The 60,963-nt window shown below is 41.6% G+C and overlaps 2 protein-coding genes across 4 annotated transcripts; one reads left to right on the top strand and one right to left on the bottom strand.

Moving 5' to 3' along the window:
• Positions 1 to 5,916: 5,916 nt before the first annotated feature.
• On the bottom strand, positions 5,917 to 29,706 carry pcgf5b (polycomb group ring finger 5b). Of its 3 annotated transcripts, none has more exons than XM_005937014.3 (10): positions 29,362 to 29,706; positions 24,429 to 24,512; positions 23,544 to 24,265; positions 22,591 to 22,687; positions 22,135 to 22,190; positions 19,916 to 19,975; positions 18,401 to 18,576; positions 18,024 to 18,122; positions 16,162 to 16,251; positions 5,917 to 6,376 (listed from the first exon to the last, which is right to left on the bottom strand). In XM_005937014.3, the coding sequence occupies exons 3-10, from the start codon at positions 23,656 to 23,658 to the stop codon at positions 6,329 to 6,331; spliced, it is 741 nt and encodes a 246-aa protein (XP_005937076.1). In that variant the 5' UTR covers positions 23,659 to 24,265; positions 24,429 to 24,512; positions 29,362 to 29,706; the 3' UTR covers positions 5,917 to 6,328. The 3 variants fall into 3 exon arrangements, with proteins under 3 accessions (XP_005937076.1, XP_005937077.1, XP_005937080.1); XM_005937015.3 differs by lacking the exon at positions 29,362 to 29,706 and adding an exon at positions 28,453 to 29,327; XM_005937018.3 differs by lacking the exon at positions 24,429 to 24,512.
• A 22,465-nt stretch (positions 29,707 to 52,171) lies between these two features.
• On the top strand, positions 52,172 to 60,630 carry ankrd1a (ankyrin repeat domain 1a (cardiac muscle)). Its single transcript, XM_005937013.3, has 9 exons — positions 52,172 to 52,330; positions 54,464 to 54,649; positions 55,421 to 55,549; positions 55,834 to 55,941; positions 56,057 to 56,155; positions 56,259 to 56,357; positions 56,581 to 56,679; positions 57,088 to 57,186; positions 57,878 to 60,630. The coding sequence occupies exons 1-9, from the start codon at positions 52,304 to 52,306 to the stop codon at positions 57,968 to 57,970; spliced, it is 939 nt and encodes a 312-aa protein (XP_005937075.1). The 5' UTR covers positions 52,172 to 52,303; the 3' UTR covers positions 57,971 to 60,630.
• Positions 60,631 to 60,963: the final 333 nt, after the last annotated feature.

Genomic DNA, 60,963 nt, shown 5'->3' on the forward strand with positions numbered 1-60,963 from the left:
TCCCTTCATGCCTACAGTCAGCTGGGACTGGTTCCCTGCAGCCCTGACACGGAGAAGTGCCTGAGAAAACTGATGGACGACTGAATCGACTCATCACTAAAGTACGCCTGCAAACAAGCCAACTGAATGGACTCTTTAGTCATACTGATATTGTGATGCAGATCTACAACATATGAAAAAACGGCTTAAAACTTGTTGGCAGCTTTAAGTTTATTTTGAGCTGCACACACAATCTGCCGAGATGTGTGGAAATGCAAAACACACACGCTTTGTTCAAATGCAGCAGGATGGTTGTGAATACAGACACTCTGACTGCGACTATAAATGTACAGAGAGGTGATCGGGGCAGAGAGGAGACACCCGGGAGACACAGCTGAACTAAATCACAATGCAGGGAAGTAAACACAGCTGAAACACAGCTTCACAGACTTCTCCGAAAGTTGATTCTGTTCATCTGTTCGTAGCGTTTTCAGTGGGAGAAACGTTTCATCATCATCCAGGTGACTTCTTCAGTCTCAGCTGACTGCAGGTTTCCCCAATCTTATAAACAGTACATTTGCACAGTGACTGAAACCAGCCCACTGAAGGAACAATGGGCTGAGAGGTCAGTTCCTCCCGTCATCATCCTGACGTGATCGTCATCGCCAAAGCTACGCTTCGTCCATGGATTGAGAAAACTTTCCATGTACCCCTGTTTGTCACCTTGCCTGGTCTTTTAGCTGACCTGCGTCATCAGTAAGTGGGGAAATTTGATTGTTTTCCTCTTGTTTTTATGCTTCTCTGGAATTGAGCACACAAAATTCCCTGGGTGGAGTGCCCACTCCGGGTCAGGGACAAGTTCCTGCCCCAAGTGGAGGACTTTAAGTATCTCAGGGTCTTGTTCACGAGTGATGGGAGAAGGGAGCGGGAGATCGACAGACGGATTGGTGCTGTGGCCGCAGTGATGCGGAAATGGGCTTCCTCTGAAGGTCGGCTGGCCTCTCCCTTAAAGGCTTAGAGGCTCAGAGTAGAGCCGCTGGCTCACCCCCTTGGCGCTTCCTGGGTGAGGTTTTCCGGGCATGTCCCACCGGGAGGAGGCTGGATGCATGGATGGATGGATGCATGGATGCATGGATGGATGGAATTGAGCAGACAAAACTTCCAGCATCATCCCCTGAGCCGATGCAGATTCATGACTGAACTTTCCTCCACCTTCTCCTTTAGCCCGCTCTAACCTTATTTTCTTCTGTTTGCTAGTTTGTGCTGGTGGCTGGCGGCTGTGTTTTCCATTTTCACAGCACACTTTCAGTCCTGACACTTTGTTTGAGCTGACAGCTGTTGCACTTGGGGCCACGCCTCCAAGTGCAACAGCTTGTTAATGTCTGACAACATTTGCAGATTTACATTTGTGCAGGTATTCGTCTTAGAAATTGTTGTTCGTTAAATTGCTCAGTTGGTCTGTTTTTGCTTGCTCTTTTTCAGATGCTAGTTAACACCTCCTCCCCGCCTCTTTGGGAGCTTATAAGGAGGCTTCCTTCCAAGATGATGCTCTCTCCTTTTCATGGCACCGATATTTGTTTTCTTACTCTTTTCCAGCTTTGCTTGTTTTGCAGCTATCTCTAATTTACGGCACACGTTGGTTATAGGTTAGCAGCTAGTTTTCTTTTGTTATCCCTTTTTGTGCATCTGTCTTCTTTGTTGTGTCCTGAATAAACCGGGTGTAATAAGGCGTTTCCATAGGTGTTTTTTTCCACAACACTGAGTAATTGAGCAGCCGATTTGATAATTTTAGCCGAGGACTGTGTACGATTCCTTTTTCTCGTATAAAATAGTTTCAAAGAACTCTTAATAATCCAAAGATGAACTCTAAGCTGATCATTGGCGACCTGGTGGATGTCCAGAGATTAAGCACCTGTATTCTTTTCAGTGTTATTAGTATTTGTTAGATACCAAGCATTCGCAGGTTTATACATTCTGTGTCAGCTCAGGTTTTTAGAGTTTCAGCTCGAGTTTGTCCAGCACAGGTTTTTCATCTGCTCACCATTAATGCTGTTGCCTCCGATTCATCTTTCCTCATAAAGCTGAGGTTGATTACAGTGTTGGTGGGTCAGCAGCATCAATGTGAGTCATAAAAACCACAGGGACCTCTGGCCTACATAACTCTGACCTGAAAAAACAACTGCAAGGGCAAAGAGAAACAGCTGGAAGGGCGTGTGTGAGTGTAACTGCCAGGGAAGAAGAAGAAGAAGCCCTGTTGATGATTTCAGACACATTCATAAGGATGCAGGCCCACTCTGTAACTCTCTGTTTAGATGTTTTCATGAGGCGTGTCTGTGCAATCACACAGATTCCTCTTTCTGTATGATTACAAGTTCAAATGCAGTTCATCAAACTGACTGTTTAGTAAGCAGCACATGGTTCGTGTGACCCTGACTACTGCAGGGCGTGTGTGCTGCCAATGATGAGCAATCAAGAAAGCATTTATGGTGAGGAAAGTCCTTCTAGCAGCAAACCTTGTCGCTTGGCAGGTATTCACAGCCTCTATATAAATGAATGAAAACAACATTAAATTCTTCGACGTAAAAAGCAGTATGAGGAGAATCTGATAACACCATGTAACAAAATAAACATGAAATTAAATTTAAAAAACCCTTCCTCTTATTTCAAAATAAAAAATTAAATCACTTTAATTTAATGCTTTTTTAATGCTGTGAAAATACGGCATTTTTATTTTATTTTGAAATTGGATTGCCTTGGAGTTCTTTAAATATTTAAGCCCATATGTATCCCCTCCAACAAACACCTCAGACATAAGAGCTCCTTTGCAAAAACAATTCAAAACATAAATTCTGATTTTGAACTAAGAAGCATCACTTCCCCTGAAAGGAATCCTCCTGTGAATCTTTGCTGTAAAATTACATAAAATTCAGAGTTTTATTAGAGTAACTGTGTCTCTGCTCATCACTAAGTGAAAAATTCCACTTACCTGCAAGTTTATGATGGAAATGAGTAGAGAGACATGCCTGTCACAACATGGCTACATCTATGAGTGAAAGCTGATATGTTTCCTGTTTCAGGTATTGATTATCTCTCCCACAGATTTCTATCCCTGTTTCTTTGCGTGTCGCGTCTTTCTCTTTTATTATTTCTCTGTCATTGAGTGAAAAGTCAGAATCTGTAGGCAAAAGTAAGACCACCAGGAGCTTTCTGATCTGTGTTTATAGTCGCGGGTAGTCCTAATTGTACTGGTCCGTCTCACATCTGATCAAGCCTTGGTTTAATGCAGGTATACAGTCTATGTGGAGACTGCAGATATGCCAAGAAGTAGTCAAAGCAAACATGTGGTGAGATTATCCAAACCACTGTATTTAAAGGTCACAAGCAAACACGGTAGGTGACTTAAGTCCTGCAATTCTTGTAAAGTAAAGTTTATTTATAAAGGACTTGATAAAGATCTAACAACAATTTAAAGACAATATTAAAAGAGAACAGAAAAAATAACAAAAGAACGTCTGATTAAACCGAAAGTCTTTAACGGTGAACCGATAGATTTGGAGCTCGTGAGCAAAGACAGCGAGCAGCAGTGTGTTTAACAAGAAGCTGAGATAAGTGTGAGAATTTTAAAATGAATTCTAAAATCGGAGCCAATGCAAAGAGAATAAAACTGGGGTGATGAATTTTGTTTTGCTTGGAGGCGTGACAGAGACCATTTATAATCTGGTAAAAAAGGGCGTTGCAACAATCTAGGCTTGATCATTTCTCTAGTTCAGAGGAGAAGATTAGCTCGCAATTTAGAAATGTGCCTTTTATTAAAAAAAAAATCACATATGATAGATTTAATGTATAAAACCTTTAAGTCCAGGGAAGAATCAAAGGTTCAAGGAAGAAGCTCCTTCTCTCCATTCAGGCTCTGCTGGGATGTTTGGTCACGTTCTTCCTGCCTTTCAGATCCTAATGCATTTAAACCCAAACAGCTCTCAGTGTCTTTTTAAGACTTTAAAGGGAATTATTGTGCACATTTCCAGCAGAATTTCATAATTTTATTCTTGGACTACACTCGGGTAGTCCACTCATATTACAGCCAACTAACCAAGCAGTTTTAGTTTCTTATCCTTTAGCCAAATCTCTTTGATGTCATGAAGGTTCTTCATCAAACTGTCAGAAACAGTGGATGCTACACTAGTTATGAGTTATTTATCTCATTTTAACTTCTTCTCCCACGTCTTTGTAATTGTTGGACAAAAACAATGTGAGGTGTAATAATCTGACTGACCTCGGTGGTTATTTAGGTTTTGTCTCCAGGAAGTGCTTTTTGCTCTTCTCTGTAACACTGGCTTGGGTTTCAGTGTTGGGGCTAAGATGAGAACATAAGACTTCAGAGGGTTACTGCAGTCTGAAACCTGAACTTTTGGCTCATGCGATTCACTTCTACTTACAGTGATCTCATTTCAAATTTTCACCATGTTTGTTATGGACACCGGCCGCTGAAACAGAATATACAGGACAGAAAAGCACTGTAGTTCCACTTTAAATATCCTCCTGAAACAAGCGACGGTGCAGCTGTCCGCCTTCCTGTCACACTCTCATCCTGTAGGATGATCTCAGTTGCTTCATATTTGAGCTTAAAGGTGAAGCTGTAGCTAACACCTGTCTGTTGAGTGTAAATAATTAAAATATTTTTCCACAGAACTCCACTAAAGTGAGGTTTAAATTACTATGTGGTATATTTTCATTACATTAGTACCACGATGTTCCTGCATTTCTGCATTTATAGAAATAAAATAACAATTGAGAGCAAAAGGAAACATTGATGATCTGAAAGGAAAAAGACCTTTCAAACAGAGCGGCTGTGCAAGCCACTTTGAACCCTACCTGGATTTGTGCAAATAAAGCAATTAAAAGTAGCATATCTACAGTAGTTTTTGGCTAGTCCTTCTTGCAAATTGATATATTTAATCACATAAAGGAGATAAAAAATAAGGCTGATAGATGGTTTTTATATCCTGAAAATGGTTAATTTTAGCTTGTTGCTATGTGGTTGCTAAGCATGTAGAATTGCACTTCTTGAGATGTTTTTGTCCAGAAATTAAACAAATAAGACATCTTTCATGGACGTTCAGTTTAGTTTGCTGTTAGGTGGTTGCCAGGTAACCACACAGCATCATAATACCTCAGTCATTAACTGAAGTTTTGCAGTGGTGGTGAAATAAAAATTATTCCACGCTTTTTTGAGGTGTTATAGGTTCATAACTGCTAAAAACAAGGCGATAGCTGGAAAATATCATAAGATTATAATACCTGACACATATGTGAACCTCCCAGGGCCCAGGATGTGCCAAGTTTGGCTGCTCAGCTCCTGATCATAGGAGGAATTTTGGTGTGTTATAGTAAGATAAATAAAGCAGCCTTACAGCTTTAAAAATAGTAGTTTCGGTTGAATTTAGATGTAAATCCAACTGCAGATCTGGCGTACTGTTAAACCAGCAGCAGTGTGGTGAAAGCAAATAGATCTTATTAAAAAAGGGCCATTGTTCATTTCCATATTAATGCTGTATTTTTAATCAGAGTGACAGAGCACCACTGAATGTGGGTAACAGAGTTGCAGGTTCCGAGCTCTGCTCGACTTCCTTGTCATGCTTGCAAATGAAAATGTGTTTGTGAAAAGCATTTGAGTCCAGAAATAAGCTGAGCACTCGCTGAATCTCTCTGTCGGATCAACAAAGGTTAGTTTAAAAAGGCTTTCCAAATGAGAGGCGGAGCTAAACTTAAAGGGTCACTAGTTAACTCGGTGCTGATACTTGTGTTTGAGCAAAGACCTCTTAGTGATACCCGGTATCAGCTCCATATGAACCATATGTACACACATGCTGACCGTTCTTTAACCACAAGCTGAGATAGTGAAGCAATCAAACTGCAGATTCAGACAAACACAGCCGCCAGCAGTAGAAAATCAACATTTATTCTACAGTTAGAGTTAGACAGGCAAAGAGGAGATATGGTCATACTTCATTTCTGATCCGAACAGCTCTTTTAGGCACAGGGACATACATTTAAAAATATCATATATTATAGCATATATTATTCTATGTAGCATAAAAGCTCTTTAACATAACAACGTAAGCACTTCATCATTGGCTGTACAAAAATACATTTAAATTTCTCTCTTTTTCTGCATATGGTTGGCGTGCGTATGTGTGTGTGTGCGTGTGTGTGTATGTGCAGTTTATTCTTGGAAATGCAGATGTTCTTAATGTCTTGCTTGCTTTGTATGGATGACTGTGTGTGTGTGTGTGTGTGTGTGTGTGTGTGTGTGTGTGTGTGTGTGTGGTCCTCTTCTTGCACTCGTGGTTCAGCCAAAGTCGATGCGTGGCCGGTACTCGAGTACCATGGGATATGTCTGAAGGAGACAGAAACAAGAGAAACTGTTTCAGAGAGACACGATCGATGGTTTGTTCTTTACACTGTAAACTTAAGCACACTTCAGAGGACGATGCACACTGCTGCTGCTGCTGCTGCTGAACGAACAGGAATCATCGCTGCGAGGAGCTGCTTTGTGCAGGTTCATCTAGTGAACGCACCTTTACAGAGCTTTGTAAAAGGTGCAGGAACAGCAGTCCCAACAATAACACATACTTTCACACTTGTTACAGGAATTAAATAAGAGGTGGTTTGAAACGCACACATGCACACACACCGCCTCTGAATGTAAAGCAGTTTCTATTAAACTGTCCCGGATCCACCTGGCTGTGCTCTGCAGCGATGGAGGAAGCCTGAAGCAGAAGAACATGGTTCAAATGCAGTGTGTACTTTTGTGTCTTTCATATCTGTCGCAGGAGCATCCATGGAATTTGTTCAGGTTTTAAAAACAACATCGGCGCTTTAGGAACAGCAGATTTTTCTGTGACTTAAAAAGTCAAAAATACAAAGTGATTGTTTTCAGCAAGGATGCAAACCTGCTTGGTCGAGGTGCCGAGCAAAGACGAAAAGAAAGAACATGATAGTGTGCATCATGATGTTACAGGAGAACTCAAATATTCAAATATCTGCAAACTGATGAAAAAATACTGCCAGCTCGCAGAATTTGAAACTCCTAGGTGACTTCCTTCTCGGGTTATCACATTCACGAGATTTTCTGAAAACTTGACCTCTGACCCTGAGGTCGGCGTCACTGAGAGTATTTGTAGATGCACCAGTGGTATCAACTTGAAAATCAATTATCACGCTCACAAAGTTGGGTAATCCCGCCTCCCGCCCCGAGCCTTTCAGGCCGAGGGGTAAAAATGACGAGCGTGCCCACCTGACAGGTGAACTTAAGACACTTTATATGAAAACTGTTGGCTCGTCCCAAAGACCCAGTTTTCATCGCCAGCAAAGATCCTCCAGAGAAATTGATGTGATGAAGAGAACTGATCGGCCTGTTAGAGGGAAAAAGTTGTCGTTCTGCAGCTCCTCAAAACATCAACATTTTACTAGAACTCACAACACTGCAGCACCAGAGAGGACTTCTATGCCACCGGCGAAATAAGCAGATTAGATCCAATAGGTTTTGTTCTCTATGTGCAAACGCATCAACGAGTAGCAATCTCTGCAGCTTTAATCCCAGCTGGCCTCAGGGAAGCTGACCTCTCAGCCTCTTTATGGGCTTCTGGTCCATGTGCTATCCCTCCATCACTGAGGTTAAATAAGAAAGTTGTCATTCCTGACAGATACATACATTCCTGCCTCTTTCAGATGATGTGAGCTACCCTTTTCATGAAACATTCAAAAAGGAAAAAGTGTTTGTGTCTGAGCAGCTGCAAAGCGAAGAGGGAGTCTCCTGATTCTGGAGTCTGTCTCCTATTTTTGGCAGCTCGAGGCTGCTGGTGCAGCAGAGTGCAGCTCCTGTCATCTCCCTCTGCATTTTGCTGTATCATGCCTCAAAAAAAAAAAGAACACTGCAGCCAATCTAACAGCTCTGTCAGTGTGCATCTGCATCTGCATCTCTGACACTCTTTCACTCAGCATTTCTGTCTCCATACAGTGCAATTACACTGCAGAAATACATACGCTGTGCTGAGTCTGCAAGGTTGTTCCAGCCCGCTCTCACAGCTAATCATGAAATCATCACAATATAAATCCATCAATCTACATGTTGATCGATAAATTGCTTTCAGACGGTTTCTCCAGTGAGAAGCTCCCACTTGATTTTCATACATTGTGCTTGAAGCTGATGGCAAGTCTGAAGATTCCTAATATTTAACATATTTAACATATCAACATATTTACCAGAAAGCTGTAATAATTTCATGTTATCTTGTTGTAGATATTTGTGTCTGAATGCAACCAGGGTGAAAAACCAGACAATATCCAGGATCCACATCATGTGTGGATCAAAGATAAGACCTTGTTAACCCAAAGACGGATGTTTGAGACCGACACTGTTATTTATTCATGACAAAGACTGTAAATGTAAAACTGACACTCAGACCTGGGGTCAGTCAAAGCTGTGTTCCACCGTACCATCCTGAAGCGTGTGAAGGTCATTCAGTGGAAACACCTGCCCTGCTCATCAGATTTGCCCCCCTGAGACTGAAATTCTGCTCTCAGACACACTGGAGAAGCTATCACATCACAGATCACAAAGGTTCGTTCTCAGAGCTGAACTTCCAGGAAACAAAGTGACAACTGCAGACCTTCAAATTAAGGTCAGCAAACCATATGGCAATAATCATTTGCTTTGCTAAATATTATAATCTTATTGTAACCTGATTACTCACTGGCATAGACACCATGACAGAACTTAACTCTTTTCCATCAGGGATTTCCTAAACCAGCCCAACGCCAACCTTAACTCTGACAGGACAAGCAGCGTCTCCACTGTCAGAGGCAGTGATCACCCTAAGCCGGGGGTGGCGAACTCCAGTCCTCGAGGGCCGGTGTCCTGAAACTTTCACACGTGTCCCTGCTGCAACACACCTGAATAAAATGAGTAGGTCATTACCGAGACTTGACTGCATGCTGAGGTGGCAACCCCCAACGCTACTCAAGTAAATATAAGCAAATGTAAGTGTTTGGAAAAATGTACTTCTAAAAGTACTTTTATTGCACCATGTTGATTATCTCATGAGCTGCTGTAACATGAATCAAATGGCTGAACTGCCATTGAGCTACTTGCTAATGAGCTACTAATTGTATTCAGGTGTGTTGCAGCAGGTTGCAGGACTTCGAGGGCTGGAGTTTGAACCTGTACCTCAGGCCACGGGTGTCAAACATAAGGCCCAGGGCTGAAGACAAGCTGGCGAAGACTCCAACCTGCACCAGTGGATGGCTTCGGAAAATGTGAAAGATGACAAATTTTGGACTTTTTACAGTATTTTTGCTTTCCTGCTGATACAGATCTTCCACATGACCATTCTTACTACAACAGAGTAACAGATTTCTATTACTTTTTATACATACACCACTTACAATTGAAGCCTAAAGAGTTGTGCTGATAGATGATTTTACTACAGCAATATTTCTTTATCATGTAGAAAACCTGAGACATGCTGAGAAACTTCTTTTCCTTATATTCCAGTCCAGCCCACATAAGATCAAAGTAGGCTGCATGTGGATGTAAAAGAAGTTTGGGCAATTAGGCAAAATAATCTTTAATAATCATTCTTTGTGGAAGATCTTTTATGGAGGAGGTGCAGTATGTAACAATAAGAACAGCAAGAAACAAAAGATAATTGTTTTATTGGGAGTATTTTGTTTTCATAATCTTTAAAATCAAATTGATAATTGGAATCTGAATATTTGCCCAGTTGGAGCTGAAGTGGGAAACGGCCCAGTTTCAATCTAGGATGGTTTTTGTTTTTTGGGTTCGTGAACTTCACGATTGCATCTAATGTGGCTTCAAATGGGATGAAACAAGTTTCTTTAAATAGTTTAGAAACTCTTTGATTTATAATGTGTCAGCCGACCACTCTACAGAGCTTCATCCCACATTAGGATCATGACACTCAAAGGAACTACACATGGTGAAACTCACATGTGCTGCCATCGAACTACAGTTGTTTCTGTGTTGCTCCTCACTGTACCACATGGACAGTGTATTAAATACTAAGTAATAATGCTGTGTCTATTTTTAGGACATTTTGGTCCGATGCCTTCTTGTAATTGAATATACCAGGAGATTTATTTCTGCACTACTGCCCAGTAGGGCGCCTCTGCAGTTTTATTTTAGGTGTAAGAGACTTTTCCAAGAATAAATTAAGTTCTTATCTCTGCTGTTCCGGTACAGATGCCTCCTCTGATCCAAGGTCTAAGACATCACAGGTGCTAACCCTAATCCTATATTTTGGAGAAGGCCCAAGATGACTCTTTTTTGTTAATAGCTTTTAATGTGTTTGTTAGAATGACTATTTTCTTTTCTCCAAGACTTTAGAGAACAATTTCATGAGAAAACAAGATGACAGATCCTCTGATTGCTCAGAATCGGAGTTACGGTTAGTGCTGGGTCATCACCGTCACCTCAGAGGGTTAATATCGTCCCACAACAACACAAAGTTGAGGCAGTCAGATTTCTTTCTGCTGTAAACTTTCTTTAGAGTCCAAACGGTGGGGGCTGAATAAGCTCAGCTTTTTCTGGATGCAGAAAACATGCATGAAGATGTTTGAGGAATACGTTTTGAGTTTCACACTTGAGTTCCATCATTCGGCCCAAATGCTTCCCTGCTTCTGAACGCACGGTGCCAGCTCTCGAAATGTGCTTTAACAAGGTGAATTGATTGCAGGAGAGATGGAACGTCTGCGTTGCAGCTTTAGTCTGTGACTCTACCCGACCCCAGAAACACATTTTGCGTTTGCTATTTTAAAAAAACGGCAAACACTTTTCTAAATATCAGAGCCAAATTCCAGATCTGGAGCAGCTGTGTTTAGTCATCATGACTCAGAGACTGGACGTCTGTTGTTTGGACACTTTATGTGGACAGTTCTTCGCCATCACCATCTGCCTCTCCCCGTCTTCTACTGTTAAGACTTTGATCACATCACACAACACACTGATTTTTGATTCTTGGCCAATTGTACACCACAGATGAGTTTTGGATACTTTTAGGTGCAGTTTAACATATTTTTCCAACTTTAAGATTCTAAGATTGGTAAATATGCAAAGTGCTTTAGATAAGCATGGTGCTTTTAATGGATTTAAAATCCGTTAATAAAGCGCTCTAATTCCTCATAGCGCGCTGTGGATAAAGATTAGCCGTTGATTAATAGTGTGTGACTTGGTGCCTTCATATAGTCCAATCTGACTCATTTAAACAGAAATGAACCAGAGTAAGCAGAGATTTTAGTGCTTAGCAACATAATTAAATACCATTCGTTAATAACAGACATCAGTGCGTGTACGTTAAGAGTATTTTTCGTAAAGGTTTTTCAGTCCTGTGTTTTTAAAAGTCACCATGGTGGCAGTCAGAAAGCGGTTTCCTGATTTAATGACATCCCGGGAGGTTACAGATTGATTTTCCTTTGCTCCCGTGTGAGCGGATCCGTCCTGACCGGCCTCTAAATCGGAGGGAGAAAATGAAGCCGAGCTGCAGAGTTGTCAGAAGGATGAGACTGATGAATGGCTCGTATCTTTTTTCTGTCCGACTTCTGCCTCCATTCCCGACTCTGGCGCTTTGTATCCATCTATCTCGCTCTCGCTGTCATCCCTCTCCTTAACCAGACAGAGTTCAAACAGGATTCAAAAATAATTTCTGGCTGTTTATCCTCATGACTCACCAGCGAGGGCATAAATAATTCTGACGGACAGACTTCTGTCTGTTGTTGTGGAGCATCGGGGCGGTGGGCGGAGGTGAGATAGAAAATGTGGCTCCTGATGTCATGTGAGAGGTTTTCCCTCAACATGTTTTCTTTTTACATTTGGCTTGAATGCTTTCAATTTCTGAGCGCTGACCTGGAGTCAGTGTGTATTCTGGGGATACTCCAAGTGTTTTATTTCACTGTGGAATATTTTGAGCTCCACGTCTAAATGTTTTCAAAGAGATTAAATAGTCTGATTAAACCACTGATTAAAGCTGAGCTAAAAAGGACAAAAAGTGATTTGATTAAAAATATGTATTTATGGATGGTAAGTCTATGAGAATTTAAACTGTAGTGTCCTCTTCCTTTTTCCACAGTTGCTTTGCCTCTCGTTGCTCTGTTTGTGTGTTTGTTTTATCAATCTTTAAAGTATCTTGATGCACGCTCAATCATCCAGGTAAGTAAATCTCCAAAAGTTGATTCTGTTCATCTGGACGTAGCGTTTTGTGGGAGAAACGTTTCATCCAAGTGACTTCTTCAGTGTCAGCTGACTGCAGGTTTCCCCAATCTTATAAACAGTACATTTGCATAATGACTGAAACCAGCCCACTGAGGAACAATGGGCTGGGAGGTCAGTTCCTTAATCTTAATTATGCAAATTCTCATGACCATTGATCAAAACCACTGATCAATGGCCATGAGTCCCATTCACAGAGAGTTGGGGAATGGCTGCAATCACAGCATTGTAAGATGGTGACAGATGTACCCTTAGACCCCCTCCTCGATTCAGAGATAGTCTTCCGCTGGCATCATCTCATCATCACCGATCCTTATATAAACTTTAACTCATTTCTCCATGTGCATGACTTCTGTCATGGGCCAACCAGCCTGCCTCTTGTCTTCCAGTTCCTTCGGTCTCCCTGCTTTGGACTGGCTTTCCAGATCCATTAACTCTATCAAATCCACACTTGGTCCCACTGCATCTAGCACTTTTACTCAGGACTCATGGGACGGACGACATTCACTTAGCTCTTGCTGCTGAAACGTTGCGTGCAGGTGGACATTTTTAAAGGGTGACGACATTTTAACCAAGCGGTGATCTTTTTCTAATCCTTCCAAGTGATTTTACTGCCTAAACCTGAGTGGGTTTAGTAAGAAGGTGTGAAGGAAATAAAAAAAAAGTTAATTGGAGAAATAATTTACGCTGCTGGCAAAGTACTCGTGCCTCTACATCCAGACTGTATCACACCTTATGACACATAGACACAAATCAATAAATATGAAAGCAAGAGAATGAAAAACGGTGTTCAGGTAAGTGAGGGAGAACTTCACGTCCATGAGCATGAACCTTTTCTTCTTTTGGCTGCTCCCTTATCGTGAGGATGAGTTATGAAACGAGTCCTGCCAAAGTACTCAAAACCACCTTTGTGGCAGTTCCTGTATCACCGAGGCCACATTTACTACACAGAGACTCACAGTGGAGACAGAGGGGAGACCACCAAGTGCTTTGTGATGATTGGTAAATAAGCACTGGAACAGGACTGACCGAAGAGATTAAGTATCCTCACTCTTATCTGTGGTTTCAAGATGTTTTCAGTAAAAGTTTACGTAACAGAAAAATCTTTTTTGTTCTACTTGCACTCTCCAAAGCAGCACTCTTTTAATGATTTGTTTAATTGTCCTAAATCCTGTAATAACCATGTGTTCATAATCTGTGCGGATAATTCGCCATATGTGAAAAAGGCCCAGATGGAAAAAGACGTGACCTGTAATTCTGACAATCTGTGCACAATAAAACAGTCTGTAACATTAGTAAAGAAGACGGATGTCCAATCAAGCTGGATTAATAGGTTCAAAAAAGCTGCGTTGCTGGAAAATAAAGCAGCAGAGACGCCATCTTCCTCAGGGTTGGCATGTGCTGAGTTTAGACTGGATCCGAATTCTGCTGGGACTCATTTAAAGTTGACTCAATGCAACTTTGGCCTGCGTAGCTTTCAGTGCGACACGATTATATAATGAGAAGGAAAAATAATTCTGTTTTCTTTTCCGTCCTCTCTGACTAGTCAGTGAAACAGATCCAAAAAAGACATTTTAGCTCAGCGGCAGGCGGACTTTGTAGAGGACATGATGACACTCAGCTGGAGCTGAAAAGCTACACGCTTACTAAGTTTGTCATTTCATACTGACTTCCTTCCTGCTGCCTTTCCTTCTCAGTTCCACCTGACCCGGTATCTGAAGCGTCTTGCTGTGCCAGCTGCCTGCACTCATTAGTTACCATCCAGAAATGGACGGGAGCTTTCAGTAGCAGTAGAAGTTCATGCAAATACTCACCCGTGCAAACAGATACACAGCCACTCATGCACAAGTCAGCACAATTACTGTAGATCAAAGGCAGACACACTGGCTCGCTGAACCGTCACAGGACTGATGGCCCTGAAGCCCAAGGCTGAGAGTACCAGCACGTTTCAGAGTGACAAGTCCTGCTTTGTTGTGTGTGGTGTGTGTGTGTGTGTGTGTGTGTGTGTGTGTGTGTTGTGTGTGTGTGTTGATGGTTCGTGTGTTGTGTTGATGTGTGTGTAGTCGTAGTGGGTACGATAGTCAAACGTTATAAGGCTTGGTAGTTTTTTTATGATGAAGTCATTTTTATGGAAGCATTTTAAAGCGTTCCTATTTTCAGACTAAATAGTCAAAAAAATCAATAAAACAAAGGCCTTAAACTTTGATTTTTTACATTTCCTGTAACTTTGCTGAACATATTTATGTTAAGCCAGGTATAATAATAAGATTTACTTTTGGAAATCACATGACTACTTTTTCCAGTTACTTATGTATGGCGTCTTCTTCATTGTTCTGTCAAATATACAACTGTGCAAAGTTTTAGGCAGGTGAGGAAAAAATGCTGTAAACAAAGAATGCTTTCAGAAATATAAATGATTGTTTATTGGCCTCAAATGTATTCTGCAGCAGGACAACGACCCCAAACACACAGCCAAAGTCATTAAGAACTATCTTCACCGTAAGGAAGAAAAGAACGAAGAGTAGAGTGATGGATCGGCCCCCACAGAGCCCTGAGTCTCAACATCATGGAGTGTGTCTGGGACTACATGAAGAGACAGAAGGATGTGAGGAAGCCTACATCCACAGAAGATCTGTGTTAGTTGCTCCGAGATGTTTGGAACAACCTACGAGCCGAGTTCCTTCAAAAACTGTGTGTGTAGCTAGAAGAAGGCAAAGGGTGGTCCCAGCAAGTATAGATTTGATTTAGATTTCTCGTTTGTTCTTTTACTGCATTTTGTTGATTGATGAAAATAAAAGATTAACATGTTTTTCTCACTTGCCTAAAACTTTTGCACAGTATAAATTTTGTTTTTATGAAATTCTTCTTCCACACATCAGAAACTTCTTTCCTTCCTTTTTGTCTTTCTCCAAAACATCAGAGGTTTGGCCTCACAGAGCTAATCTGCCTTTTTCAGCAATATTCACCTGGGAACTATGCAGAACCACAAATCAACTCTAATGCCTTTTAGTGGATCTAAACTGACACAAAGCTTTTCCTTTGACACTGCGCTGTTTACGTCTAATCAAATCAATCCAGCATTTATTAAATAAGTGAATTATGGCTTTTAGCCACATGTTAAATAAGCCAAATTTCAAAAAGCAGATGATGTTACCTGTGTTATCGACATTATACAAGTCGTGTTATTTTGCATGTCTTCTGTTATAAGAGCTGCATTTTGGTGAGCCCTAACCATAGAGAGGTCTCTGACATCCTGGTGGTAAGAACGTGACCTAAAAACAACCCCACTGTCTCCTCTTGTAGATATAAAAAAAGGCTGTGAAGAAGAAATATACCTTCTTATGCACAAAATAAATGTGGTGCACAGAATCTCTTTTATCATCAGTAATGCTTTTCCTGTTTTGACTGTCATTACTAAGCATCTGTTAAACATGCAGATATGACTGACTTCACTTTGCAAAGTGACCTTAACAAAAACCAAACAGGATGCAGAGTAACCCCGGGCCTCTAAGAGGAGATGGACGTGGTTCAAATTTAGCAAACCGAGGTAAAGATGAAATGTCAAAATGTTACATGAGAGGCCAATCTTTTATTCAAACCGGGCGTCTCTTGAACATCAGTATTCTGTACCAACACCATAAATTTATGTTGCAAAAAGTCTCGAGTTTCCTTTTTCACAATCTGACACCTTCTCTGAACAGAAATGCTCCTTTGGAAAAGCATTTCACACTGAATATACAAGTCATTCAACCAGGACCGCATGCTTTCACTAAAGTGCATGAATGCATAAGATTCACAGACGCACGCGTGCACACAAACATTTCCTGCAGCGATGCATCTACACACGAGGATGCAAACACTCACACATGAACAGGAAGTGAACGTGACAGCCTTACATTCTCTCCGTGTAGCCTCCATCGGGTCATGTAGATGAACTCGAGAGTGTGATCTCTGCCCATGATCTCTCCGTTACACAGAACATCCAGCTGCAAACACAAGAAGGAAAATACATAAGAAGGACGCTTTGACAAGTCCAAAACAAACACAAACAGCTTTTAACGAAGCGGTTGAAGTCACAAAGTTTTGCCCAAGCTGCCTCCCAGACAGAGAAGGTGACGAACGAAAACAAAAGCTGAGCTCTCACTTCTACGAGAGATGAAAGGAGAGGGGAAGTTCACTGTGGTGGTGAGTGGGAGGCTTCTCTGAATATGTGAGTGTGTAAATGAGAGTGTGAGTGTGTGATACCACTTTTAGCTCGGCCTGCTCCAAATGTGGAAGCTAACAGTTTCTTAATCCTTTGCTAAAGCTGGCAGATGATAGCATAGCTTGCATGGAATATTAATGAGCATCTGGCTACGAACTGTTAACCTGGTCAGAGTTTGGCTTCATATTTGACCACATGCTGTTTCTCTGCTGTTTTAATGCAATCCACTAAATCTTCATTATGTTGAACTGAACTCTCCAGCATTTTGCACTTTATATGTAACACAGTACAGCTGTTGGTTAAACAAGTCAGAGTTATGCTACCAAATACATGCATCATTTTCCTTTTTATACAATGGAATTTCAGCATGTTGCAACTTTAACTTTTGTGCCTGCACTGCATTTTTTAATGATATCCAACTGTATTTTTATACAGTACTGAATCACAACAACAGTCGCCTCAAGGCGCTTTTTATTTTAAGGTAGACCCTACAACAATACAGAGAAAACCTCAACAATCAGGTGACCCCCTATGAGCAAGAGCTTTGGTGACAGTGGGAAGGAAAAACTCCCTTTTAACAGGAAGAAACCTCCAGCAGATCCTCGTCAGAGACAGTCAGCCTCTGACAGTCATACTTCACACCCTGAATGTGTGACAACACCTGTACCGTCAGGTCCCACTAACTGTAGTAGAACTGTAGTAGTTCAGAACTAAAACAGATCTGTGATGTGGCCGGAAAGCACCGCATTTCAGCATTTCTTTGAATTACAGTGGGCTGAGAAGAAGACATCCATGACTCTATGCACCACAGATCCAAAGAGTGGACCCTAGTCTCTCAGAGGGAAGCCATTTTTGTGGTAACTCTTGTGTTTATGTGTACAAAGAAAAAATGAAAATGTGCGTGAAGACTGTTTGAGCAAAGTAATAATGTGAGGTACAGTTAGGACAGACATCTCCTAAAAGGTTCCCTTAGATAAAGAGGTCCCTACACTTTAGTCAGCCCTCCCAAAGTAGTGAAGAAAGTAACTTCATTACATTATGAAGTAAGTTTAACCCTGTAAATATTCAAAGTGGAGTGATTTTTGCAACTCTGGCCATAAAGAAAAAAAAACCCCATGATTTCATTTATTTTTTTCCAGGAAGCCAAATTAAGCCTCTAAAAGTGTCAGTTTGCCACTGTAACGTTTCTTTGCTCTGTTTGAGATCTATGGTGAAAGCTCAGAAACTCAAGTGCAGGTGGTCAGAAGGGGACTGAGCACTTGCAGGAGTGCTGAAGGTGCTCCAGAAGTGCACGGGGAGATGACCCTGAAGGGGAGACCAGTCAAACTCAAACTCAAGTATGATTTTTGCCTTTTATGGGCAGAGCTGCAGAGCTTTATGACCATCACTGCTCAACATCCAACAATCAAGCCCCACGAAGGTAATCCTACCGATCAACCGAAAACTTGAAAGATAACTCTGAGTTTGTGTGGTTAAGTAAAGAAAAACATGCCTTTGAATCATGACACACATATTTTAATGAATGAAAACAGGAGGACAGAGTGTGCTCCATACCTCGTAGGAACTCGGCAGCTTTAGTTTAAGACTGAGAAACTTCTTAATTGTTCCCACGGTGACTCTACTGGAGCAGCGGATGAACCTCTTCATCAAATCCTAATTGGATGAGAGAATAACTCTTACACACTGATTTAATGAGGCATAATTGCAGGTTTTTAAAGGAAAAGACATGAAAACACAATTACATCTTTACAGGGGATTATGCACCAAGCACCCGTGAAGTTTGGAAACATTACCAACACATACAGCAGCAAAGAAATGGAATACCCTTTAACATCATAGAGAGGACCAAAACAAGGTGATATTGTGTTTCAATGCAAGTATTTAATATTTAATATTTCTTAATTAAAGGTTATATGTAAAATAACACACACCGTGACCGTGCTCTCCCCCGACGGTCCTGTGTTGCGTAAGCAGTCCAGGCAGATTGCGATCTGTGGGTCACTCCTGTGATAGTCGTCATCGCCGGCACCGTCCGCCTCATTGCCTCCACCATCACCAGCGTCGCCTCCAGCATCGGGGACCCCGAACCGTGGACACCTCAGGTTTTCTACAGGCAGGTTAAGGATGTTAGTTGTGGATAAGCTGCATCGCTAAAACTCTGGGCCAGATGATCAACCACAATATTCAAGTCTAGCCTTTGATCGGTTTTCAACTGTTCCAGTTATTACTTGTTACATTCCCACATGGAAAAGATATATATAAATCTTATAAAGTTTGTATCTGTCTTGTGTGAAACTTGTATGAAAAGCACACAAGAGTTAAAACAGATATAAGATCCCTTGAAAAATTATATAAATGAAACTTGTATGTTTTGGATACTTCCTAAAACAATATATGAAAGTAATGAGAAAGGGGCCGCTTTCACGAGTAAATCATATAAGCCTTCTATGATTCACTATATGAATAGGCCACATCTTATGCAAGTCTTTTATAAGTTTTTACTATTTCTTTTCCATATGGGTTGTTTCTCTTTAACTTGAACCTGATGCATTGGTGCATTGGTCAATGTCTGTAAACACGAGCTCTGTTTGCACTGAAAAATGTGGTGAAGGGGGGTACGAAGTCTGACAAGAAAATTCCCTGCTGATGTATCAAAACTTGATAAAAAATTCCCCCCTTCTTTACAGAGCTTCTTCTCTAATAATGAAAGCAAGCGTGCAGACATTCTGAGTAAGATGCAACAACCACAACTGGCTTCCTTCCTCCATGGCATGGTTTTTTTTCCTTTTTGCCAGTTTTAAAGAAAAGGTGTGAGAGGCACAGAGGCGACGCAGCCACCCGTCCCCCTACATGGCAAATTCTTTACACTGCATATGACAGTGTTCCTATTTCAGTCATCTCCACCCACTCTAATACACGAGGTGAGAAATCTGTGACACAGTGGAAATCTCCTGTAATTTAATGGAATTCTAATGTGTTTTATTTGAAATGACAGCGTAATTATATTTACCTACTAATACTTACAGGTAGGTACAGTTCAAAAAGGGGGTAAGAAGTCAGGTTTTTATAAATAAAAAAACAAAGAAATAATTATACTGTAAGTCAATTTTAGTCACGTGTGTAAGTAATTTGAAGTAATGTGTCATTTTACATAAAGCATGATTAATTTTAAGTACAGCGTAATTGTAAGTAGTGTGTCATTTTGTGTAAAAACAAACAAAATTTCCCAGTCTTACATCATAGGCACACTGTACTTTTCAATATTTATATTTAATGAAATAAATAAGTAAATAATTATTCTAGAGTGCCTACTTTATGTATTTGTATAACTGCATTCAAATTTATAATAAAATTAATTTAATTACAGGGGAATTACACCCCTGGCTGCGGGCTTATTATGAAGTGTTACTGTTACTATATAAAGGGTTTTGTTGGGTCCAGCTTACCTTGGCCGTTTTCTTTGGGCTGGTTCTTCCTCCAGAACTCGAGCTCTTGCTGTTCCTCTTCTAATTGACAGGAAAAAACAAAAGTAGAATGAAGTATGAAGCAATCATAGAGACCAAATCCATCAGAAGAGGATGGGTGATTCTAACATCGCGGTTACTGAATTCTGTCTACGCTGTGTTAAGAGTCTGGGATCAAACAGCTACATTTCTCCTGTACTAAATTTAGACTTTTGTTTTTCATAAAACTGATTCACTGAAGCTCCTAGGAGGAGTTTAACTAAGCTTACAAAACTATTTTACTCGCACAATAAAAGCTTTTCATAGCAGACAGTTGGCCTTTAACAGCAGGAAAAGCGGGTGTAATTAATAACAATAACAATGGATTGGTTATTCCAGCCATTCCAGTGATACAAGGACCTCCTCCAAAAAACAATGCAGCCTCTTTTCTATGCATGCTTTGACATGTCAGAACGCCTGCTGTGAAAAAGGTCAATATGCTGTCTTGCCATAAGAGAAAATGAGCCACTTGCACCAATTTTAAAGCTGCTAGAGAGAAGAAAAGCTGGGAATGTATTTATTTTAAGTCTCTGCGTTTCTCCTGGACACATCAAACCGAGCCCTGCTGTGATGTGCTCATAACTGCTATAATTAAAGTTAGCTGTCAGCCTCAAAGGGCCATTTTATCACTCAACTGAAGCGTATTCTAACATCTCAAACACCCTTCATTAAGGACAATTTGCTATATTGGCTCTTCCCACACCGGGAGTTGAACCCAGGCCGCCTGGTACCAGACAGTGGTCACTGTTGTGTTATCACCAAAATTTACAGGCACCCTCATATTCATATCTCCTCAAAACAGCCTGGAAGTCTTCTTCTAATTCCCTTTTGACAGCCCATTTGTCGCCTCTTAATCTGACGTGACACCTTCACTTTTTACGCTGGCCAACAGACCAGTTTTGCTGCCTCTGGTTTAAATCCAGATCCAGCAGATCCAGATCTGCTTTGATGTCTGCTGAGCGTTCTGAACATTAGCCAGACAATGCACTCGGGCCACCAGGGTGAAGAGCAGGTAGCATAATTGGAGACACTGGTAAACTTCACTTGTGCTTACGTTGTATCGCTAAGTCTCGATGCTCTTTGTGACCTCTGGGATTTTTTTATGTCGAGTAGAATTTCCAGGCATGATTTCCAGCTTACTAGCAACAGGGACAACAAAACTCCTATCTTCTTCCTGTCTTTGTTGCACATTTAAGACGTCAGTGGGCCTGGAGACTTCATACTCAGAATCTCTTAACACCTAGACGGTAGTTCACCATCCGGATAGAACAGCATTGTAACGTAAAGCTCATTATTATTCACTGTGAACAGCAATGCTGTGCTTGTACCATCACCATCTACATGACAGATAAAAACCAAAACCCTTGTCTGCTGTCCACAGTCTTCTCTCTGTAGACCATACGAGAGGATTCATAGGACGCTGACTTTTACACCATTTGGCCGAGAGGCCCGAAAGCTACAAAAATATATGACGTTTGTTCCATCGTTCTGCTGCCAGAGTGCTCTATCAGCTGAGGTGAAGTTATGGAGCAATAAAATTATAGTGCCATCACCACTTTAGTTAGACATGTTGACTTGGCTTCCCGTTGGCCTTGCCACAGAGAGAAGGCTGTACATCTTCATCTAGTTTTAAACGTTTGAGCTTCCACCTCTCTGGAAATAATGTGATGCTGACAAATGATTGGTTTGTCCACATGCGACTGGCCGTAAAAGTGAACCTTAGGTCAAAAATGTCCAACTTTACAGCAGAAATGAACATGTTTACAGACTAAAGAGAATGAGTATTAGAGAAAAATCAAACTGAAAGGGGACAAAAGTATGCAAGATATGTCTAAAACAATGACAGCGATAATTGCTGCTGCAAATTAAATTCTGAAAAGTTACAGTTTTAGTCTTTTGGAAGCATTTCTGATGGTGTACTGTAACTCTTTCCTTTTTTAAACTGCTTTCAATCCACCAAGACGCAGCATCATGTTTGCTAGAGTGCATGCTGGAGGCAATTTGTGCATTTCATTAAAACTGGTTGCAAGCCTTAGTCTTCCAGTGATTTGTGTGATGGGAGTGCTGTAAATTCTTTTCCCGACCTCCCATGAATAGTCACATAATTTAACACCGACTGCAAACTGAGGCGACAGATTGATGAAACCATCTGGCAAACTCACTTTCTCTGAGTCCGGGTACCAGCTTGAAAATGATCTCCTCCAGGGTGTTGTCTAACCTGAGAATATGACAGTGAGAAGGAGGTGGAGGGGATGATGCATTGGAGGATAACAAGAAATTAAAGTAGGCAATAGAAGTTAAATGGTGGAGGTGAAGGGAGCGATCAGGTGAGGTCAAGCAGGAATAAAAGTTTCCAAAGGAGAGAATAGAAGAGAGAAAATCAGTAGCTCGGGCTGTTGAAATACACACAAAAGCAAAATGTAGAAAAGTACAATTGAATAATGGAAACACAACAAGAAGTTCAGAGAAGAATGAAACTCTTAAAACTGTCATTTCCAAAACTTTGCAGCTCTTTCAAGATTAAATAAAAAGAAATACAAAGTGTCCAACATGCGAATGACAGGAAAAAAAAACAGATAAAGTGAGAGAAGAAAAACATGTTATGTAGCCAAAGTTACCTGAGCATCTCCAGTGGGTTGGTCTCATGGACCTGAATGCCACATTTAGGACAGTCATTGCTCTCCTCAAAGTGCTGCACAATACAGCTCTTACAGACTGCAAAAGAAATATATTCAAAATGAGCTTCTGCTCTAGGTTAAGGCAGGTAAACCCATCTTTTAAAAGGTCATTCAGAATAAAAGAGAGAGAGGCAGAGAAATGAGCTGTTCATCTGTGAAACCATCATTTTGCCTTGTCATTGAGGTTTTTTTGGGGGCAGCATGTTGGCTTGCCTTGTTTCGAGCTGGTATTTCAGCTTTCTAAGCCACTGACAATCACCAGGTTGTCACGATCTGCTGCACACTCTCAAACCGCCCAAACTAGTCTCATGTTGAAAAAGGGGAAGCCTCCAAATCTCTCTATGAAAAAACTGAAATCCTGCAGTTTGAACTTCAGACTTTGTCGGCGTTTTAGTGCCGACATCGGTTCCGATGCTTCACAGCTCATTTGCCTCATTCACCTTGCTCTACAATTTCACATCCACTTCAAATAGTCTGTCAAAGTAGAATTTTACTGGAACTATGGTAGCTGTAATTCTGGGTTTGAAAAACAGGAACAGCAGGAAGTGACACTGTGTTTGAAGCTTCTAGCTTTCTGTAGGAGTCTCTGCTCTAACACTTGCAGCTGGGTACATTTGCTCGCATCAGTGGTAACTTACTTATTAATTAAGTCTGACATGAGCATGACACCAAGGCGGATCAACAGTTTGAACATCTGTACTTTTCTTCATTTCACACCTGTCATACACAGCAGCTGTACTTTGACTGAGCCCTGCCCTGCTTCTTTACGGCTCTTTAAAGTTTGGTCAGGGTTACGTGTAACCTTAGATCGGTCTGGGTTTGGTCCCACTACCTCGATGGATTTTCACCCCTACTGTCACCTCTGTGTGTTGCTGCGTGATATTTTGACTCACATGTGTGCAGGCACTCGGTGACTGTGGTCGGTTTAATCAGGTAACCTCGACACAGGTAGCAGGTGATGAAATGGTTAAAGTCTCTGACCAAGTGCTTCCTTCCCGTACCGGACATGTTTGGAGGGCTTTCCCTGTTTTTGCCAACAGTGAGACACCAAACAGAAGATGGAAAATATCCCCTTGTAGCTTTAGAAGGCTCAGACGTCCATTTACAAGTGAGAAAAGGAAGACTTTTCCAGTTACAAATACTGCCTGCTGCACTTCAGATGTTTGTAGATGAATTGTGTGTAAAATCCACGGTGTCCAGGGTAGTACCTACAAGGTACCTACACCATCCACAACTGATATGAGATACGAGATCCTACTGTGTAAAATCCTGCTCCATTCTTGAATTTTGCAGTCAGTCCTTGTTTAGGAATAACTCCCACTGATATTTTATTCCATCTTCCATGAACCATATTACTCCAAATGAACAGAAAATACAAAAAGCTCGTCCAGATGATGTGATCCTGTTTCAGGCACAGAACTCCCACAGAGCGGGCGTCACGTCTTCCTCCCTGACTTTGGTAAAGTGACCTTTTTAATCCATGGAGCTTCCCAGGTGAGCTACAGAGAGTTCAGAGTCTTCTGCATAATCAGATTGTTCACCATTGGTGGCGTCGCTGTGGTCTTTACTCTTGACGCGGACAGCGTAATGATCCTTTAAGTCATGATGAAGTAACCTAAAGAAAATCAAAAACAAAAATTAATGTTGGGGGGGAAATGTGTCGATGGATTTGAAAATAGTGCTGTGCAAAAGTTTTAGGCAACTTTTTTAAATCATGCAAATTCAATCTGCAGAAGGACAGCGAGCCCGATTATGCAGTCAGAATCATGAAAAAGGACCTTCAGAGACGTCAAGAACCAGCAGTCCTGCAACGGATGGGACAGTGGAGCTCTGATTAGAAACCGGATTGACTTTAGGAAAGCCTAAAAGAAGAAGAACAGTTTTAGTGCTGTAAACTTTTCCAGAAATCTCCACCCATATACATCGTAAGAGGAAAGAGCTTGATGGCTTTAACAGACATCTTCAAAAATTCTAAACAAAATAAAGATAATATTAAAATAACCCAAATTAAATACTTTCAAAGGACGAATCTTCACACAAGATACAACGCAATACCTAAAGCGGTTGAAATAAAAGCAGCTGGACTTCTTTTTGGTTTGTGAAGACGCTCTACCTCTCATCCAAGAGTCCTTCCATCTTCACAAACAAAAGAGAAGCGATGCTGCCTTTATCTTCATTTCAAGCCCTCAAGACTAATAAAGACCAGGATGACTGAGAACCTGCACAAACACAATAAAACGATGTATGAAAGGAACTGAGCACCTTGTGAAAGCTAGTTGCTAGGCCTTAAATCAGCCTTCAGTTATTCTACACACAGTTCCTAACTGTGAATTTAACCAGTTGGTTTCTCACCCACCAAAGGGTTAGGGTTTGGTCTAACCTTACATCTTATCCTGTGTTTTGAAGAAATTCAAAAGGAAAAATAGATTTCCTTTTTTCTATTTGATGGTTATGTTCACTTGACATACAGTTCTACCACATTACTCCTCCAGTTAACCCTGTGCAAGTGGTTTTTGGCCCTTGAGGGTCTGTTTACACTTTTCTTTTGTTGGTTTCCTCTGTCTGCCTCATTTGGTGTCAGGGCTCTGTGTGCGGCAGGTGGAGGTGAGGATCCAAAAGCAGGACTCGTGAAGCCAAATGGCAACAGAAAACCACAGCTTTATTGCTGGCAAAGCACAAAACATGAACAGAACAACAAACACTGAGAACCGGCAACACACAGGCATGATCTGATGGTACAACACAACAGAGCGCACAGGAACACACAGGGCTTATATACACAGGGAGGTAATCAGGGAATGAGAAACAGGAGGGAGACACAGCTGGGAGAAATTGGACTAACGAGACAGGGGAGCAGTAGAACTGAACACACTCACATGAGACACAGACCTTCACAATAAAACAGGAAACAAGAACCCACTAAACAAAGACGCAGACAGAATATAACACATGCAACTCAAACAATACATGAAACAACAAATCCTTAAACACGGATAAACAGAAACAAGAAACTAATAATAATAATCTATCATCACCACCACAAGCACTACAAGAGAATAAGAAAACAATCCATAATGCAAAAACACACCAAAATAACTGAAACACAGATTCATCATAAAAGCCAACAAAGCACCAGAGAAACATAAAGAACAATCCATCATTGAAAAAAACCCCAAACCATAACAACTCAAAATGCTGGGTCAAACTGACCCAGAACCGTGACATTTGGTATTTAGAATTTACAATGCTCAGTATCTATGACATATGACACAAATGACACCTGACATTTGAGAAGCAGCCATCATTTGTTTTCAGTTCCTTCTATAGAAAATGAGAAGTTTTTTTTAATCTGGTAGCTACGAAGTTCCCCATACAGTAAACTAACCCCACTTTATTAGGGCTGAGTGTTTAAGAGAAGCCTGTTGTGTGTTGACTGTTGACGGAACATGTGACTCAAAATGTGACTCAAAATGCGGTGAAAACGAAAAACCTCACCAAAGGTGAATAATCTTAAATTGGTTTTATGGGACTAATAGCTTCACCTTACTTTTGTCCTTGTGAGTCATTTCTCATTGGTCTTCAACGAGATGCGAGTCAGAAAAACACGATTAAGTCACAGTTTCTGATAAGTTCATAAATCAGTATTATAACGCATACATACAGATATCAGTACAAGCAGTAACTTAAGTATTCCCACACTTTAACCTTTATAACTACCTCTAACCATAAACCTTGAAATGTTTCTTCTTTCGTCTGTACTTTGCCATAATCCCCTGAGGTTTAAGTCATCACTGATGATGATCATAACCCTACGTAATAAGAATAGTATGTAACGATTCTCAAGTTATTCTCAAAGCTTGACATTGATGGGACAAATAGGGTTAGGGCTCGGGTTTGGGGCTCGGGGTTGGGTACCACCTGAAAGCTAGCCTAATGATTAACTCTAACTCTGACCCCTCATCTTCTCTGCCCTAACCAGCTTTCGATGAGGCTCATGTGGTGCTGCTTTTCAAACACCCACAGAGCCTGGAGTGGAGCTCTTCTGCCTCATCTGGATCTTTAATCAATGTTTCCTGTTTTCTGTTGTTTCTCCCTTGCACAACACCATGTAAGCAGCCTCGAGTGACCTGCTGGCCTCTACGTGGCTGTTTCTTTATTACAAACTATTTTAAGTCAGTAGACTGAAAGAGGGACAGTCAGCAATATCCAGTCATTTCCAAACCATGTCTACAGTTGAGGATAGGTTCACATCTGGCTCTTTTGATAGATTTTGTCCCAATTTGCGTATCCAAATGAGAAAGCTTATGATAGTAGAACTGTTAGGCTAAAATGCAAGCATGGGACTTTACTAGAAAAGCACAAACTTCTAGTTCAGCTGCCATGTTGTATTTGCACACTTAATAATGAATGTGGTTATCATTAACTAACAGTGACGTGATCATTCACCCAGCAGGACAGCTCTGACCTACATGCATCCATTTCTACTGCACTACCCCAACTATGAATAGCTAACCTCTCCAACTTGCCCCCATTCCATCCCCATTTTGATGGATCTGGATGAATTTTGGCTTGCCTGCTTCAAATATAGACACCGAGCTGCATATTAATCATGTGGTGTCACCACAAAAACCCACTCTGAAGTTTCATGTTTACTGTGGATACCCCCTTTTATAAACAACTGATGGGTGTCAGTGCTGTGATTACAGTAAATGGCTGGTAAATCTCTCTGGATGTGAAATTAATCAGCATTTTCATGTCAGATTCATTCCCTTCGTTAACCACACAACAGCCACACAACATTTAAACAAAAATTATCATACAAATTACTGCATGAACTGTTTGCTTTGTGTGGGGAGGCTGTAGATATTTACCATATCCAGCACTCTTGTTCTTTCTGTGATGTTTGCTATAAATTCACCTGATACATAATAACTGTCAGAGTTCAAGCGATTTTTGGTGAGGATAATAATGTTCAGGTGATGATTTGAGTTCAGACATAACTCCACGAAGGGTGGGATGGGTTTGTGCCAATTTAGAGGTATTACAGGAGACATGTGGCATATGAATGTGGCTGGAAAGCAAATGCTGATCAGCCACATTATTAAAACCATTCACTGGTTTTAATAATGTTGTTGTTGTTGTTTTACAGTACAAGGTTGGACATCAACACCAACAATCCAGCAGCACCTGCTTCGCCTCACCTGGACCACGAGCACCGCCCCACACTGCAAAAAGCTGCTCAAAGACAATGAGCTACCCTTGCACTGAAACACTCCCACTCTGTATCCAGTAGTCAATAGAGCACTCATGAGAGTCCCACACCAGAACCCGTGTGTCCCAAAGAACTCCAGGTTGAGAGTCCTGACAGGTCAGAGCTGTTTGGCGGTACTAGTGGGACCTGCACAGGATTAAACAGCTGGTTTTAATATCGTGACTGACTGCTCTGTGGGGTGGCTGTAGCTCAGGTGATAGAGCAGGTCACCTACTAACCGGAAGGTTGGTGGTTTGAGCCCAGTCTGCATGCCAAATATCCTGGGACAAGATACTAACCCCATGTTGCTCTCCGATGCATCCATCAGCGCGCGACTGTTAGATAGGAAGCACTTAGAAACAGCATAGAAAAAAAAGTGCTTGTGCAAATGGGTGAATGTACAAGTTGTGTGAAGTGCTTGTTGTGCTCAGAGTAGAAAAGCGTGATATAAGAACCAGCCCATTTACCATCTAATTATGCCACATTTGTGTACAAGCATAGACGATATGGATGCAGCTTACTGACCAAGCCGACACCTGAGCCAATCTCACCTTTGGCTCAAAGACGGACGCAGTGAGCGTTTGAGCGCAAACTTTGGGCCCACCACCTGCACACACCAGGCTGTATCACACGATGTTACATGCGGGCTGTGCTGCAGGGTCAGAACTGCAAAGAGAAACAACTGGACGACGTTTAGGAAGACGGTGACTCCTCGTCATCCCGGGTGCACTTTACCCTCACGCCGCTTCCTTCAGTTTGGAACCCGGACACACGGGCTGCACGCTCAGGTGCTGCGTGTACGTCAGGTGTGCGTGCAGTGCTGGACTGAGGGAGCCCACTCGCCGCACGGACAAAGTCCACGGAGGAAACAGCGTGTACTCCACTCCACGCTCATCAGCGCGTCTCGCTTTTTGCTAGAAAAATCTCAAGTGCGCAGCTTAGAAATCCACCCGACGAGATTAGGAGCGCGCGCACGCGCACAGAGACGCGCGAGCGTTATTTATTCACACACAGAATCTGCTTATCTCATCGTTACGGCGCGTCACGGTCTACGTCACATTTGTCAAAACAACATCAATGGACGACACGCGCACATTGCAGCGACACAGTGGGACGTGTGACGCACGCGCGAACGCTCGCGCGAGCGCGTCGCAGCTTCTGCTCGGCGATTGCACACCTACGGTGCGCGGATCGCAGCGACGATAAAAGTTACGGAGATTCGTGTCACGGCCTTAAACGAGGAGCGCCAGGCATACATTTGCGTGAACATACCGCGATCCCCGCATGTGTGCGCGACGCACTTTGCGTTAGTGGGGAGGGGGGGAGCAGGGGAGAGAAGGGGGAGGGAGGGAGGGACAGCCAGTAGCGTCAAAGTTTGGCTGAAACGTAACGCGACCGACGGCGGCTGATGGATTCTCCGTCCGCGCACAAATAATGAGCAGCAATAAGACATTACTCACCTCCGCGCTCACTTTCCCGTCGTCCCCGGAGTTACGGATGCCGCTGCTGGACAGGAATGTCCACCGTGACGCTGTCCGGTCCTCCGGTACGGTCTGCTCCGTAAACTGGGTGAGCAGAGAAACACGGAACTGGTCGGCTCGGATCTGCCCCAGTCCGCCCAGCAGAGAGGCAGGCAGGCAGCAGAGAGCAGCGGTGGGCGGGGAACCACCAGGCGAGCAGGCAGGGCTCGGAAACTGAAAGCAGTTGTATAACTGAGTGGCTATTGGCCCACAACACGCACATGCACACACCGAGCCGCGGTGTGTAGCGATCAACGCCGCTACTCACTTTGTTCAGTTGGCCAGACCCGAGCGAGCGATGTGACTGCAGAGTTTATGCGTTAGAGAAAGAAACGTCCTGAAATCAGATCAGACACGTGCAGGTGTGTCCTGCCACAGAAAAACTGTTTGCTCCTCATTCTTAAGGCAATATTTCTCACAACTTAATTATAAACGAAATCCCAGTTATTAATTAACTCGGGTTATACCATAGACTGTATATAATAGATGGCCATATTCCCCTGTCAGTTTTTTTTTTTTAATCCTCAACAGTTCTGGCATTTTGTGATAACTTGTAGTTTGGTGTGTTCGGGCTTCATCAGCACTCTGTTCTGGAAAGATAATAAGTTTGGGTAAATATACAGTCTCATTGAAGAAGGAACAGCTGTCATCTGAATCAAGCAGGGAGACTACGGTCTCATGGTGTCTGTTTGACATGTTGAGGAGCAATCGTTGAAGTGTAAAGGACACACATAAAACACACACACATATACACAGTGACATTTTATGCCTTCTCCAGCATACTGTATATGTTATGGCCACAAGTTTGCATCATGGTGCTGATCCAGAATTCTATTATTAGTATTATTATAGTTTATTATTATTATTATTATTATTATTATTATTATAGTATTTTTATTCCTAGTTTTATAATAAAAAAGTAATAAATATTAAATAATAGATTTATGATGATTCAGTTTGTTTGTTTATCCATTCACCGCTCAGTTCGTTCTCGCTCTGTCGTCAAGGGCAAGCACTGGTTAATGGTCATTATCACTGACCAGCATCTTCAAGTGGCCAAGAACCTGCTGGTGCAGGATGTGCACTACTTTGTGGCTCAGAGTTATGCATTAAAAGAAGGCTTTTCATGATGTACAAATCCCTGTTACTTACTTCGGTCAACTAAAATAATTATTTGCCGTCCAAAGAAAAAATATTTAAACAACCAAGACTGCCACAGGCTGTGTGTTGCATTTGCAATAGGCCAAGATTATTTATGGTTAGTTATATGGAAAGCAGCCGGCACATTAAGCAAAGCATTTTCAGTGTTGATGCAGCTCAACTCAACAGGTTTAGAGGAAATGTGGGTCTGATTCCAAATTGTAGATTGTGGCTTATTCCAAAGAAGGACGTGTCACATACTGCGCAATTTTCCCATTCCAAAGAGGAGCAAAATAAACATTTCAGCTATAGAAAAACCATATTGCACCAAACAAGTTCTAAATTATGGATAAGGCCCTTGACTTATCATGACTATGTTGTCCAGCTCTTCTGGGGAGATACCAAAGTTTCCCCAGTGTAAGCACAGAGATATAATTGGTCCATCATCCCCTCGGTGTTAATTAGACATCCTGGTCAGACGCCCCAACCACGTGAACTGGCATGTTTGGACTGGGAGGAGCAACTCTAAAAGCTAGTCACCCTTTGGAGGAAGCTCACTTCTTGTATTTGTATTGTATGCATTTGTTTGTTTTGGCAAATCAACCAGTTAATCGAGAACATCTTCTTTCACCAGAACAGACCAGCACAGCGTCTGCAGAACTGCATAAATGAGCAGGATGTATAAAAAGTTTTCTTCGTCTTTGACAGCTACTGTTTAAATCAGATGCTAAAAATGCTCTGACGACAGTCTGAACAATAATGCAGGTGTAAGTGTGTGTTTCCCACAGGATTTGATTCTGTTTTGGCAGCAGTGGGTGTGGGAGGAGCAGGGCATTCCCATGCAGGTGTATCCAAGTGCATGGATACATGTTTCCGTTCTTTACACATGGAGAAACGGCCTGACCCATCCATTTTCTGTTGTAGTCCTGATAAACTTGCCTTCTGCAGGCTCCAGTTAGAGTGGCCCTCCAGCGTACTACTGATCTCTGGAGCATAAAAAAATACATTAAGCAGCTGCAGTCCAAGATGGTGCAATTGAATTCCATCCCAACACGGGAGGAGAATCTCCCTGGAGAGCCACAACAGAGACTGGTACACCAGCTGCTGGGGAAACACAAAACAGGGCAGGCCAGGGCCAGAATATGGGGCTAGAATAAAGAGGCTGTCCACCAATAAATCAATCAAAGTCATTCCTTTGGATAGGCAAAAAAAAAAAAAAAAGTCAGCGCTGATACCTGGGCTCACCCAGATGAAGTCTGTGTGTGGGGAAACTTTTAATGCTGCTAATTTTTACTATTCCAGGCAATCTTCAATAGCCATGATGCAGACAGGACCCAGGATGATGGAAACATCAAAATTTGCAGGTATTTGTTAACTCATTCATTCAGTGAAAACCCAAATGGCTGACAAACCTTGCTCTAGGCTCTCGAGCTAATAAATACAGACCTCTGTAGTTTGATACTGCTGAAGCATCAGTGACAAAGACTTTGTTCAGATCTCTTAGAATGGCAGCATTTGAAACTAGTTTGAGAATGAATTGGATTGTGATATCTGCTACAGACACTTATGTCATTAATTCATCAGTTAGTGCAGTGCTTCCTAACCTTCTTCATCTGAAGTACCCCCACAGGCCTGTTCAATAGACTCAAGTACTCCTTCATCATTTCTACTTCCCGTACTCAAATATGTTCATTAGGATTGATGCTTAACTGAATCTTAGTCAAAGGAGCTTGCAAAGAAAAGCGTCTGGACTTCGCCTGAGCCAAGGTGTGAAACTGTTTCACACCCAGTTTCACACCTTGACTCAGGCGATTAGAGGATCATCAGGGGTCCTTTTGTCCCTCTGTGGGGGGAAACTCCCACTAGGTTTAAATCTGGGACTCCCCACCATTTGACCTTAGAACTGAAGAAGCTTCTTGGATGAGAGGTGAAACGTCTTCAAGCAACTTAAAGAAGCCCAGACGCTTTTCTTTCCAAGCTCCTTTGACTACGATGACCTGGATGACTGAGAACCTTCACAGACACTTAACTGAATCTTACTTAACATTATACAAAAGTGGAAACTGATAAAATGATTTTTCTCCAGCATAACAGTTTTTACTGCTCAGCTGTAAAAGGCTGGGGTCTTTAGGTGGTTGCCCGTATGTGTGAAAGCGATAACTCGATTCTGAGGCAATGTGTGAGCTTCAAATTGATATCATAGATGTATCTGCTAAAAATCTTGGACAAATTTGAATCTCAGTGACCTCGATCAAGGTAAGAGGTCAAATTTTCTGAAAGTTTTGGGGATAATTCAAGATGAATTAAATTAATACCATAGGTGCATCTACTAAAAACTTTCATCAAGACTAAACTAGTCATGTAGGAGGAGTTCAGGAACAAACATGCAATTCAATTCAATTCAATTTTATTTATATGGCGCCAAATCACAACAAAAGTCGCCTCAAGGCGCTTGCAGATATACATGTGCTACAATCATTATACAAAATACTGATACAGTAAATCTGTTCATTGTTTTAGTGCAGTCATAAATATGGCTAACACAAAACACTCCAGGACACTCAAATTCACCTCAGGTACCCTCTGGGAACCACTGGCCTCAGGTTCTTTTTATTGACTCACACATGAGTAAGTTAGTGGACCGGCCATAATGTCAGTGTTTGATTTATGACTGCAAAATTAATCTTAAAAGAAGAAGAATATCTTAGATTTTCCCATGTTTGCTTTTAGTACACTTGTTGGTTCAGCACTGACTTACACAAGGGGCCGCAGGAGGGGAAACAAAAAGTCTTCAGTGACATCTCCCTGTGGGATATGACCTCCTGTTTTGGGAAGTGGAATGTATCACCATGGAAACAAAGTTCCCAGTCCTGCAGAGGGAGAGTTGTTGAGATGGTAAAATTCCAAAAATGAAAATGCTGCCTTTCCAGCCCCCCCTAAAAAAAAGAGTGTTTCTCTTTCTTGCAGGAGATTGTTTTGGGAATCTCATCCCAGAGGTGGAGGCTGTTCTTATTAAAGTGCACCCAGACTTCATGCATTAGTTCCTGCCAGGACAGACCTGACAAAATGAAAATGACACATGAACAGCAAAGGCTTTCCAGCCTCTTGTTACTATAATGAGGCAACAATAAAACCAGCACCCCTATTAATGATCATCATGATTCTGGCTCCCAGAAGGCCGGTGAGTTACAAGACAGATAATGAAACTTGAGACAAGCAGCGTTTCAGTCGTGGGAAGTTAAAGCTGGAAATGTTGACTTAACTTTAAGGCTTCCATTAGACTGGAGTATACTGGAGGTTTGGGGATAAAGGTGAATAAAACAATATTCAGGGATTTAATTTATGTTTTAAATTGTGTTTTACGTCTTTTAAATGTTTCTAGTGCACAGTATAATAATACTAATGCAAATATATCAGAAGTATGTAAAACCCATGGTCCAGTGCAACTGATGGTAAAAAATTACATGCTCTCATTAGACCAATTATTGCCAAGTGTAAGAATGTGTGTGTTGAAGTTTATGTCAGTTCAAATTAGGGCAAAAGCTTGAACATAAGAAAGCGAGTAAGAGAGAGACAATTAAAGAGAAAACAGGAGGGAGGCTGACAGGTCAGAAGAATAAGGTACAGAAGGAAAACGATACAGGGATAAGAAACTGAGACGGCTGCAAACGAATAAAAGAGCTGGAGAAGATACAAAATGATGGAGATGGAAGAGAATGATTCTGTGTTGAATTTAAGATAACGAAAGAACAGAATGAGAAGCAGCAACGTGATTGAAGAATTGAGAGCATCTGTGAAATTAGGTGGGCTGAATACGTACAAGGAGTAGATGGATATCAGATGAGAAAAAGAAGACAAAATTAGAAGAACTAAGAATCAATAAAGAGCACGAGTGTATGTGGGGGAGAAAGAGAAGAAGCTGTTCTTAGGATGGCAACAGTTTCACCACTTTGTATTTTTATCTGTTTATTTAAATCCCTGAAAGTGTCACAGTTAATCTATTGTGTAACCCTGACACTACTCTACATAGAGACACAAGCTATATATATGCAATCATTTTTATAGATAGCGCTGCATCTGTCTTACAAATTGCTGACTCTTTTTTTAACCTCTCATAGTATTTGCTTCTTAAGTGTGTTTGCTATCATTTTGCAGGCTGTTTTTGACTAAACACAGACAATAACAGCCTGCTGATGTAGGCCTGTAATCCTTAGTTTTTTCCAGTGGCTTCTGTGTTTTCTTGCCTGGTTAAGTCTGATTACTTTCTCTTGTGCATTATTACCCCTTTCTCTCTGGTATGCATTTATGATCAGCTAATCAAATGTATTTGATTAGCCGATCTTCATCATCATCATCCTAATGGACTGAATGTGTAGGACATGAAAGGCATTATGGATTCTCATGTTTCACAGTAGATGGACAGAGTCAAGGTTACTTATAGTCTCAATTTCAAATGGCCCAGTAAAATCTGAAGACAGTTTTGACCTAGTGTGTAATGGAATATTTTTGGTTAAGAGCCAGACTTTCTGACCTGGTACGTCGGCTGGAGCAGGGGTCCGACTGTGATCGTGATGTGTTTATTCTTCTCTTTGGTTCTCATGGAGGGCAGGTTGAGTCTCATGCCAGAGTGTCCCGCAACAGCACAGATGGTCTTAAACAGAAGGAACAGGACTCGTACCTTCAATGTTTGGTAAGAGAGGTGGTTGGTAACTCAAGGATGATTCAAACGGTGAAAGGCCGCTGGCAGATGAGGGCAGGGTCTCACTGTTTCCATACTCAGTCCAAGCGAGCTGAGATAGAGGACCACACATCGGACAACTGCTTCCGGTTCTTGTTTAGTTCTCTCAGTCCGTCCATTGAGCTGAGGATAAATTACCAGAGGATAAACTAACCTGGGATGGAAGGAATGGGCCTGTCAGTTACTGACTGGACCATAACTGGGTCACTTCTCAGTGATGCAACCTGGAAGGAAACTGTGTCGATTCACATTTCTCAGATTCTCAGAGATCATTTACCAGGGCTTGGAAGATGTTGCATTTAACTCAGTAGAATAATTAGACACGCTTCTCTTAGCTTGACATTTTTAAAAAAGAGTTTATAAACTGCAGCTCAAGATTGGAGCCTTTTCAAAGACACTCCTGAACTTAGAGACAAACTCCACAAAGCCAGGGTAAGAGTTGAGCAGTGCGTGTCCACTTTGAGAAAAACAGTTTCAGCACTGTCAGATGAATAGGTGTGGCACTGCTGTCTGAAGGCCACAAAACACTGAGTGTTCCAGGGGTGGTGGAGGAAGCAGACCAGGTGTCTAGGACCGTGGAAGGAGAAGGAGTCGTACTGGGTTTAGTGTGATACCTCCAAACTGCATGGCTCTTTGAAACATGGTGTCCTGTTTTCCAGAAATGATGCAGCATCTGTTTGGGCTTTTCTAGCGGAGCTTCTTGTTGGGTGGGGAAACATAGAATTGGGTCTGAGTTCATATACCTGACCTTATCATTCTGCCGCAGATAGTGCTGCAGGTGGACTCAAACAGGACTTTCAGAATCAGATTATTTACAGGAAAAAATACTTCAACAAACACTTTTCCATCTTGGGTCCATAAACAACAATCCAGCAAATATTGGCCTTCCACAAAAGATTCCCCCTCACAAACCCCGTTTCCTCAAACATGCCAGGGTTTCCTGCACTGAAGGAGAGGAAGGTAAGTTTCAGTCACGAATTCTAAATATAGCCAAAAGTACAAGGTGGGAAACCGACTGAACCAACGATGTCAGGTGCAGAATGAAGGTCTTCCCTGTGTTTAGTATGCAGTGGAGTCAGATGATGATGCGCAGGTGCACTTATTACCTACAGGTGTGCTGGAGCAAAGGGCGGGAATGCCAGAAGGATTGCATCCCTGCAAATAGAGGTTTGGTTAACATGCACCCAACACAGACACAGGGAGAAAGAGGGCGGAAGGGACTGCAGAGCGGAAGCGAAACAAATTGGAGGACTATGATAACGTATCCGTTTGTCAACCTGTCTCATAGATACCATGGGAATCTGCCACATCCAGAAACCCCGTATCCTCACACAGCGACAGACACTGATTTAAATCATTTTTAAGATTAATAAATATTGATTTTGCTGCCGGTATTCCAACTCAAATTCAATGGAAATGTGAAGTCAAGGGATCATCAGAGTAAGGACAAATCATCCCAGGGAGGACACGAATGTGTGCACCAGATTAATGTCAGCTCAGCCCACGGTTACTGAGTTCTTCCCCTAAAAGCAGAAGAAATCTCAACCTTAGCTTGTTGGATTGCCAGTCCTATTAAAATGATTCTCCTGGGGATCATAAATGTCTGTACAGAACATCTAGTGATCCATCAAATAGTGACTAATAAATTGACAAGCTGATGGCCTGACAAAAGACGTTCTTATTGAGCCAAGCTACTGAAAACGTGACGCAATTTAACAATATGTGAAGAGTTCATATTAAAGGAGACTTCCTTGGTCCAAATGCTGTTAAAGGGAGTAGAAGGAGTAGCATCTGTCCTCCTTATTTCTCTGTCTTGGACAATCTCGGGGTGTTTCAGTGGCCTGCTTACACTGCTCGCCACAATTGTTCTATATCCTCACTCTACAGGAATGTGGGCTGACTTCTGAACCCCCAATTACTGACCACTGCCTCATGAATGCTTCTCTTCCAGTTCTCTTTTTTCCAATCTGATCCACTCCGTTCTTTTCATTTTCACTGCCGCCTTTTCCTTTCTGGCACTTCAATGCATTTGATTTCTTTTGTGTTTTTCTCATTCTGACAATTCCTTTTCTTCTCCTGCTCCTCATCTCTCCCCGTCTATTCCTCTACCCCTCATCTTTATTTCCTGTCTCAAAGGCTTGTTCAATAGTTTCCCGGCTGACTGACTCATCCTCAGTTATCCTTTTACTTTGAATGACTCATTATTCTCCGGTTTACATCAGTCACATTCACAAAGACACTTCCACAGATGGATGGATTTACATAGCCATGTGCAAAGTTTCTGTTAGTGAGCTGAAGAGAAACAAAGAAATCAGGCTTCAGCTTTTAGCTCCAAACTGCATTTTGCCATGTCACAGTCTGGCCTCTCATCCAGAGAGAAAGACTACTTCCTGCCCAGTGCTTGCTGGGATGGATGGCAGCCCATTTTTTTTTTAAATTTAATTTTCAGTCCACAAGAGTATCTTTCCTATCAAATTCAACATATTAGTGGACATGCAGTGGTACAAGAAACTGTCCAAATGAGATTTGAGTGGGATTTGTTCCTCATCTTTCAAAGCTCTTCCTGTTAAAAAGGAGTTCTTCTCCCCAACGATCACCAAGTGCTTGCTCACCAGTGAGCATTTGTTGTTTTCAGTACTTTACCTCACATTAAAAACCCTTGTTGATAAGAAGTGGCACTAATTTTGTTAATCTTTTAAAATGTTGATGTCTTTACCCAAATTATCTTTGTGGTCGTACCAAGGAATGTTTGAGTCCCTTTGCTCCATCAGCACAAGCAATCCATCGTAGGCAGCCACATGTGTGGGCTGAGTGGCCATCCCTCTTGATGAAGCGTGCAGCAGCTGAACAGCAGCTGAGTCAGAAAATACCAAACTGGGATTAATATCAGGGTGTGATGGGTACTATTGCACGAAAATCCCTCTGCACTGCAGCTCTGACCACAGCTATGCTCCGGGCAGCAGGGCGGTAGTAAAAGAGGACCATGATTAATTACTTTTGAGTAATCAGTAAACGTTTACCAGCTCCCTCTATTACTCCTATAATGTGATACTTGAATATTCCAGCCTGTGACTTAAAAAAGAAAACAGACAAAAGTTGACTGAAGTGATAAAACACACCCCATTTCCCTAAAAGATGCTCAGCTGTTTTGTTGCTATACTAACCCACAGTCTGGTGTAGCTTATCAGGTCTAATGTTAGCTTTACTCAGACAACTGACAAATTGTCAGTTGTCTGAGTAAATGTTTCTGCTTTGTAACAATATTGCAATGAAAAACTTTATTCACCATATTTCTAGAAAGAAAAGTAAGAAAAATTATGTTTGAGGTTAATCTCGCCAGTATTAAATGCAATAAAAAACACAGAGAGAAGAAAAACTGCTCTCTACAGCTAGTTTAGGGAACTGGGAATTGGGCCGCTGTCTTTCTGCAGGTGTTGGGCTTCAGGAAGAGAAGCTCATCGGCTTTTTTGAGCTACCAGGTGCTGTGTCCACGAGCTGCTCCCCAAGCATGGCTCCAGGGTTGGACCCCAGTAACCCTGTGCCAGCAAGATATTGTTGTTCATTGAGTTTGTTTTATCACACCTCCGTTTGCTTTGAGCACACCTGCACAAAGATAAATGCAGGTATTCTATTCTATTCTATTCTATTCTATTCTATTCTATTCTATTCTATTCTAAAAATCACCCCAACTGCTATCGTGAGGTGGCAATCCACCTGGAAGCTCGAGGAAGACAGAAGTATAGACATCACTGCTTGCTTGCTTGTACTAAGTGGTAGTGGATAGATGGATGAATGGCCAGTAAAATAAAACATGTAGACATCAGTACGCCAAACAAGGATTCGTATAGATTTAACCAGTTATGAAACATTCATACACATTCGTATCTGCAAGCTCACTGTCTTCTTTATGAGGTTTTTCGAGAGATGTGGAAGAACTGCATGTGTCACACAAACAAAGCAACAGTGTTACTCTGTTGGGTGTCGTGCATGTCTGAGAGATGGATTATGGCAATTCAATGAACACAGAGGCTACACAGAGACAAGCCAACAGCGTAGTTTCAGTGTTGACCTGTAACTGGAAAGTCAACTACCATAGCCAAGTTCTCCACAAAGAGGAGAGGACAGAGAACAAGGAAGTACGAGTAAAGAGAGCGGGTAATGACTGCAGTGGACAGTTTCAGTTTTATTTAATACTCAGTTTCACAACTTGACAACAAAGTGTATCTCATGACTGCTGTTTACCACCATGACATTACCCACTGAGTAACATTGTCTGAGTCTGTGGGGATTGACTCACTTTTGGAGCCAACCTCATGTGGCCATTATGGGAACTGCAGTTACACAATTTGGCAGGAGGCAACTGAAACATGTTTGTGTGTATGAAACGATAACATTTTAATATTATCACTTAATATTATCTCAAGACTTTGTGTGTGTTTGGGAGGGGGTAATTCATATAGTTATTTGTTAATAAAAATTATTTGTATGAATCTACAAGCATTTTTTTCTGTCTTAAAATAAAACAGACAATTTTTCTTAAGTAATTTGTTTGCTGAAATTTGGACAGGTCACTTAATACTGTGGGTTTCTTTCTGTGTGAGCCTTTTTATGAAGGGACTGAAAATAAAAGTCGAACTATATCACAATCATGGGTATAAGCACACACTGCAGAGGCTGTCACACAAGAAGCATTTTATTATTCTAATTATTAGCTCTCCCCTCCCTTCCTCCCGTCTTTAACCTTGAATTTGAGGACCAGCTCGGATTCCTCTGGAGCTGCTGTTCGCCGCCGGCGAGCCTCTCCTCCACACGGACCCATTCCAGCACCCGCTCCACCTGTTCATGGTGAGCAGTTGGCATTCTTCAGGATACGTATTCACGAAAACACACACCACGAGACTCACACAGCATACATGCCACAGGACTGTAGACTCACTGTCTGGTTTAGCTTCTGTGCCGTCCACAACATGTAGAGCAAAGACTTAAAATAGAAACAAAGTTACATCTGAAGGGATTCTTTAAAAGGTAAAAAAAGATTGTGTTTATAGCTCAAAATAAGAACCAGACATTTGCCTTATTCATCAGGCTTCTCTTATTTAGCAAAGGTTAATCTTGTAGTTTGGTCACTGGATCTCTCGAGGCTAACTCTTTAGCATTTTTGAACCCAAACCAAGTCCGTCTCCTATGCCACCCACTCTGTGACAAGTTTAAGTCCATGTGTGGTCACCCTTGCAGCAGGTCAAGTATCTCATAATTATGAAGGGTTGAAATACTGAAGCAAGCTTTGGGACTTTCTCACCTTCCTTCAATGAAAACAGAACATCCGAGGCAATGTATGCCTCTGTCTCTCAGAACAGTTCATCGAGGCCTCCAAATATACAAAATCTTTTCATTGCTGACACAATCGTGAAATAATTACACAAAACTCAAGTTAGCACCGTGTAACACACTGGTCCAGATTGTCCCAAAGCTACTTAATCAGTTTGAGATAATGTGAAGATGAAAAGAACATTTTGCTGCAACTAATGTGAAGTGTGGTTAGTGGTGGGACTTGGTGATGGAGGACTGGTAACAGCACTGGTGGTGAAGCATCCACGCGAACATACAAATGGACTGAGTGTGCCGGGAAAGAGGGGAAAGCTGGAAATTCACCTTACACTTATCCAACAGAACACGAGTCTGTCGTTTCTTCTGTTTTTCTGCCAACAGAATCTATGAGCAGCTGCAGTGGGTTGACTGTGACGTCTGCTCCAACATGTTAATCATAATGATTACAATTTTATTATAGCGAAATTCATAGGAAACATGCATGAAAATGAAAAGTAGAAACATTTCAATCCAGATGATGTTGTTTTCTTTTTTACTTATTTATGTTATTTCTCTTTTGAGTAACTTCTCTCCATTGTGTCAGACTCTATCAGGCAGGAAGGAGATTAGAGGGGAATTATGAATTGTTTACCATCAGAGGTGTCACACAGAAATAGCTTGTATAGGGTGTTGTGTGTGTGTGTGTGTGTGTGTGTGTGTGTGTGTGTGTGTGTGTGTGTGTGTGTGTGTGTGTGTGTGTGTGTGTGTGTGTGTGTGTCTAACTACAGCAGGTGCTGGCTTTCTGAACTTGATCTTTGCCCCTGATTTTATGAGGATGATCACATGTGCACACGTGAAACCAAATGCACACATACACACAGTCACCCCTTCAACCTGAGGAATGAATCTCTCTGATTTGCTGCTTTAGTGTTTGTCCATATATGCCTGCATACGCCAACATGCACACCTGTGCAAGTATAACACCTGTGGATAATCTCGACACATCTCCACTCTCTTAAAGACCCTCATTACTGCCATCAAGCTCCCCGTGTCTAATAATACAGACCAAGATGTTTCTCTTTAAGCTTTCACACGAAGTGTTTATGTGTGTTGCCGTGTGGTGGGGGTTACAGGGAGGTGGCGATGACAGGTCCTCACATCGCTTCAGACTCAAACAGCAACATCCAAGCTGACCTCGCGGTCTTTGTTATCAGCTGTAGCAGAAAACAGTTGCTTCACAAACACACTGACATGCACTCTGCAATAACAAACACATGGTTATTTGTATTTTATAGGATTTTTAGTCCCACAGATGACTTCATATTTCAGGGAAAGTACCAAATTTGGCATGCAGATCATTTTTTTGGTAAAGCCCTGGAGCCTTTATAAGTTTTAGATGACCAGTGACTCTTAACTGGGCAACTAGACTTGAGCATTTTCATATCATCTTTAATGGCATGTGCAGATGATGACTTTAGAAAGCACTCCTCACTACCTGCCCAACTCTCACTTATGACTTTTAGAAGCTGCTCAGGAGACAGAGTGGCCAATTAACTAATTGGGATGTTGGCAGGTCAGTCTCCAGTGTTACACTGGACATGTTACTGAACCCCATAGTCATAGTTTTCAGTCATTTGACCCACTTGCTACCTTGGCGGGCAAAGCATTACTCCATTATGATTGCTAATAGTGAACAGTCAGTAGTACTGCAGGAAAACAGTGTCATCTGTCCATGGAGCAAAAAGGAAGATGTGGAGAGAACCTATAATTCTGGGGACTTGTGATCCATATTTTGCCCCGGTAGTTTTATTTAAAAAATATGAAAGATGTCATTGGGGCTACAGTTCAATGACATCTATGTACCTAGTTGAAAATCCCTTAGCTCACACTGCTGCCAGTATGAAAGCAAAGTATGAACAGCTACGTGTACAAGTCGCAGTAGCCCCTGTGGACGCCATCAGAGTCGAGGGCTTTGCTCTCTGTTATTGTAGCGTCTTTACTGCATAATATAAAACACCCTGAGGCGATTGTTGTTGTGATTTGGTGCTATATAAATAAAACTAAATCGAATTGATCTGGTGATTGAAATTCTGTAGTAATGGACATTGAGGTAAATATTCGTGGTCATTTTGAAAATTCGGATCATCTTACTGACCGCAGAGGGACCAGCCACAGATTTTGGTGCCTGTATTCACTTTGCTGTTGCACTTTTTTGTTAATTTTCTTGAAGCGTTAAAGAGAAATCTGTAGTGAATGAATCCAAACGTCTTACAGACTGTGAGGTGCATGACTAATGCAGCGAGCTATCACATTTGATAATATAGAGAAGAAAAACATGAAGTGATAAAGCTGATTACATTTCTGTGTCAGACTACCTCGGGGAGCAGCGTGAATGTGATGTTTACATTCTGAATCTGTAGACAGGTGTCACAGACCCTAACAACACCTGGCTGTGACGAGACGTGACACGAAATGTGTTGCACACTTTGGGAGAGTTTCCCCTCAGAGACACTCAGGATGTTTCACTGAGCTGTAAACATGGAAAACGACAGAAGTGATGTGTGAGGAATGAAATAAGAAAGGTTAACAGATAAATACGATGGCTGTTCACGCTGCTTGCTTTGGGTGCCTCTCTCCTGATTCACATCTCAAAATAGTCCCTGTTTATCTCATACTGGACCTTTGTCCTGCCCCAAGTTCATCCACTGAAAAAAACAAAAACAAAACAACAGTTTTAGCCAAGTTTTTCATGATTGGCTGCCTCTAACAAACAGAAGGTTTGGACATGGACAACAGAAGGGGGCGGGGCTTCTGTACTCAAAGGCAGAACTCTTCTTCTTAGATTACAAAAGACAGTAAAAACTAAAAAAAATTGAGTATTTAGAATAGTTTGAAATCAGATTGGAATCAGAATTTTTCTCTTACTGTAATTACTTACATAATATATATATGTTGACGTAATTATTGGAAATTTTAACTGTAGCATATATCACTGTAAAAGTATTCCTATATAATCAATTGCTGGGTTTAACTATGCTCAGAGGTTTTTGTTTAGTTGAGCTCATTAACTGTTAAATGTGTGTGGCTGGGGTGTGGTCTCTGTCCTGCTGCAGGTCCCAATCACAGCAGCAAATCTCCAACAAAATGTCCGAAAAAGAAAACTATCAAGGTGCTGCAGTGGTCCAGTTAAAGTCCAGACCTGAACCTGACTGAGACACTGTGGTGCATAAAGGACACCGTTTCACATGACTGTACAAACACATGGTTGCCATTGTTGCCAAGCAGTCACCTGTGGACATGTCTTTTCCTGCATAGGCTAAAAATACAGTGCTAATTGAACCTTTGAGGCTAGATAGCTAATATGCCCGTCAGCTGCTGCACACTGGACAGCTACAAAAACAAACACCTGTAGATCTAACAGTACACATTCACAGGACAGGAAGAGTTTTGTACCCTCAACAATTTTCTTGTAAGTAAATGAAGTAAAGTAAAAACTACTAAGAATAAACTGGAAACTCCTTTAATGCGAACTCTTTCCTTTGTCTCATCTCATCATTGTTAGTCTTCACTGTGGTCCAGCTTCTCTCTGTTTTTCTGTGAGGCTGCAGCTTCTCCGTGTCCTCTCGACCCGATGATGAACATGTTAATAAGCGTGAATCATGAACTGAAACAGTTTACGCCCCTCACTGCGGCCCTCTCAGTTTTTCTCAACGTCTCTAAGCACAGCCAATGAGATAATGTTGCTGGGCAACTAATAAGTTATTTTCCAGTAAACTACATTTTGGACGATGCTGCTTAGCAACAAACTTTATTTCCATAAGTAATTTCCTGGAGGGAACACCTGAACCAGTATGTCGAGGAGCATCGGCGCTGTGGGTGGACGAGCTCTCGCTGCAGCTTCACACTGTTATGAGTCTTTAAGATCACAGACTGTAAATAAAAAATGAACATAGCTTCCAGGTCACTCTTAAATCCAGATTTAAGAGTGAATGGCTTCACTCTTAAATCTGGATTCTTCCTGATGGCCTGCAGCACAGAAACGCCCGGTTGTGCAGAAAACCATGAAAAAGAAAAAACATGGTAGTTTGATGCTGGATGTTCTTCGTCACATGACCCCAAAGGGAATTTGTGTCTCTGGCTGAAAATAAATGAGCCATTAGATTCAAATCTAACTGAATAAAAAATTATGTTTATTGTGTAGTTTGTGGTCTCTCGAGAGTTGAAAATGAGAGCAGGGCTTAGGCCTGCTTCATGACCAGTTGCTACTATATGAGCCACCAAAACACTAAGATAGCGATGGAAGCAAATCCTCTGCTTTAGGCCTCAGGTGGCCAGTCCACATCAACAGTCATCTCTTTATCTTTTTAAGGCTCTTTGGAGGGTGAGAGGAGAGAGAAGAAATAACAGAGGGACATACATACAGTTCAGCAACCATGAATCACAAACAGGACAGAGTAGACAGGAATGAATAGCATGCAAATATGGTGTATAAATGCATGTGGAGGGAAACATGGGGAGTGGAGAAGAAGCACTCAGTGTGTCATGGAAAGTCCCCCAGCAGCTCAAGCCTGTAATAGTAAAATTATGATTATAATGTGCTCAGTATTTTAAATACTACAGCTGAAGTTGATCTGTTCCTGAGCACCATCGACAGGTTGGAATGATTAAGTAGTCCTGCCTTTGTGATGCCAGCGAAGACACCCGCAAAGCTGAGGTTGGAGCGGTCAGCACACACTGGACACAACATCACAGAGAGGAAGGAAGGAAGAGGAAGTGACTCCAGCCTTCAGCAACAACTAAGTGTTGAATCATTTGCAGAAATACCCAAACTTATATCTGAAATCACACAAATTACTTCATCCCTGTCAGAGTTACGGCTCCGTCAGGCTGACGGAGGACGGTCGGGGGCTGCGCAGGCTGCAGGCACTTGTCAGAAGGCCAACAGTGCTGTGAATTACAACCGGACGGTTCGTCTCTCTGACTGAAGGATTATCTTCATACGATGACACACTCGTAAACAGTGCCGAGGAGCGGCCATCCATCTCACAGATGCAGCGCCCGCCCCCCCTCGAATGAGGATACCGGGTGAGATGAGGATTTACGTGGCTAATAATAAACTAGATATATTTCCAGAGAAGGAATTCTGCACAGGGTCTATTTATAATTACTGAATCCTATGATGTATCCCCCTGGGGTTCAACGCTCAGACTGCCGGCACAGGAACTGACACATACAGTATACAGACCTGTGATCTTCACACTCTCCTTTAGACTGCTGACATATAAATAAATAACATACATACAGACATATATAGGAGGAGGATATAAAATGGGTGTTTAGAAGAGGGAGTGGCAGCTTAAATAGGCACGAGGGGCTTTATTTTGGTGGGCTGCACCTTTTTTCAGTCAACATCAGCGTTGGTGTTGAAGCGGTGAGATACTTCTGTTCGCGCTCGAGCCATGGAGCTGTCAGCAAGGCGGTCACAGACTTCATCACAGAACAGAAATAACTGAGTGAGACGTTGTTGCTCACGCCTGTTCACAGCTTCTGGTCAGAGCTGCTGCTTCCAGAAAAGGATCCTCAGGAAATCCATCCGATGGCTGCGATTCTGTGTTGGTATCAAACACAAATATGACACACAACTTTGTGTGTCTATTTAGACAGAAGAGTTGAGCTTGAATTGCAAACTTTCAGCTTTATTTCAAGGGTTTCACAAAAGTGTTGTATTAACTGTTTTTATACACGGTTCCATATTTTAGAGGCAGAAAACTAATCGGACAAATGCACACAACTGTACATATAAAGACTTGTCATGGTCTGTGCTGCAGGCAGGCAGGATGTAGGACCCAAAAGCAAAGGAATGAAACAAGGGAGGCAGCTTTATTTAAAACAACACAGAGCAGTGATGCAATGACACAACAAAGGACAGAGGAAAACACCGGGCTTACATACACCAGGGAGTAAGGAGGGAATGGGAAACACAGCTGTGACTAATCACACATAACGAGACGGAAAGGAAGCAAAACTGAAAACATTAACAAAGGACGTGAGACTAAGTAAAACAGGAAGCATAAGACGGGCACGAGACGCGGATTTGACAAGGAGACACGGCTGACAGGGCGAACGGAGACAAGAGCCACTAACTGAGACAGGGAACACGGCGGCTCAAAAAGGTGAAACACGGGAAGACACAGAAACCTAAAGACAAAAACTATCACACAAACCCATAAAGAGGATCAAGACCCTGAATAACAACAAATCAAAGAATATTCATTCAAAACCTGAAACACAAATATTGTGTCGCAGATCCAGTACCGTGACAAGACTTTTGACTCTTGGATGAAAAATAACCATTTTCCGTCAGTGAAGCGTTGCATCCATGGACATCACTGCTGTCTCTACCAACCTTTATTACCTTCAGCTGCTGCTTTTTTGTGGAAATACTGAACCCAGAGAGGTGACAGTCATCTTTAAAGAGCTATAAGTCTGCATCTGGAGGAGGGATGCGTGGTGGAGGTATAAGAGCCATTTGTTAGTGTGCTTGTCTTAGTTTTTACTTTGGATTTTTTTGCTTGATTAGTTTTGAGCCCACCCTTTACTCCCCACTAAGATCAAACTACACATTTGTGGTTCAGCAGCAAACCTTGCTTGTCGATGACCCTAAAGCACGGGGGAACTCCTCATCAGAGGAGGTGCACGCAGACATACAGGAAAACAAGGAGCACAGGAGGGAAAGAAGCTGCAAAGACTCCCACACTGAGCCCAAAACATAAGAGTGTACACAGATAACAGAGACCACGACTTGCTTAAGTTTGTTGTGTCTGAAACTCGGGCTGTCGCGAGTCGAAAAACGTAGATACTTAGACAACGCTGACTGAAAGTGAACTAAGCAAGTCGCAGAGTCTCAGCTGATTAAACCAGCCTGCTCTTTAATCAGGAACGAGCTCTTTGACCAACATAAACACTGTGCTACAACATGTGGATACAAAATTCCCAGCTGAACATTATCCAGTCAACAGGATACCTCAGCTGTGAAGCTTTTAGTGTGTTTAGTAACTGCTTATACAGCATTGATCCGCAAGCTCTTCATTGGACTCCTGCTTTCCTTCAGCCTCTCCTTCATGCAGTTCTCTCTGTAATCTGTAGGCGGTGCAGTAACTGTGAAGGTCTCCATTCAAAAAGATTTCCCCCTTTTGTCATCTATTTCAGTCACAAGGTCAGTTTCAGAAATAGCCCACAGCTAGGTTTTGCACTTTCAGAGGAACTGAGGGGTCGGAAGAGCACAGAGCAAATATGAGTGACAGCCCAGTTTGATGGGAAGGGTCAAAAAAGAGCCAGAAGAAAGTCAGTGATTATTTAAGTTTGTATTTGTCTTTGTAATTTTTAGATTATGTACTTTATGGTATACATTGCGAATATTGTACTTCATAATATTATACTACATATTGCATATCTCTATTTCCTCGTAATCAAAAATAAGGGACACACAGCCACCTCCAAATAGAAATCCTTCAGTACTTGAGACCCCCTCTGAAAACACTTATTCCTGCCTGTTTTAATAGTTGAAACACCAAATATACCTTAAACTATCATCCTAAACACTTCCAGTCATCTTACAACAGGTCTGTCTTGAAGGTCTCGAGATATTTCACAGCCATGTCTGCTGATGCCTGTTCCTCAGCAAAGATACACACTCTTTTAAATCATAAAAAATGTCTGTAGTCATGAAAATAAAATCGAAGTAACTTGCAAATATATTCGATATGCTTCATAAAAATCCACAAATAGATGAAATTTCATGACAGCTAATGCTTTGTTTCATGAATCCTTGCACAGAACTGTAGGTTAAACCAGAGTCCAGAGTTTGGAGTTAACAACCAAAATCCACAGAGTGCATGTTCATGACTGATCGGTGCGACAACTCTGATTTATTTGGCAGTCAGAATCTTGAAGCCTCAGCATTTATCATTCATCAAAGAATTTAAATTTATTTATTTTTCTTATTTTCACTTCCCATAATTCACCTGGCTGTCTGTGACCCAGCAATGTGGCTCGCCCCACAGTTTGAGAACCAGTAACATATGAGTGACTGAGGTACCCGAGGTCATCCTGTACCCGAGGTCATCACAGTGCATCGCTGTAAACAACGTGACGGTAATTTCATTTATTCTTCAAGTTGTTTCCCAACATCAAAGAACGTCTGTGTCTAAACTTTAGGATACTGCATATAAGCTTTAAATGAGCAATTTATTAAGTGTCACATACTGAGCGGTCTTTGCCTCTGCGAATGATCTTTCATTTTACTCTCCTGTTCCTCTTCTTACATCTTTCTCCATCTCTGAGTCGAGTTTTCACACATAACATGAACTTTTTCTTTTTTCCTTAGAATTACAGCGTCTCATAGCTCTTCAGTTTGCAGACACACTGTGTGCTTGCTGATCTTTGCTCAGCTGTTTGAAATGACCACTTTAATCAAAGTTACTTCATTTATGCTCCTTCCCATTTAGGAGCACCAGCTTGATGACTGTGCTTCAGATCTGTGAGGTGAACTGACATCTGCGCCATAACTGCATCAGAGAGGGGAAACAGGAGGATAGGAGGATGTAAACGGGACTGTAGAATGACATCGTTTCTAATGTGTTAGACAAATTTCTTCATGCAGAAAAATTAACATCCATCTGTCCTTCCTGTTCTGCTGATCCAATTCAGCATCCCAGCTGCCGTAGGGCGAGTGGCGGGGACAGGTACACCCTGGACAGGTGTCCAGTCTGTCAGGACTGACGCAGACACCCACTCTCACTCGTGTTCACACCTGGTCAATTTACAGTTATCAATTAAGCAAACCCCACTAAGGGTAGTTGGTGGGAGAAATTAACATGTTTTGTATTATTATGTTGGTAAACACTATCAGCTTTAATTATTCAGATCATTCTGGGCCACTCCATCCCTGGCCTAAGCTTTTCATTCAAAGCAGCTACACCTGTAACTGTGTGACATCAGGATGGATTCATTAAAAAAAGTATCGCCTACAGTATTCTTTTATTTTGGTTATTTTGAACAGGGACAGTGTTCATGAATAAACACTGCTGGAGCAGAGTTAACCAAAAACAACCTAAAAAGAAAACAGCTTCTAACATCAGCATCATAACGGAAAATAAAAGGTAAAGAAATTAATTAATATTCTTTGATTTAATGTTTTTCATGTTCTCCTTGTGTTCTATGCTTAGTTTGTAGTCTCTAGTTTTCCATCACTGTGCCTTCCCTTCATGTTCACCTTGTCAGTCATGTCTCTGCGTCTTTGTGAAAGCTTCATGTTTCCTGTTTTATTTTGACAGTTCCTTTTCCTATGTTCAGTGCAATCAGTTTTGCTTCCTCCCCATCTCGTTATTAGTCCCAGGTGTGCATGACTCCTGTTTCCAATTCCCTCGTTATTCCCTTGTGTATTTGATCCCTGTGTATTCCTGTCTGTTGTTGAGTTGTACTCCCTCATTGCTGTGGGTTGTCTGTGTGGCGCCTGAAAACATCTAGCTCTGTGTCTTCTAGTTTCCGTCATAGCAAATAAAACTGCCTTTTCCAGTTCAAGCTTTTTGTTTGAGTCCTAATCCTGCCTGCCAGCCGTAACAAGACAATTGATGTGTTTAAGAACATTTTCAAAACAAAGTCAGTAATTCTTCTGTAAAATTTAGCAACGGACAAAGTAACAAAGCCTTTTATCAAATTCAGTTATATAAAGACTGTAATGGTTGACCATTTAGTGACACAATAATTAGTATGAGAATCATGAGATACATGATTGCATAACAGACATATTATTCTATATGCATTTAAAGTTATGAAGAACAATTTTAACTAACAACAGTGTAGATGTTAAGATGGTAGAATAGTGGGCACTTTATTATTCTTAATAGACTCAACAGCAGTTTGAGTTTAAATAAAAGCAGGTGAGCACCACATCATTTAATATTTAATTGTTACTCGGCTTCTTCTTCAGAAATTTAAATGTCAGCACTGAAATGAAATCCTTTAGACAAGCTGTCGATGGATTCAGTGACTTTTACTTTTGGGTTTCTTGTTTCATGCGTTACTTCTCATGACGTCTTCATTTTCTGGCTTCTGATTGGTGGACTGTGATCTCATGCAGCATGCAGTCAGATGAGGTGTCATCACTGCCATAGCATGTACTGTACGTCGCTCTGTGCAATATGTGTACTATGCAAGTTGACCTCATTTACCAGCAAGTCAAAGAACACCTGACATGATGTTACCCGTCGCCGACTGTCAGTCAGTCTGTTGACCTTTGACTTTGATGCCTGATTGGCTGAGCTACAGTGAGAAGATGATTGAAAGTGTGACTATTTATTCCCCATCCACAGTGAACCTGTCTCCTCGCGGTGATGTCACTGCATTTCTATGACCACAGGCCCAGCCAGATACTGTCAAAGATCATCTGTGGTCGAGAGGATGAATCACTCAGCATTTAACTTTTTATAATAACAGACAAATAGAACAATACATTTTAAACCTTTATATACCTGTTTTATTAGCCCTGCAGAGGTTAAAGGACATTAAAGGTTTACATTTTAGAAAGTTTCAGCTCACACGTTTTGGTCACTTGAAAGATAAAGTTGAAGGAAATAGTAAAATTTATACCTTGTATTTTGGCACAAAATAGCAAAAGTTTATACAACTTTCAGAGGTTCATGAGGCAGTTTTAATATGTCTGTGTGCTGCGATCAGACTCACCTGCAGAACAGGAAACATATCAGTCTGTATCAGCAGGAAGGACACAGAGACTCAGTCAGAGGATAAGGTCACAATATCTGTTTTAAAAAGGAGGAGACGAAGGTGAGGTCAAGATCAAAAGTACCAAAGAGCAGACAGCAGGTCAAAGGCCAAACATGCAAAGAGCTTGTATTTATTCCCAGACTGCCTGACGCTGCTGTTTCCTCAAAGCATCCAAGAGAGTTTGGGCTCTTTGGCATTTGTTCCATGATACACCGGGTTACTGCCACAGTGAGACGCATGGATTCTCACCGTAGTGAGGTAACACTGCGCAGAGACTCATTCCAGCCTGAACTTCAACTTTTTAGGAGCTAATTATGTTAATGAGGGCTCATCTGCTAAACACAAAGGCAGGACGTGAAGTTGCTGAAAAGAATGTAGATGTATGAAGACAAATCAGGGATAACTGATAGAAAACAAGGAAAGATTCAAGCAAAGAGCAGGAGGGGGTGATAAAGATTTTGCACTTTCAAGATTTCAGAGTCTTATATCTTTATGTTTACAAGAATGCATGTGACTGGTTCAAACAATTTTCAGAACACTCAGCATCAGCATTTTGTGCAGAGTAACTCCTCAAAGCTCATCTCCATCTTTGCTCGGTGACACAGACGTGCCAGGATCAGCCCAAAGTGGGCAGCACTCGGGGTGGGACGGGTTGAGTATGGATATGAGGGTGGAGGAGGGGAGGGGGGCAGCGCTGATAACTCTGAGAATGCCACATGAGCACATGAGGACAGTGATGTAATCTGAGCTCAGTGACGGACCGGCAGTTTAGCAAAGCTATATAAGAAGCCGAGGCTCCAGCTGCAGGCAAAGAGACAGACAGACGGACATACTGAGCATCAGACCAGAGGATCTGTGGACTAAAATCCACCTCCAGGTACCCACGGCACAGTGAAACCATCAAGGAGAAGAATGGGACTGCTCAGCGTTGAAGAACTGGTAAGATGTGCTGATGTGTGCAACTGTAACAGAGAGAAGCAGTGCGAGGAAAGAAGAACAGGCAAGAAACTTCATTTGAAAATGAGAAATCAAATAGATTTTTGTTCCTTATTGTCACATTTCTTTAACTAATTCCTAAATATTATTTAAATTAAACCATTTTTGTATGGAATGGAACCAAAAAGAAGTGATTTTGAATGCACAAAAGTAAAGAGTATAAATATCTGTTGTTGTGTGCAGCAAGAGTTAAAAACAAGAAGCCAGTCAACCTGAAGCAAAATACTAGAACCTGGACCGCAGTTGTAGCATCTTTAATTTCCCATGTAAGGCTCTTTGATTGTGATTTTGCACAATGCAAGGGCCTAGATTTGGTTTTGACGTTGGTGGGGACGGATGATTCACCAAACCCTGCCCTGTTTCTTTTTTCTGTTTTTGCTTCTTCATAACAAAAGGAGAAACATACTTGCCTACATATGCTATTCTACCTGCTTTTAAACCGTTTAAAATTACAATTCATAGTTTTACATGTGAAATATATAATGTTAAATTACTATTAAACAAATGACTGACTAAGTATTTTAGACTTTAGTTTACTTCAGTCATATTCCATATAAATCAGGTATCATACAAAAATAAAAATAGCTTCAAATACAGTCATGACAATAAAAGAATATGACTTTAAGTACTCAACAAAGTTTACTCAGCTACATTCTCGCCTGAAAATCTGTTAAAAGTTTATTTTGCGACCCAGAAAGAGTAATAAGAGTAATATTAAAACTAAGTAGCTGCAGTAATAGTAGCCATTATTGGACACTGGAATTGGCTGGGCCAGGCTGGGATATGGTTTTTCAATTTTGTTGTCCGGGTGGAAAATCGGGAGAAATTGGGGAGAATGGTGGCTCTGGGAGATTTTCGGGAGGGGCACTGAAATTCGGGATTCTCCCGGAAAAATCGGGAGGGTTGGCATGTACGGCCTAGCATAGTCTGTAACGTTATTATGACGGACACATTATATGAGTGAACTTGACTTTAAGTGAGTTACAGGTTTCTTTGAAAAATACTTTCTTACATCCAGGTTCTTCCTCTTTGCTGCCGTCCTCCTCTCCTCCTCGCAGCTCAGGGTTGCCGCTGCTAAAACTAAACAGAGCTCCCTGAAAGGCACAGCCAATCACATTGGCCATATTTGTCACATGACGGAGGACTCCAGTAGAGAACGTGATTTAACTCTTTCTGCACCGCTGCACCAAATTATTGGCGGGGACATGTCCCTTCTGCTTGTAACAAAGAAAGTACAAGTAAATATTCATTTTTAATTCAGTTACAAACCAGATGATGAAGCAGCTAAAATGTCTTAAAACGTATTTTCAACAATGAATCTGAAACGTCTCTAATCGCACGTGTATTGGAGGTTTCCTTCACATCTGTGACAGCATATCACCATGAATAGTTATTGAAGTATATATAAAAACAAAGAAGACATGAATGGGATTTTCTCAATTCTGTGCTCTGCACTTGTTTGACTAAAGCAGTTTAAAATGTGATGAATTGTCTCTGCACACAACCTGACTGCCTTTAACTCCAAACGCAGGATTTAACTTTTAAATCCATTAAATTCACTCAGTATACTTTCCAGGATAAAAGCACACTGGAGGTAAAAGTGGTTTAATGATGAGGTACCAGAGAGGTTAGCTCAGTCTCAGCCGTGTTTGTTGCTGTGCATTAGACTTGAACATCCCTTTGTTTCCTTCAGCAGTCATTGTTAGAGTGATGCATGGACTACAAGCTGTGTAAATGACTACATGAGTGATTTGAATGGAACAGTTGTGGCTCATTAAAGAGTTGAGTGAGCGTGTGTTAATGCGTTGACGCTGTGGTGTGTTTACATTCCTCTGTTTGCAGCAGGCCTTAGCTGTGCTGAGGGGTGCAAGCGTTTGACTCTGCAGCAGCAAAGCCAAAGCTCAGTGCATCAGTCTGTGCTTCACACTGCAAATCTATTCATCAGGAAGGTTTTCTTGGTGTTTTTCTGCAAAAGGCACCATTCAGACTTTGGCCTTTCAGCTGTTGGATATATAACAGTTATCAAACTACCACAAAACCACCTCACGACGTCTCCGCCTCTCCTTCTTCCTGCAGGTGACCGGTAAGAGGTCAGAGGGCATAGAGGCAGATGACTTTCAGGGGGGCGTGTACGAGGCGGCCGTCAATCAGGAGAAGCGGGATGATCGCAGATCCCACGGGGAGCTGGGGGTCGGCGGGCGTCTGTCGGAGGAGAGTGACAGCGGCAGCGAACAGGAGGAAGTCAGCGTGGCAGCTCTCAATGTAAGAGCAGCAGCTACAGTGCGATGACAGGTTACACTGAGAAGTATTATTTTACTGACAGCTGTACATAAACATGTCAATATGATTATGTTACACCAGCTGTGACTCTGCAGGTGCAATCACCACCTGCAGCAGCAATGATAGTTACAGGAAAGTCTCATTACTTAAAATAAAATAGGAGTGACAATAATGCATCAAATAAAATGAGTATATCACAATATTCAAGTGTTATCAGATACATGTGTGGATGACCAGCGTGAGAATGAATACAATTATTTTTTGTGCTAATTCAATAAAATGTGACATTATTTAAACTTGATATTCTTAAACAGAAGAACTTACTCATCTCTAGGTAAAAACTACTTAAATATGTCAGTTTTAGAGCTGTGTATCATGTGTAATACGTGCTTTTAGTCATATTTGCAGTAATGGTGACAAATTTCAGTTTAAATTCAGGCGTTTCCTTTTTGCCACAGCAGAGAGAATTACAGGTTCAGGATTATGTAATAAGTCAGACTGACGTCACTTAAATCTGGTAAATGATCTCATCCAAGCACAGAGGTGAAGGAATTTTGAAGCCATCTAACTGGTTTTCTCCTCATCTGTGCTGCCACCTGGAGGCATTCAGGAGTATGACAACTTATAACTGCTCATGTTGGCATTTGATTATCATTCAGTGAATAAACAGACCAGTAGAAGTTGAATAATAAATGAAGTCTGTGGTTTTTACTGTTGCGTGCTGACGGCCTCTGTCTTATTTCCACCTGTCAGACGGATAGGAGCGGCAGACTGAAGCTGGAGACGGTGGACGACCTGTTCAACATCCTGCAGCTGAGGAAGAAACGGAGAGAGAGGAAGAGCCCGGTCCTGAAGAAAGATGAGCCAGAGCCTGAGACTGTGGTAAGGTTTTTGACTTTCATGAATTCCCAAATTTTGATTTAATTCAATATTATTAATTTGCATTTGACCAGAAATACTTTAAACCTTGATGACAAGAAAGGGTGCAGTGTAAATAAAATCTGGCATTGCATAAATGTGTGCTGATGCTGAATGACGTGAACCAAAGATGCATGAAAGTCTGCAATAGAGCTGCAACAGCAGCAGCTTCTCTTGCCGCATGCTCCGAGGCGTACCTTTCTTTTTCTCTGTTTCTTAATTAAAGTCTCTCTGCACACATTTTCCAGCCGGAGACAGTAGACGAGGAGCTGTTCCTCACAGCAGTCATGGAGAACAAACTGGCTGTGGTGGAGAAGTACCTGTCTGACGGAGGAAGCCCCGATGCAAGCGACAATGTGAGTGTGGCACAGCGATGTCTGCCTGCAGCACGTCAAAATCTCAAAAATTAGCATGTTGAAGTCATGTACAGTAATTACATGTATGAAGCTTATTTTTCTGTATAACGTCCAGTTCCAGAGAACAGCTCTGCACAAAGCCTCTTTCAAAGGACACGTGGAGGTCATGCAAAGACTTCTGGAGGCCGGAGCGGCTATGGAGAAAAAAGACAAGGTGAGCATTTTATATATGTCACACCTTCTCTTTTACCCTCTTTATTAGTGATGTTTCCTCCACACACACACAGAATTGTTCTAACACGTGTGTGTGTTTTCAGCTGGAGGCCACAGCGGTCCACTGGGCCTGCAGGGGAGGCAGCCTGCCGGCCTTGCAGCTCCTCCTGGATCGAGGAGCCAAGTTCACCTCCAGAGACAAGGTTGGTGGAGGACTTGCGAGGAAGGGTTACTCGAGGTCACAACAGCTGCAGCCGGTTCTTTATTTTGAAAATTACTTTGGCTCCATCTAGTGGTGTGAGCAGCACTCGCCCAGATACTTTCGTAAAATACTCTACTTTAGTATTTTCATGACATTTGATTTTCAGAATTTCTTCGTGCATGAACATAAACTCCTCTTCTTCTCCTCCTCATCCTCTTCCTCAGCTGCACAGCACTCCTCTGCACGTGGCTGTGAGGACAGGACACTGCGATTGTGCCGAGCACCTCATTCACTGTGGAGCAGACCTGAACGCCAAAGACAGAGTAAGCACGAAAGTACAAGCAACAGGACTTCAGCAAACAGAGGGTGATGTCACAGCGGCTTCATCCATCCTTTATATACAGTCTATGAAATAATAAAGCCAATTCAGCTTCAGGCACTCCTGCAATGGGTAACTCATTGTAAAAGAATTTGTGTTTGTTTGGAGCTGGATGTTTAGCGTTGCATTTTTCTAAAACGTAGAGTTTTAGTTTGTTTCTCAGCTGCTGGGTTCTTGTTCCTTGTGGTCTATTTCACCCTGAATTTGGGGCACATTAATAAGTTAAGCACTCGTGTCCTGACACCAGCGATCCATAATTACACAAACCAAAAGATGATGATCGTGATAAATGATAAAAATAGGTGTTCAGTTTATTCTCTGCTGAAATGTGGGTTTTCCTCCTCGGCTGTAGGACGGAGACACACCCATGCACGATGCTGTGAGAATAAACCGATTCAAAATGATCAAGCTGTTGATGATGTACGGGGCCAGTCTCAACACAAAGAACTCTGTAAGTACACAACGCCTCCTCCAGAGAGCCAACTGGGTTTTTGAAACTACACACAATATGTCGTACTCCATGTGTTGTCACACCTGTATTGTTTACACTGATTTGAAAAGCGTAACACAAGCCTTGCATGTGACGTTTTCTACCATTAGGATCACACAGTCACAAGAAGGGACCTAATTTTGTACGCAGGGATATTCAGAGGTGTGATTCTGTTCTGGCATCTTCGTGCTCTTTAATCTGCCTCAAAGCCGGAGGCACCGAGAGCAGCAGTAAGAGTCTGGCCCCTTTAAGAACAGCCGTCAGTGACTTTAAATCAGACACAACCTGAAGGAAAGAACTGGGTTGCATTTGAGCAACAGCTTACCTACCTCCCTGCATTCCTTATGAGTTTCAGCAGCTGGAGGGCGTATCAGCCGAGTCATTAGCCGGGGTACGCTGACTGATTTCCTGGTTTGCGTCCCACCTGAACTAATGCTTCATATCAAGCCCCTCAAAACTTCACTCAAAAATCTTTGTGTCTTTGTGCATAGTTAAAGTAGACTGATGTCGACAAAACCTCTGCTTTTCTTAAAAAATATTATGTTGAATAATCTGTTTGTTTAGTGAGAACATGTGCTGCGTTCATCCTGTCTGCAGGGCCAGTACCAGAAAAGGAACATTCAAAGTTTCTTTGTTTCTTTTTCCCTTGCAGGATGGGAAAACTCCAATGGAGACATTGTATTCATGGCAGAATGGAGCCAAGAGCCTCCTGTGCAACTTCAGCGAGGAGAAGCTGGATCAGTAGAAGCCAAGAGAGTTCAGTAAAAACAGGAAGTCAAACTGAAAATCAGCCACAGGATTTCCTGCCCACACTGAGGTCCGCCAAGTGCACACTGCAGTTTATCCCGAGAAGCTTTCCAGAGTGCGGATGCTGTTTTTTCCTACTCACAGATATCGTGTTCCTCAGGAAATGGGCTGATGGACGTTATATGGATGTCATCCTAGTTCAGCGACTTTTCTTTGACCTGCTGAGGTTTTTTTTCCTCTTGTAATATAAATGTATCATATGTACGGTCACCATGGAGACCAGAGTGAAGGAGACAATGTGAATTCTAATCAAGATGATGTCATTATTAGCACTGATAGATTCACTGATCGCCAAATATTGCTGGACAATGTCTCGGACGACAGTACGTGCTTTTTCCTTAAAGCTGAGTTAAAGTCAGCGAGAAGGTGAATTATTTATTAATGACAATTCAGTATCAGGTTCATTAGCTTCGATTGTTTGATTCGATACGTTTAACAACTGAGTGACTGAGTTATGTTGCAGTTGGTTTGTTGATTTTAACGGTCAGAGTAACTAATTATATGTTGTGAGTCTATTAGGAAGCAACAAATATAACTTGACTGTTTTAGTTTTTGCAAATGTGCTTGTAGTTCAGCTGGATGAGCTGTGTGCAGATTTAAGGTGAAGCGTGCACCGTGTAAAAACACTGCAGCTCAGTGAGCATCATCGTTTCTACAATGATGTGTGTCTCACAGGTTCTTTGGTCTTATGTGTTTGCAGATGAGAGATAAGGCAGGATAAAGTGAGCTTTGGTCAGGTTGATGAAGAGCTCTCCACTTACATTTGATTTCTGTTGAATTCGGACGTCTTTATGTGGTTTTAAAACGTGGATGTGGCCACTGTGCAGTGTCCAGCGGTTTGTGAATGACCACTTCAAACTCCCAGCTAAAGTTTTGGTCTTGCACACTTTGGGTTTTTGAAAGCACTAAAGCGTATCCTTCTTTGTTTAATATACTTTAAACGGGACCATAGTTTCCAAAATGAACGTCGTGTTGTATTCCCTCGAACTGAAGCCAGAAACTCATCGCTGAGGTAATAAATCAACTGACTTCTATACACAGCCAAGGAATCGCCACCTACTGGCCATTAAAATACAGTTTAAGCGACACTGACATACGTTTAGCTCATTTTATGTTCGTATTTTTCCCCTTTTCTTTCTTTTTTAATAAAAAGTTCTGTTTGGGGTTTAAAAAAGGTGATGTTTTAGAATTTGGTCCCTTTTCTGATTTCAGTTGGTTTCTTTTATTTCTTAAAAAATATACGACTGTGAGAGAGAAGCAGTCACTGTTGGTTAAGAGGAAGTTTTTACGTTTGTGTTTAAAGATGAAATTAACTTTTTTTTCTCTGTTGTTTGATGTAATGAATAAAAGACTGATTTTTAATGCAATTTGCTGTTTATTGAAGGATGCAGTAAATATAACCTGTGCATTACTTTAACAGGCTGCATGTCTGTACAGGTGTATGTGTATAAAAATAGCTGTTTACATTTGAAAATAAAATGTATTTATTTAATTAAACACTTTAAAGCAATCATTTGATTTTCTACCTGTGAACTCAGAAACGTTGGCTTTACACCCCCATTGTGAGGCTACTTTCATTGATAGTGAGTGAACATTAGCATTTATAAGGTGCAAAAATCACATAAAAACTGTGAACTGGAGCTGTACACAGTATTGATCAGTTTAACTTGCACTGAGTCTGTTGTTCTAATTATGTCCAGATAGCAAAAATATACTCTCATTTTTCAGGTAGCCTTTGGCTGATGCTAGAAGGGCTCAGTGGGAGGGGCACTGTAGGAGCCATTTTTGGGTTATGTTGTCACTAGCCTTTACGGGAACAATGAAAGGGGCAGTCTGATTAGCTGCTGGTTTAAAACCTTTAAATGTATTCACCCTTAAATGCTCATATGTGATGAATGCAGCTGTTAAGGTTCAAAAATTGAGGAAGGAGAGTACAAACCACCATGGTCCAGAAGATCTTGGTCAAACGATTGATTTTAATGAATACACGCGTGGGAAGACCATTCTGTACACAGACAGCAATTGATCTTCGACTTAATCAAAGCATACACAGATTTTTATAGCATCCGGGCTTGATTTAACGACGCCCCTTCAACGTCACAGATACATTTTATATATAGATCAGATCAAAACCACAATGACTTTTAACATAGTTTAAAAAGAACATCGTCTTCCATCTTCATAACAGGTACTTCCTGTTACTGCCGGATGCTCTCTTGTCATCTTGACACCTCAGCAGCAGTTCTGCGACAAACTGCTCTTTTTGCAACCCCAAGCAAAACATGATTAAACTTCCACCTATAAATGATTCTCTCTAACTGAGTTTGTGTGTGTGGGTGTGTGTTAACCACAATTGCACCCTGTTTCACCTCGCCGACTAGCTCCTGACCTCTAACCAGACAGAGAGACAGAAACCACTCTCGTATATGTAATAATCGAACCTAGACTTTGCAAACTCTCTGCAACTTCCTGTCAGCCTGCTGCACTTAGTCTTTCTAAAACACACACACACTGTTTAAACCTCTGAATACAATATCAATGCTGCAAATTCTATTATCAATGCAATGGTAATAATGATGATTATTTAACAATAGCAGTTTTAATTGTTTAATGATTTAGGATCATTTTAGGACCTTTTGGTCAATCGTTTGACCAAGATCTTCTGGACCATGGTGGTTTGTACTCTCCTTCCTCAATTTTTGAACCTTAACACAGGATTCAGTTCACTTTAATCCTTTAACCTTAAGATAAAAATAACAGTTTCAGTTTTACCATATCCAAATGATCAAAAACCCAAAAGGTCCTAAAATGATCCTAAATCATTAAACAATTAAAACTGCTATTGTTAAATAATCATCATTATTACCATTGCATTGATAATAGAATTTGCAGCATTGATATTGTATTCAGAGGTTTAAACAGTGTGTGTGT

Source organism: Haplochromis burtoni, unplaced genomic scaffold, assembly GCF_018398535.1.
Source record: "Haplochromis burtoni strain Fernald_Lab_line unplaced genomic scaffold, NCSU_Asbu1 Contig_214, whole genome shotgun sequence".
NCBI lineage: Eukaryota > Metazoa > Chordata > Actinopteri > Cichliformes > Cichlidae > Haplochromis > Haplochromis burtoni.

Coding starts and splice junctions, on each gene's coding strand:
- ankrd1a (XM_005937013.3), top strand. CDS start 52,304: ATGGGACTGCTCAGCGTTGAAGAACTG. Junction 55,942..56,056: donor GCCCCGATGCAAGCGACAAT/GTGAGTGTGGCA, acceptor TATAACGTCCAG/TTCCAGAGAACAGCTCTGCA. Junction 56,156..56,258: donor CTATGGAGAAAAAAGACAAG/GTGAGCATTTTA, acceptor GTGTGTTTTCAG/CTGGAGGCCACAGCGGTCCA.
- pcgf5b (XM_005937018.3), bottom strand. CDS start 23,658: ATGTCCGGTACGGGAAGGAAGCACTTGGTCAGAGACTTTAACCATTTC. Junction 18,577..19,915: donor GCCCAAAGAAAACGGCCAAG/GTAAGCTGGACC, acceptor ACCTGCCTGTAG/AAAACCTGAGGTGTCCACGG. Junction 6,377..16,161: donor GGAGGCTACACGGAGAGAAT/GTAAGGCTGTCA, acceptor TGTCTCCTTCAG/ACATATCCCATGGTACTCGA.